General features: G+C 39.0%; 1 protein-coding gene across 1 annotated transcript; it reads left to right on the forward strand.

Moving 5' to 3' along the window:
* The first annotated feature begins 24719 nt into the window (after positions 1-24719).
* LOC145772597 (uncharacterized) lies at positions 24720-56373 on the forward strand. The gene is made up of 11 exons (XM_082584457.1): positions 24720-25260; positions 27321-27443; positions 27610-27765; positions 31437-31525; positions 41248-41410; positions 41565-41723; positions 49533-49724; positions 51243-51392; positions 51878-52011; positions 55000-55183; positions 55988-56373. Exons 1-11 carry the CDS (start codon positions 24720-24722, stop codon positions 56371-56373), a joined length of 2277 nt encoding a protein of 758 aa, XP_082440583.1.
* The last annotated feature ends 15716 nt before the right edge of the window (positions 56374-72089 follow it).

Genomic DNA, 72089 nt, shown 5'->3' on the forward strand with positions numbered 1-72089 from the left:
GAATGAATTGCTTGAAATAATAAGCATTAGCCTATGGGGAACTGCGTCCATCTTGTTTTAGCAGCCGTGTAAGTTATACAGTTTAAAAATAGTCAGCAAAATGCCATTTTTTGGACTAAAAAGTAAATATTTTCAGCTCAAAGTTTGATTGGGATGCTGAAGCTATGCTAGGCGTAAGCGAAGATAGCGTCAAAGTTTCAAATAGTTTATAGCTATCTCATGCACAGTGCATTTGTGTAAAACTGATAAAGCTTTACGTATAGATAATACGTTCAATAATTGTCACGAGGAAGGATTGGGGTTGATTGAGTCATTAGCTGCGGGGCTAGTGGAGGCAGTGACTCAACTAACCCTACCTGAAGTTGCACGCTGCTGAAATCTTACTTCTGAATTTGTATAGCTAAACGCGCATTATTACATCAGTTACTTGGACAAAATGTGCTATTATTTTATTAACTATCTATTCCCTTTCTGTTGAGCTTTTAAATATTTTCAAATTAAGTCTTAAAAGTCATGAAAAAAAAAAATTAGAAAAAGTGGTCGTGGACGGCTGCCTATCGAGACCTTTGAAGCTGATTTGAAGTTAGTGCAAGGTGGTGTGTCGTTAAGAAAGGCAGCAGAAACAGTTGGTGAGGACCAAGAAACGTTTCTTAGTTTCGTATATACGAAGAAGGTAAATGAAACTGGGGCTGATGCTTTGAAAGTAAAGATGGGTTACACAAACAAGTTCTAACTGATGTCATGAAAAGAGATTTAGCATCTCATATTGTCGATTTGTGTATAGTGGCCTAACACCTGAAAAAGTACGCCGGTTAGCGGTAGAGTTTGCTTCGCGCAACAATGTAGATATGCCTGAAAATTGGAAAAGTGGACTTGTTGGAAAAGATTGGCTCTACGATTTTCAAAATAAATACACTCTTGCGCTACGAAAACCTAAAGCAACTTCTTTAGCAAGGGCTTCTGCGATTAATAAAGTGAATGTTAATAGCTTTTTTAATAATTTGTGCAACGTCATGGATCGGCATCAGTTCAGTCCCGAATGTATTTACAACATGGATGAAACTGGTGTTTCACAGTCCAGACTCCATCCAAGGTAATGGCTTTGAAAGGCATGAAACAAGTTGTTCTATGGATAGAGATTTGGTGACTATAATTGGCATCATCAATGCACTGGGAATTGCTCGATTCATTGTTGCAGCACTGGATGCAACTCGTGCTGTCCTAGTGGAAGTAGTAGTTCTACATGTTTCCAATGCAACAGTTGGGCACATTTGGCGTGCACCGATAACAGTGCTGTTTTAATTCAGAGGTGGAGAACCTGTGGCCCTCGGGCCAAATTTGGTTCGCGAAGCAATATAAGCTAATGTGGCCCGCGGGAGCATGAAAAGTGTTAGATTTCACTTCACTTTCGATAAAACGTGTGAAATTTGGGTCTGGGCGGTACGAAGACCTTTTTTAGAGAAATGGCATGCAGTCGGGCGAAATCGGGGGAAATTTGGGTCTGGTTGCGGTGGAGACCTTTTTTATTTTTTTAGATAAACGACATGAATTCGGGCAAAATTGAGAAAAATTTGGGTCTGGTTGCAGTGAAGGCTCTTCTTTTAGGGAAAACTAGGAAAACAGACGAATTTGGAGCCATGCGGCCCGCCTGGTATTTTTAATAATTCCTGTGGCTCACAATACAAAGTAGGTTATTCTCCACTTCTGGATACAATAAATGTTCATTGATGGTACAGATTGGAGGTGCCGGATGAGGGCAGTGCCCAATACAGCCTCAAAAAATTATACATCTCATGAATGCCATTGCGTCTCAACTAATCCCACCCACTGACTCAACTAACCTTGCCTGCGGGGTTGGTTGAGTCAAACGGTGCTCTATGTTCGAGGTAATAAAAATGGCAATTAAACGTGAGATAGCATTTTGATTAATGGGTAGCAGCAAGCATACTTCGTTACCTTTGTTTCACTTAAACTTTCATAGGTGTATCTACAATAGGTAAAAAAGCATAGGGAAAAATCTGAAACATGACTCAACTAACCCCACCCTCCCCCTATCAGCGTACAAGTATAACCAAAAATACTTTTCTTGAGGAGTTAAAGAGCATGAAGGCAAAAAATACTTTCCGGGAAGCATATTTTCGCTTTGCATACGATTCCACCGACCGACCAATCAGATGGTAGTTCTAGGTGGGGGTCGCTTAAAGTTATTTCAATGCGATGTCCAGCCACACTGTCCTAGTGGTTGATTAAAACGCGTACAAAGTGGAATTATTATGCTTCCGGGCATTTGAAAAATATTTAGATTAGTACTGCAAAAATGTTGTTAACCAACAATTCTTGCCATGCTGATAAGCACTGCAAGTGACAATTGTCTAATAATCAAAGAAAGGCGATTTTGTAGACTCTCACAAAAAGGATGAAAAACCAACTCATTGTTTTTTTAGAGGGAACGCTGTTCATGAGTTACGATAGAAACATTTTTTAGGTGATTTCCACAATCCACAAGCGTTCTTCCTGTTTACTGAAACTGTTAATTGCAAGATATCTTTTATCAAGTGATGTGACAACACCACTCTTGCTTGGCGATGAATATTCGCTCGTCTCGTTATAAGTGCGTAAAACAAGTGGCCTCGTTTCTTAGACATTGTTAAAGATGTCAAAAGTGTTGTTAATGGAGCTTGGCCTGGCAGTAGCGCTGTTCGACTAATTTTGTTGCTGCGGTATTCTAACATAAATATTGACAACATGTAGCCTAACGCTGGATACTGGGTACGAAATGCGTTCTTTTCTAGCATAAGAGTCAACCTACCTAAAATTGTATTAGTGCGGCCGCCACAGCTTGCTTTAGCGCCAAAATGGCCCGCATGCAAAAAAGGTTGGTGACCCCTGCTTTAGATTTTCGAAGATAACTGACAGCGATGTTGTCTGCCTCGCAAATCACATTATAATTTTGCGTTGAGGTGAGTACAGTATTTTCTTCAAATTTCATAGATAATACTTACTTTACAGTTTATTCCAAATGGACACCATTCTCTGATTGTGACGCGTCTTGCAATGGAGGAATTCGAGTTAGAACAAGGAACTGTCCTCAGCCTGGTCTCTGCCCCCCAGACGAGTACGGTCACATCACGGAAGAAACCGAGGAATGTAATATAGAGCAGTGTCCCGGGCGATGGAACGATTGGGTGGACATTGGAGAGTGCAGTGTGAGCTGTGGAGTTGGAACTCAAACACAAGGTCGCACTTGTGAGGGGGACGTCGCTGGAGGGCCGGGATGTAAAGGTAGCGGTTTAAAGACAGTCGAATGCAGCTATCCAGCTTGTTGGAGCGAGTATTCTGATTTTGGTAAATGTTCGGTTCTTTGCGGTGGCGGAACGCAATCAAGGACGCGGTAGGCTATTTAAAAACATTGTGCTTTGTCAATATTTGATTCCAATAAGTGATTAAATAACAACATGCAAATTAATGTTGGAATCAAAGATTCCAGATTCAAATTTAATCACAACCTTTAACATTCGTTGAATTGCTGTTTTCAAAACACTTTGTCGAAGAATTATTTGTAAAGCAATATTTGAATAACTAACTAAAGCATGTATTTAAATTCTTCACAATATTTTAAGAGGGTAGGCTACTTTGCTAGCTTCGTTCTAGATCAGTGGTTCTTAACAGGGGGGCTCGCTCCCCCAGGGGAGCGTGAAGCATCTCTCAGGGGAGGGGGGCGCGAGCTCTACAACGAATTCAATTCAGACTTCAGGAATTACAAGAAAAAGTCGCAATATTTTTGGAATCACGACAGAAGCCGGAACTTTTGGCCAAGTTTCAGTCCGAAGGCTTTCAAGTAGCACTAGCGTACCTCGTGGACATCTTCGAAGCATTGAATAGCCTACTCTCAACCTTAAGCTTCAAGGGAAAAACATCAACATCATTAAGCATCATGACATCATTCGAACTTTTATAGCCAAACTCGACCTCTGGAAGAGTCGAATTGAACAAGGAAATCCAGCGAGCTTCAGTAACTTGGATTCTGCTCTCAAAGATGGTAACTTTGAGTCTGAGTTGAAGAAACAAATAGAAACCCACCTTAATGAATTGAAAGCGGAGTTCATCAAATACTTTCCAGATCTGGATGAGAAGCGTGAAACCTGGAAGTTTATCAGAAACCTGTTTCAATGCGAAGTAGTTGATATTTTCGAAGAAGGACAAGAGGAGTTTCTTGAGATGAAGGTCAACTCCACAGCTAAAGAAGACTTCAAAGAACTGGAACTTGAGACGTTCTGGGCCAATTACCTTCCTGTTTACCCTCTTATCGCAACTCGGGCTCTTCGAATTCTATCAATGTTTGGATCCACGTATCTTTGTGAAGCTGCATTTTCTGCTCTCGTTGCTATCAAGACCAAGTACAGAAACAGGCTGAGAGTTGAAGGAGACTTGCGTTGTTCACTCTCTGGAGTTCAACCTCGCATTAAAAATCTAGTCGCTAAGAAGCAGTGTCAAATATTTCAATGATGTGTACAATGAACAGACAAAAATGCAATTTTTTTGGTATGATACTTAGCCTATTTGAAATCTAGGGGGGGCACGAGGCACATGACCATTATTGAAAGGGGGCTTGATAGAAAAAAGGTAAAGAACCACTGTTCTAGATTGTAGAAAAAAAGAAAGTTTACTGTATTCACATGCTACAAACTGATAAAGTTGGAGTTGTATTATGTTGTATTATATCTTTCAATTTACAGCACTGTGGTGCACTGGTGCAGTGATTCCTGTATGGAGGTGCAATAGGCTACTTCAGACATTGCAGCAGTGCTAGCCGTTTTCGAAAGGTCTTGTCGGGCATAGCTTATGAGAATAAACTCTAAGCATTGGGCATTATTTTGTTGAAATGATCTCTACTTAAACAAAATGATAAAAATACGTTTTGCAATTTATCGCAGATCCTGTATAGGCGGTGATGCTGGTACAGGAAATTGTATCGGTGACGTTGAAGATATTCAGGAATGCAACACAGAAACTTGCAACACTGGTGTCTGCGGTATTTTAAAAAATGTGATTACCTCAGAACAATGCTGCTCTTTTGCTTCACTGGGGTATTGCGACACTTACTCGGAATACATGACGGTAAACTGTTCGCTAGCTTGCTGCGAGTTCCGACGAGGTAAGTAATGTGTAGCCTAATCTATCGCTGCTTCATCCGGCATTGCCACCAGGCCCGGATTTAGGGGGAGCAGAGGGTGCAGGTGCCCTGGGCCCTCCGACTTTTAAAGGGCCCCCCTACGTGAAAAAATGTGTGTGTTTTGTGTTATTTTGTTTTTCTTTCAGCTTTTGAAGTTTCTGTGCAATGCTGGATTAATGCTCCCGTAGACGTAAAGGTGGATTTTCGCGCCGCAGGCGCGAAAAAATTTTTTGCACGGGGGGCCCCCTGATCTAAAAGTGCCCCGGGCCTCCATCAGCTAAATCCGGCCCTGATTGCCACGATGCAGTCATTGCATTTGTTCCAGTCTATTGCATTGATTATTATTATAGGTTAATTCTTAAATTTCCACCAGTGATTTCAATTGTAATTGGTACCTATTTACATTGCAAGTGGTTGGTACAATCTAATGAAGTTAATGTCAGCTGCGTAATGCAATAAAACTCAAGTCTCATCAAGTGGTTGGTGTACTCTACTTTTTTGTTGGTTGCTTATTTTGAGATTCCAATGCACATAACTCAAACTACAGTAGCCTACTAAGTCATATAAGTTACAATAGTGTAAAACAAAATTTCGGTCAAACTGCAAATGGCTGTAGGCTAAGCCATAGTGTTCTATATGCACCGGGCTTGCCAAAGTGCGAACTAGAGGCCGATGTACAGTAATTTCGATTTTGAACTTAAAGTCAAATTTACTTTATCTCCCTTTGAAATGATAGTTTAGCGAATCCAAATTGCCAATGTGTGGTCACTGAATCTCAAATTACTGCAGAACTCTTAGTTTTACATTAAAAAAATGACAACTATTTCTCAATTACAGTGTTGCCAGACACTATTTAGGTTTTCAACATAAGTGTCGAAATCTAGTCCATCATCACACAAAAGTAGCTCAAAATCATGCAGAATATTCACAAAGTTTATTAACTACCAACTTATACTAGCGATTTCGTATAGACTATTAACAGATCGGCCTCCAGTCAAATTTGAAGCTGCACGTTGGCATGGCTTGTGCTTTATGCCAATGCGCAAGCAATAGGACAGGAAGAAGCAAAAGCATTTTACTGGAGGTTGGTGACAAACAAGTGGAACTAATTTCGACCACGTGGAGCTGCACCACCTTTCTACTTTTTTCATTCAACAGTGTTAAATAGGCTTAGCTATATGTAGTGTTGCCATATACCGCAAACGAAGCCAAACTGTAGAATTTGTGTCTTATTGAAATTGATTCTTTTTCATCAAACAAATTTTTTTAGATCTTCCGTGTACTGGTCGAGCCTGTTTGGATTCCTTTGGAACTTTTTATTGTACCACCTACAGTAGCTTTTGCAGTGATCCAAAAATCGTAGTCGGATGTCAAAAAACTTGTGGAGCTTGCATTGATGTCTAGAAGTGCAGGTTGTCCAACTACATGCCAAGAAAAGGGTGTTTTAAATTTTAATGCTGCGAGACGTTGTTTACACTTTTCCTGTAAAGTGTTATTTTACAGTTGTGGTAGCCCAAGCCTTGCCATTTGAAAATTATTCCAAATATTATTTCAAGCAATTTTTATCATCTTAATTAAACTCATTAAAACATATTAATGTTTACAAATTTAATTTAGGCTATATACAAAACTTTGCCTATAACCAAAAGAAATTACTAGATTTATCACTTTAACACGTGATACTTTATATTCCTTTGACGAAGTTTTTATTTTCTGAAATTTTTAGTTCCAAAAGCCAAGTTAAATATTTTTCAAATCTGTAGTTTCTTCTTATGTTTTAGTAAAGAGCGCAAATATAATTGCAAGATAAATTGATTGCAAATTGTTTTGGACTAATTTTGTTTCACCTCAAATTTTGCGCTAGGTTTAAATAGACAAGAATCGCAAAACCACCACTTTTGAAGTAGCATTTCTACTTTAAATTTGAAAAACATCTTGCAACACTTTTTCCTAATGCACCCTTTTCTTGGAAGTTAACGAATCCTAGTTGGAAATCTTGTTCTTCTGAATCCATCGGCGTTTGTTAAAGGACTCGATTGAGACTCTGTTGAATTTTCCCAATGGTTTTACTTTGGTTTTAACTAGCAACTGTTAAAATCTTTGAGACAAGAGCTAGTGTTACCATTAGGTTAATGCTCTACCCCAGTGCTACTCAAACGCCGGTACGCGTACCGGTGCCGGTACGCGGTCAGTTAGGAGAAATTGTAAATTGAGTAATTTGTTTTATGTTGATCAGAACGTCTATATAATAATTTTTAAGCAACGATAATGTTCAATCTGCTTACCCAGCTATAGACTGTTTGGTGGCCCGCTACTACGACGACTTCCAGTTATGTCACAAAGAAATGTTATTTCGTAATTGTTATCCATTATTTCAACAAAGTATCGCAATGTTCGATGCGAGATGATCATCCTTTTTGTGTGTTTGTGCTGTGTCCACGTGCTTGACTATACCTGCAGCGTCCAGTAACGAGTAGAGAAGTGAGAGGCTCAATCGATCGGCCACACTCTGGCTTCAAAGTATCAGATGATTGTAGTGAGTTGAGAATGTTTTTACATAGATTTGTTGAAGCTATAAACTTTGTTCTTTTTTAGAAAGTGAGTTAGTTGTTAGCCCATATTAGCCTATAAAAAGTATAGTTTCAGCTAAGTTTTACAAATGGCAAAGCGTGGTCCTATGGACAAATATATGAAACAGAGACAATCAGTTTCAGACCTACATGATGATTCTGATTCAAACGAAAGTAATGCTGGAAGCACTGAGGTGACTGAGGTGTTGACTGTAAAAAAAAGTCGTTCAACATTTGTTCGAAAATATGATCCATCGTATTTAAAATTTGGCTTCATTGGCGCAGATGAGGCAGGTGTACAGAAGCCGCAATGTGTTGTTTGTTGAGTTGTACTTAGCAATGACCAGAGATGTACGTATACGCCGCAAATTCTACGCCGCATACTTGCGGCGTAGACTTTTTGTTTACGCTAACGCTTACTGCCACATTTTTTTTGGATAATTTGCGCTTGAGGCTACGCCGTAAAGTTTTCGCGGTTTTTTAGTGCATAGCGTCAACGCATACTTTTTAATGTATTTTTTTCGCTACAACACGCCAATACCTTTCAGCGCTGCAGTTGAAAGAATGTTTTCAATGGGCAAAGACATATTGGAACCAAATCACAGCAAAAATGTCAGATGAACACTTTCAGATCCTTGTGGTTCTTCGTGGAAATTCAAAATAAAACTTGTTTGTTTTGAGTGGTTTGTACCGTGTGAATGTTTGGCACCTAGCAAACACAATGAGTTTACGTTAGTCTATGCGCTGACGCTGCCAACTTTTTTACAAGTTACGTTGACGCATACGGCATATGATTTTTCGAACGATTGCGTTTACGCTGACGGCGTCAATATTTTTTGTATGCGCGTACATCACTGGCAATGACTCAATGAAACCTTCAAATTTAAAGAGACACTTAGGCTACATTCAAAACAAGAAATTGTCAACGAAGTTAAATGATGTGCTTGCGAGATCGTAAAAATTGTTAATTATATCAAAGGAAGTGCAGTTAATTCAAGACTATTTGCCCCTTTTATGCGACGATATGCAAGCAGATCACAGGCGACTATTATTTGATTCTAGTGTGCGTTGGCTGTCGAGGGGAAAAGTTTTATCACGCGTATATGAGCTCCGAAACGAACTGGCAGTACTTTTGCTTGACAGAAAGCCAGATTGGGCGAAGCTATTTCTAGATGAACAATGGCTTGCTTTGCTAGCTTACATAACTGACATTTTCGTTATTAGGAATGGCCTTAACACTTCAATGCAAGGAAAAAATGCTTCACTTTTTGCAACAGCAGATAAAATTGACGGCATGCAACGAAAGCTGAAAGCATGGAAGATTCGAGTCTCGAACGATTGTTACGACATGTTTCCTAAGCTAGCTACTGTTATTGACGATGCTGGAGACAATTTGGACGTAAAATGTATTCAAGATAGGCCTACTGCCACAGAACATTTGTCAAATTTGGTGGAACGTATTCAACATTATTTTCCGGAACAAAAAGACCCACGAAGAGGAAATGAATGGATTCGAAACCCATTTGCACCAACTGTAACCGTAGAAGAGTTAAATATAAGTGTCAATTTAAAAGATAAATTATTCGATCTATCTGTTGATGAAGGTTTGCGAAATCTTTTGAATCAAACTTCCTTGCAAGCTTCTGGATCAAAATAAAAGCAGAATATCCGAGACTGCATGTGTACCATGGCTATTAAAACACTGCTTCCATTCCCTTCTACATATCTATGTGAAGTCGGTTTTTCTACCATGAGCTGTTTAAAGGGAAAACACAGAAACGCGTTGGATATCCATGCTCCTCTTCGAGTAGCATTGTCTTCCATGGAACCGCAATTGGATAAGCTGGTTGCAAATAAGCAAGCGCACACTTCGCATCAAAATTCGAAAGACCATTAATAAAAGTGTTTCTTTACTTGTTTTTTTTGGGTATTTGTTACAAAAGTAATAATGACTTTGCTCTTGTCTTTTTTTCGCAAATTGACCGGGACGCCAAGCGATGGAAGGTGCTCAGCCGGTACACGGCGTAAAAAAGTTTGAGTAGCACTGCTCTACCCGAATCGATCAAGCATCGATAACTTTTTTCGTCAGTCACATTTATTGACGTTTTTAAATGTTGTTAAACTTCTTCTGGTTCAGTTGATCACATGTAACTTGTTTGGATTATTGATTATTGTCGCCGATTATTGTCTCTAGGTTTACGATACAATATGCAGCAGCATGAAGTGTAAACTACCTTTTTGGTCACGGCAACTCAATTTTAGTGGAATTAGACATTATACTTTTGATGAGAACTTTTGAGATCACATATTGGGGTTGGGTCCTTGCCTCTCTGCTGTGTTAGAGCAACATTTATTATGACGTTTGCAAAAACATATGGAAGATTTGTTGAAATGTGAAACTCTGGTAGGAAATTTTAAACCAACTCGAATGTTTGTGCTGTTTATTATTTTATTTAATCGCTTTTGTGTCCAGCACTTTGTGTTGTAATAAACATATCCAGAAAATCTTTCCTTGAAGTTTCATGAAAGGTAGGCATACAGCTGCACAGACGTCAATTTTTTACTGTAGTAAGCTAACTCAAGGCTGGCGAGAATTTCCACCCTAAACGATTATAATCCACAATTACTGGACCCACATGTCAGTTTGTGGCGATTGTCGTGCATAAGTTTGCGCACCATTTAGTTTGGCTGTTACTGTGTAACGATGACCAAACGCCTGAAAGACACATAGCGAAAACTCTCATATGATTATGTAAAGTTTGGTAATAATTACATTTATTTTAGTATTTAATTTGTTGGTCGGTCGGTCCGGCCCGTTTGCTCAGTGGTTACGTGCCCGACTTAAGATTAACTGGTGCACTTGAGCAATGCGTTTCAAGACTGTTGTCCATTCAGCGGCACCTCACTGGATAGAACAATTTTCCCGCCACAGCAAGCAGAAACTTCACTTTGCCAATCTCGGTGACCGTGCCTGTGTCAGTGGATTAAAGCCTCTATAAATAAACGAAACTCTCAGAACTAAGCTCTCAAAGAAGCTTTTCCACTCCAAGAACAAAGATCAGATCAATCAAACAACTATATCACCACAAAACATGTATAAAAAGAAAATGAAAAAGTTCACAACAGCTTTTGTTTTTGTTCTACACACTCCCGATAAAACAATAAATAGCTTGAACAGTTTCATGTTCTGTCTGTGATATAGTCACAAACACGACCAAACTTCTTGCGACGGGTTTGACTTCTGTCTTTGAGCTGCGTTGCTCAAACACACATTCCAATAGTTGGACTAATGGTTGCTTTAATTTTGCCATTTCTTCGTTCACAATCAGTTGCTTATCCGAATGAGCTGGCGAGGTGGACTTTTTTTATCATTTTTAAACACTTTTTTTGCTTTTTTAATTGTGTTATTGTGTCCTATTGTAAAGTACACATAAAAAAGTATGGCGCCACAATCGCAACTCAAGTTCGCTAGACTGTTGTACTACCACTACAGTATCATAACCGACGTAATTTCTGAAGATTTCACCCCAGAAGAGTTCACCACCGCCCTTCAACTAGTGAAACCATACAAGTCTCCAGGGCCGCATAAGATCTGCCCTGAGCTTTTGCTCCATGCTGGCCCTGCCCTGAAGTCCTGGTTACGTAGATTCCTTTCTATCTGCTTGCACCACTATAAAAGCCCAAAAATCTGGAGAAGAGCTTTAGTGATTGCCTAAGCCTTTAGCTGAAACTTTAAAAATCAATGCCTTTTATTTCTCTGAGAATGATCTCGCTATACACGTTACACAGATCTGGTGACATTGCACAGTAGGATGGGCTGTCAATACACTTTTTTGTCCGATCACTTAGCAACTCGCCTCAGATAGGAGGCTTAAGTTACAAACAAAAAAATCTGAAAACCTTTTTTAGATCACCCAAATAAAATAAAAAAACGCTTTTTCCCAAAAAAAAACGTAGAACTTAATTAAAAAATAGAAAATACACAAAACGATGCTAAACAGTCAAAAACAATCAAAGAAGGGTTGTATCCTTACTGCCGTCAAAGTAAAGGCCTTCAACTATTGTGCCGAGCGAGCTGGAAGCGAAGTGATTCGTCTCTAAACGGAGTCGGTTTCGTGCACGAAGGAGCTTATTTTTACCGATTATCATCTTCGGATTGAAATCATCTTTTGTGATGTCAGTAATGTTGCGGTTGCGAGGGCAGCTGCTGCTCGACTTGGAATTCCATACCTTTCGACTCACGCGCAACTGTACGAAGACCGAAAGTAGGCTACATCGCTCCTGCTCTTCTTCGAGTTCTTCTCTGCCGATCAAGCACTCTGAAGGGAAGCGCCTTCTAGGAGATTATTATGTATTGTCGTCATCCGAGACATTCTTCGCGTTCCTTCCGCTCGTTTTCTCGCTTTTCTCTCAAAAGCAGTTGCTCCTTCCGCTTGTCCCTCTTCTTTTCAAATTTTACCGCCTCCATCCCTATCGACGTTTCCAATGAAACCAATGCGTGCTCCGCGTTGGTCCTTAACAAAATCAACCTCGCGTGAATGCAGCGATTTGTCGTTAACGACGTCGAAAAGAGTGTCGAGGCAAAGACTGGCCTTCATTGAAGCTTTCTATTCAACCGTCTTTCTCGCCGTGGGGATTTTATTTTTTGTCTCAACCATTCCTTCAGAATCTTCTTGATCACTCCTTCACGCGTGATGATTGCCACTGTGGCGAAATCTTAGATACTTGTTATCTTAGTCGCAACTGTTTCCGCCATTTCGCGCAGCCTCGTTTCCCTCTTGTAGGCCTAATCTCCGGTGTCCTTCTTCATGATTTTGTAATCTTCTTTTACTCGGGCGCAATATCGGACAACGTCACCACTGGTGGGAAGAACCAGCTCATTCATTTCTTTGGCAAAGCCGGACACCGGATCAGCAGGTCGAGTATATGAGGCCATGTTATAACTATTACCGACCAATTAACTGCAATTAATTGATAAACTGCCACCGGTACTGGTACAAATTATTTGTATTCAATCAATCAATGTAAAATACGACTGGTAGGCTACCACTACCACTACGAATTACTGTACGGTACTGAATGCCTGTAATAAATTGCGAATTGTGTTTTAAATTTCCCTCCACTTCACCATTGTGAATAAATTTTTCACTGAAACATAACCCAATTATACTTGCTTCAGTCAGTAGGCTAACACCCTACCTGTTCTGCTTTCTCTGAGCACTGATATTTGCCTGATACCTGAGTAGTCCATATACGGATGATATACCCTGCCTTCACTTTTATACCTACCCTACCTGCAATGCCCATACCTTCACCTTCACCTTTCATATAGGCAACCAAATAGGTTATTTGCATACGCTGCTTATTTAACCTAGTTAGCCTACTTATGCCTATAGCCTAGCTCACTCTGAATCCAGGCAACCCTGCCTGCCAGGAGATTACAATGGGACAGTAGCCACTTTTAACATGTTCTGATTAATTGGCGGTGTTAAAGCTGCAATTGGGATCTTAGCCTACTGGGAATTAATATGTTTAAGTGGCTACTTGCTGCGTGTGTTTTAAAATCTGAGCACACGTGTTTCCAATATATTTAGTCACAATACATTTTTATGGTTTATAACAAGTAACAGTGAAAAACTGGACTGTCATGCATTCCAAGATTTATTACTGACCGAGTTTAACTGTATGATGATTGATGAATCAACCATCAACCAGGTGTGCGGCGCACACACCCTGAATATACGAGACTGCAATATCCCTGGAATGGGGTAATTTACTGATTAGTTGGACCCTGTTGTGCACCGTCTTCCTGGCGTTCCATTTAAAATTGGTTTTCGATTTCGCTATTTTCTATATTTAGGGGAGACTGGGGATAAGTGGGACAAAATTTTAAGGGTTCAGAAAAACGCAAATTACAATTTTTTTGCTTCCCAAGATTTTATTACTAGCGCTTGTATTTTGTTGAGTTTGATGCCCTTCATCAATCTTGGATTGCATGAAGTCATAGGTTTAAAGAAAAATAAATGGTTTGAATTTGAAAGCAGTGAGTCAAATGGGTATATATGGGACACGTGCAGGAGAACTGGGACACATTGTTAGGAGAAGTGGGACACCTTGAGGTGAAATGGGAAGTAGCCTACAAAGAATGCACAAAAATTTTGCTGTTGAAGCTTGTCTTTTGGTTTTATTACAATAATAACAAACTCAAATAACGAAAATGATGTTAACAGTCAGCATCACCCTATAGAAATGCAACGTTTCAAACATGTCTGTGAAAAAATATCTTCGATCTTTCAGCGAATATCAAGATCTCCAAACTTAACGGCAAATATTATATTGTCCTTGGTAGCCTACAAAGTGTTGTTCCTTACGAAGATGACTTTGGAAGAATGGAGAAATATAATAATATCAAGTGGAGAAATAGGATGGGATACAGGGACTTTCGGATGAACAAATTTGTTGTTGAATTTACTAGTTTTCCTTAAAAAGTTAACCATCACCTCTTCATCTTCAATAGATGTTTCCTCAACTTGAGCTACATATAATACAGGATTTGGAACCTTCTCTATTTTAAATTCTACAAGAACATATCACCCCATTTGCAAGGCATTTGGATCCAATAGCCTCCTAAATAAATTGGATCTAAAGGTTCATGTTCACTTTTCTCAAATTCGTCATCTTTGCTATCTGCCATGATCGTCACAACGTTGTCATCATCTGAGCTTTCATCACAAGCGATGTGTTTCTTTTTTTGCACCGATATTTTTTTTTGCAGCGACACTTTTTTTGCAGCGACGTTTAAGCGACACTGCAGAGTTACACCTTTTCCTGTGTCTTTTCTCAAGATCTAACCATACGATGAGAACTAGCACTACAAGATATTTTTACGTTATTTTGTAGTTCTACCATTTGTCTTGCAAAAGGATGACTTCTTTACTACCATCAATGCATCTTCTTTATATACCATCTTCTTTACTACCGTCGGTCTTCGTTCGTCGGCTGTCAACTCCCCCCCCCCCCCCTTTTTAAATTCTTGGCTACGCCACTGGGTGCCGCGTTACCCCCAAAGAATCGCGTACCAGCTCCAGATTGTGAACCATAACCTCCCGGCGGGCGGTCTGCAGTTTGTTGTTGGGAATATAGGCTACGTTCTTAATTATGCGCAGGCTCCTGTCATTAATGTTACTGTTGTTCAGCATCTCAGAAATGTCCTTATGACGAAGTTTGTCGAAGGCTTTTTGAAATATATATAATGCTAAGTAGAGGTCATGTTTGACTTCAGTTACTCTTTTATGGTAAAGTTAGCGTTGATTCTTCCTCTGCCTTTCATGAAGCCAAACTGAATTGCCTCCTATTTCTCGAAGCAATTGCCTTCTCAAACGTTGAAGGGTGATGTTAAATAGCAGTTTTATATTATGTGACATCGGAATGAATAGCATTTGGAAGAGCAAGGATGTAAAATTAGAAACAAAAAAGAAGCTGATCAAAACTATTACATTTCCAATTGCAACTTACGGATGCGAAACATGGACAATGAACAGAACAGACAGAAGAAAGATTGACGCATTTGAATTGTGCTGTTGGAGAAGGTTACTGCGTGTTCCTTGGACAGCCAAAGTAACAAGTGAGAGAATTCTCGAACAAATTAAACCGGTCATATCCCTAGAATGCTAGAAAAGAAGCTAGAATCGTCAGGCAAAAACTTTCATATTTTGGCCACATAATGAGAAGCAAATCAATGGAAAAAGACATCATGCTTGATTTGGTTAGCGAAGGAAGAGGAAGGGGGCGCCCAAAAACAAAATGGCTTGACCCAATCGTAAATGACAGTGGAATGGGAGTGCATGAATTGAAGGAGGCTGCGTGGGATCGAGAGATGTGGAGAAAGATGACATATAGAGTGACCGAGATTCGTAAACGACTGAACGGATGAAGAAGACATCGGACAAATTGTGAGTATTTTGATCGCAAAGCAATCAAGTGTTCCTGAAACTTTGGGCTGTGAGATGAAAACTGATTTTAACATGTCCTCAGGAATCACACCACTTTTATATATTCTATCTAAGAGCTTCCGTATGAGCTTCCGTTTTTCGTCATAAATTTTTCAACGAGTAATTAAAAGGGAAGTTACTAACACAGAATAATAGCATCTGACAAAAATTGCAATATACTCATCTCTTGTTTTTCTTACGCGCTTGTTTCCAGAGATACACAACAAACCAGCTTCCGGAATGCAAAAATGCGCGCTTGCTCATCTCTGTGCGATGCGGTCACGTTTATGGAGCAAACATAAACGTTCGAGTTGATTCATCACTTGATGACAGACGTCATGGGCTGCCAGGTTTGACAGCAACAATTCATTCGTTTTTCTGTCAGTCTCCGAATGAATGTTGCTAGGGCTTTTTTGTAGTTATGTAGCCCTATCTACTATAAAACTAATAAAGGTTAAAAGAGCACAAAGCGATACAGTAGTTTGCTTGCTTCATGCGAAACCATAAATTGTAAACGTCTTCTAGAACAGTGCTACTCAAACTGTGATATGCGTATCGGTGCCGGTAAGCAAACGCTTGACTGCCGGTACGCGATTACTTTGAAAATAATTTATTGAGTTCTGTTTTGATCTGAATGTGTTTTGACAGGTGCTCAGGTTGTTTTTATTTCTCGACATAATTGCCTGAACTTTTTTATGCTGTTAAAGTGATAATAGCTAATAACAATATTACCAAACCACTGACCTACGGGTCACGAAGTGACCGACCACCCATGTTCTGTGATCCACTTGTCTTTATGAAAGTAACGTCGACGATTGTAAAAGCAAGAGAACCAAGTACATTTGTGAAATGTTAGTGAAAAACTGTGAATTTGTTCGTTATAAACATGTAAAACCAAAATTAAACTTGTTAGGTTTTTGTTCTCTTGAAATATGATACTGGTACGCTGAATGAGAATAATATTTCTGCCGGTACGCTGTATAAAAAGTTTGAGTAGCATTGTTCTAGAACAGGGGTGACGAACCTGTTTGCGGTCGCCGGCCACTTTGTCAATTACACATTAGTTATCGGGCCACACAACTTTTCAATCGTAACCTACTATGAAATCTTTTAGAAGCGACTCAAGATATTATTTATGAAAAGTAACAAACGGCAGATGAAAGAAATAAAACCCACACAGTTGAAATTATCTTACGCAGAATCGAAACATAACAGTGAAAAATAAAAACAAATCAACTTGAGCAAAAAGAATAGAGCAACAGTACTTGCACTGATAATGAAGACAGTTTAATTGTCGATGCAGTGACGGCATAAAACAGCTTTAAGATGTCTTTTGTCCTTAAAGCATGAGCGATTGTCAAATTGTTTTACGAGCCGCACAAAATTCTTTGACGGGCCGCAGGTTCGTCACCTCTGTTCTAGAAGATACTTTTTATTCCTTGTCGGCAACAAAGGAATGCAAATTGGGGTCATTATCAAACTTTTAGTTTGCTCATTGTGTTCATGTTTGATGAAAATCGTTTCTGTCAAACTAAACACTGACGTTTTGAATTTTTGTGGTCGTGTTGCGAGGGAATCCAATTTTGCTCCAGCTTTTTATGTGAGCCATGATAGAGAACAAAGACAATAATTGTTGGTAGATGAGCTTATGTGACCCTAGTAGGCAAACATTTAATTTCAAACTGAAGCAGCTCCAGGCTTCATTGGAAAAAAAGTAGAATAGGAACTTATTGACTTGAATACGGAATAAAAAATATCTGGCGGTCAAGAAAAAATGATTTGAAGACAATCTTCTAAAATTGGAAAGTTGAGATGTTGAGTGTTGACTCATAACTTTTTTCTTTGCACAAGATTATCTTTGCTTACAGATCCTGCTTTAATTAGTTTTATAGTAATAATATACATATAACAATATGATGCTTTCAATAAGGCAAATATCATGGTAAGTAAATGTGAATAGATTATTATTTTTATATCAGTGTTACAAAGTAGCTTAATGGCTTGTTTGAACAAAGTATCACTTTGTGTACACATTCGTGATGTACACATTCTTTGCATTACTTATATCAACAATTAATTCGACAATTTGTAAACAACATTTTGATGTATGAATGGCATTTTCATTCAATCATCATGTGCAATCCCAACTGTTAGTTTCACTGCGTATGATTTTTTAAACATAGGACAATTTTCTCTATAAACCGCAGTCATTGTGAGCCTTCTAGCACTCAGACAGAGAGCTGATTCTTGCTTTGAACTGTGTTTGATATTTACAGAAGAAAAAAGAGTAATGGCAGCATGGGGAATCAAACCAACGCCATCGAAGTAATCATGTCCTAGCCCAAACCCTCTCGGCCACTTTGGCTACGTCGAAACATTCATTTCATTTTCTTTCTAAAGTGCATGAGTCGCATGACTGAAATCAGCTGATTTAAATCTTGTCTTCTGATTGGTTGATAAACCTTAGCTGCTGCAGAGATCTGCAGATTACAAATACGCGAAACAGTGAAAATTCACATATGAATCTAAAATACAATTAGGTAGGTAGCCTATAATGATATAAGACTACCTTGTTGCAATGCGCTTATTATTTTAGCATTATTCAAACGTTATTACATCTTGATAGCTATTGACTATTGACTAGTAGGGTGCTGTCAATTATTATACTGTAGTTGCACTCAGTCAAAACTCAACAGCATTATAGGCCTATAGATTCCACATAAAAAAAGTTGCTTTCTGCACTATAGAAAAAGATGCTGGAGAGATTTTTTCAACAACTTATTCCAGCCTCCGTCCAAAACAACTTACTTGATGAAGCAATTGAGCTTTATTATGGCCGTCACTCCATGAAGCAGCTCATTAGAGGCAAAACTATTCGATTAGGGTTTAAACTTTGGAGCTGGACAAGTCCACAAGAATAGCCTACTTTATAACGTTTAGTTTTATGATGGTGGTGACAAAATTATTGGAAAGCCAGTGGGAGCGAATGTTACAGAAAGTTCTGCTTTGGCCTTGTTTCTCCCAGTTTATCTATAAACATGGGTAACTACGAGTATTTCACATCACTTTCACTTACCGATATTCTTACAGAGAAAAATCTCTTTGCAATTGGCACTATAAAGGAGTCAGGCCCGTAGCAAGCCGGGGGCCATGGGGGGCCTCGCCCCCCCCTGAAAAAAAGTTCACCCTTCTGGCAAAATCCCAACATTCTCGAGCAACAGCTACAATTATAATAATTCAATTTTTCGGCCGCCCCCTAAAAAAAAGTTGGCCCCCCTTGCTCTGCGGTCTGGCTACGGCCCTGCAAGAAGTGATTGCATAGAAAAGGTGCCATTGGAAGACCTCAAAAGAAAAATTGAGTAGATTGACTTGGCTATGTTAAGGGAAAAAAGGGAATGTTACACTTGTGCGATGGAACGGCAGCAGGCATCAATCACTTAGACTAGTATGGGCAATAAATATACAAAATGTAGTTAGTGACGTCACTATCTCAAACTGCCAATGAAAAATAGCATTTTGTGATTCAAGTCTGTTACAACTTTGCAAAATGTTTTGAAACAAAGTGTCCACCAGTCTGTTCATGCAACATTTGTTTAGGTTTGCCGGTATTCTTGCATTTCTATTCTTTGCTGTTTCAAGCACACGAGGGCAATGCACAGGTGAGTGATAACAATTGTTTGTTTATGAAGACTGAAATGTCAAAGTTTGCTTCAAGCTCATTTGTCTTTAACTCTGTTCATCAGCGATGTTCCGATATGATGACAACTAATGCGTCTCCTGAAATAATCCATATAAATAATGAAGCAGTGCACAAGGCTCTGATCGGAGTTTCCGCAATTTCTTTAAATTTATTGATAGGGAAACTTATAATTTGTCAAAATATGTTGGAAATCAATCATTGAAGTGTTGTGAGCCACCACAAATCCTTAACCTAACCCTAAACCCAATTCCTCTTCGACAAAAAATACAAGATTTTCAATTGTTCAAAAAATAGGAATCCTTTGTTTTTGGCATATTTAGGGTCACAATTACTGTAGGCCAGGGCTACTCAACTAATGTTAGCAAAGGTGCATTTTGACAGGTTGAATATTTTTGCGGTCCGGTGAATATTTCATTTACAACCACGAAAATTAAACAACCAGTAGCCTAGCCTACGAGCACCGAAACACTTTTCAAGTAGTAGCTTATGTAACACGACTTGGATTTTTGTCTGACACAAACAAAGAAATAAAAAAGGAGAAAAATGTATTGTGTTTCTTTGTAGTGTAGCTGTGTGAATCGCACATCAGAGAAGACAGCAAAGCGTTGGGGGGCTGGGGGTGAAGCCCCAGCTCCTTGGATAATCACAAAAAATTGCTTTTTCCTAATGGAAATCTGTTTAAAGGGGTCCTAAAATGTGGCAATGAGGTTATTCTTGCAGAAGCCCGAGGTCCACCTTCAACACCCAGAAGGTCCGGATTCGGACCGCGGTCCGCCAGTTGAGTAACCCTGCTGTAGGCTATATATTTTGACTGCACACAAACAGTAAGCTAGACTGCTGTGTTTGTCTTTATAAAGAAGTTGAGATTGAAAAGAAGCTTGAGCTCAGATGGGAAAAGTGTGGGACCTACCGGACAGCAGCATTTTTTGTTTTCTGGTGTTTTTTCGCGCCAGTATTTCCGTCACGTCACAGTTACAGTTTACAGTTCACGTCACAGTTACAGTTCACGTCACGTCACAGTTTACCACATCATGCGTTTTTATGACAAACTAGAAAAGAAAGTAAATATTGTGAAGAAAAATGTGATTTACGTAAAAAAAAGAAAAAAAAGATAGAGGTAGGTTTTGTCAAATTTATAAATAGTCAAGAAAAAGATTCAGGATCCTTGGTGTTTAGATGTATCAGGTATGCCTAACTTTTGCTGGGGGCAATGACATTACAATCAATTGCATTATAAATTGCGAAATTTTCACAAATGATTCAAAAATGTCTGTCAGGGGACCTTTCGGACATACGTTTTGAAAAGCGTCTGAAAGGTCTCGTTTTCAGCATAAAGGATTTTTGCAGTTGCGTTAATGCGAAAGGAAAGAAATTTGTTTAAAAGGCATCCATGTTCATACAAAGTTAAGAATTAATCGTTTGTTTACACATATGCAGCTTCAGATGAGTATTAAAAGCGCATTTTCACTCATCCGGTATCATCTACTTTCTTTTCAAAATGGTCATCATCAGACTTGGATGCTTTAGATTTTAGAACATTAATAGCCTTTTTAAAGACTTGACTTTTCAAAGCTACCTTATTTTATCACAATGCAGTAAAAAGGGTTTTCAACTCAGATTCAATTTTACCAAATAAATATGCAAAAATACAGGTATTGAGTGCGCGACTCTTAATAAAGTTATTAACTTTCCCATCACCTTGCACAGAAGTGTTAATATGCAGTACTTTGTGTAAAATTAGTATATTCTCTGCGACCCCTGAAGTTTGTTACGCGACCCCAGTTTGGGAAGCCCTGACATAGAGTATGGTAGTGGCCTGCCAGACTGTTCTAATTACTGAGATTTTGCATCAGAATACGTCGATAGAGATGAAAATAAAAAATGAATTATTGGCACCATTATGTATATTCAATTGTCATCTCCGCTTGAACCAGATTGCGCATCAACATAGGTTATCTGTTTCCATGAGTCATGATTTTAAACAAGCTCGCCCAGTGTGGTCAAATTGAGTTTAATCCATGCCTGGATGTTGTCATGCCATTGTCTCGGTGGTCTGCCTCGTTTTCTTTTGGCACCATAAACTCTGCTCTGATAAAAGTTGGAGGTTTATTTTGCTACACTAGCAATGTACGTCATATCTCTAAACAGCCCGGTAGCCACTCAAGATATCACCGTCATTAAAAAAAAATAATTATTGGCCTCTAATTAGATGTTTAACGATTGAACAAAGTTAGAGATTTAATTTTGCTGTTCTAGTTGTTCTAGTAATGTAAGCGGTTTGTCTGAACAACGCAACCTCAAAAAACTAACCAGTAATAAGGACGACAAAAATAACATTTTTGGTTTAAACGTCAGTGCATATAGGCCTATCAAGTCATTTACTGCCATATTTTTTTCTTGAAACAATATTTTCCAGCTATAGGCTACCTTGTTCTTATAAATTACTTTGTGCATCTCACAGCAGCTGTAGTTTAAGTTTACTTTTACTTGCAACGAAGATTTTAACTGCCCTTTCATGAAGGCTGTTTGTTCACAACACAAGTACAATCAAGTACCCTACACCAGCGGTTTTCAAACTTTTAACTTTGTAATTGAATATCGCGGTTCACCCCGATTCCTCAGTTGGTTAGCGCGTGGCTTTGTGAACGAAGAAGCTTCAAGATCAAGCAGCGCTGGTTCGACTGTCGAGTCTCGGGGTGTGCGCTTGAGCAACGCATTTCAAGACTGCTCTCCATTCAGCGACATCTAATGAATGGAATAATTCTCTCGGCAACAGCACTTCAAGAATCGGAAACTTCACTCTGTCAATCTCGATAAGCGGCCCTGCGTCAAAAGTTTCTACAAGTACCGTATGCGAAACTACCAGGAATAACCTATCGATGCTTTGTCAGTCCGAGGTTAAAGGCTCAAAGCTAACCAACCGTAGGTCATTGCGCGTTTTCAATTGTGTCATTTCTTTTTCAGCGTCATTCTCTTGTAGAGATTGTGCGGATTGGTGTAGCAGCTATGAAAATCTGTGCTCTTCCCTGTCAATTGTGAGGGATAACTGCAAGAAAACATGCAACATGTGCTCCACCAACGAAAGTAAGCATCGCACCTACACACTAGCGTACGCAAGGGGGAGGCCATTGAGCCATTGCCCCCCCACTTAAAAATGCTGTGTGACGTCACGATATTGAGAATGATGCTTTCAGTCTCTTTATGCTTGGGAATGATGATTTCAGTCTAAAAAAAACTTGCCTAATTTTAAACAAAACTGCATTAAAAGAGCGAGTTTTGCCAATACCAAACATTCAAACATTTCAGCCAGAAATTAGCAACCAGAAAACGTAGAGACTTAGCTATATTTCCGAAAAATGCCGAAGAAAACATGATCTTATCCTTTTGCTATGCCACCTGACAGCACCATTTTACAGGAATATTCATACCCACATTTTTGTTGAAAATGCTCTCAGAATGCACCAAATTCAAAATAATTTTTCAAAAATTTCTGGGGGGGGGCCCCCCAGACCCCACACCGCTGGGTGTCGTCTTGGGCAAAAACGCCCCCTTTCAAAAATCCTGGCTACGCTACCGTCAATGCCCCCCCCCCCCCCTCCCCCTTGAGAAAATCCTGCGTACGCCACTGTACCTACATGCACCGTATGACGACAATTCGACCAACTATCAACAAGGCGTAGCAATGCTTCAATAATAATGTTTTATTCGATGGCCCGTTGAACAGGCTTAGCTTTCTCAACGATCAAAACTATTGTTTTACTATTTTCTAAGCATAAAATTTTAGTTGGAAACTCGCTCAACGATTTTGCATAATCACAGCAATGAGCTATCCATAGATGATAAAATAGAAACATAAAATAGAAACGGTGATACGAGAAACACATTTGTTGAAGAGAGCAGTTATTCTTAGGCTTGTAAGAAGCTTCTACAACTGACCCAACCTTATACTTGAAGATGCAGTACTTTGAACAACTGAGCACTTCCGGTAATCGAGGTTGAAAATTTAATGTTATCGCTTGGAGTTAAAGCAAACCGATGATTGGGCAAATAATTTGTTTTGAAGCGAGTAAATTGCTATGAAGTGGATTACTTTTTCCCCTGGCAGCATGAAGATTACTTCTTTGATGCGAAAATATTTTATATCGTAAATGACTTGCAAAATCAAAAATAAAGCAAAAATCATATTCATTTTTTATCGATTGGTAGAACGCCAAGCATGCGTATCGTCTATTTGAGAAAATCAGATAAAAACAAAGAAGTTGGTCCCTCACGTTACTTCATTATATTTGGTAATAGTCCTACTATTTTCAATGAAAGCCACGTGTAAGCAAATGTCCGAGCTGTTTTTCAACGAACGCATGGAAGGCCCGGCTATTATGAAAGAAGAAGTCAGAATCGTCATAAACAAAACAAAACATGGGAAAGCAGTTGAACCAGACAATATCTCAGCCGAAATTATCAAAGCTTTAAATAAATAGGGCTTAGACTTAAACAATTAACCTTATGAGTCATCTAACAAAGATCCTGCTCCGATTCATAAGGTGTTGCAACCGTGCCATACCTATTTTAAACTGATTGTCTTGCTTTGGTCTCATGATGCAGACAGAGGGACCGGAAATGGAATTTTTACACTAAAATAAAATCTGTATCTGTGTTTTATAGATTTTTCTAAAGCTTTTGACAAGGTTTAACATGCTGAATTGTTCCAAATATTGCACTCTTTTGATATCGACGGAAAGACCTCAGAATTATATGAAACCTCTACTGGGAACAAACGGCTGCAATGCAAAAAATAGCGATCTATAAACAACGAAATACTGGAATAATTGTCACAAGTCTGTATTTTACACTTCATGTGGTCTGTTTCGCGCCGTGTTATTTACTCGTAATCATTTTTGAATCATTTGTTCAGTTTGTGCTTTTCAGTCCAGAGTGTCGTTACAATTATAATGCAAAGTCAAATTTATCTTATCATTTTAATTTTATGTATATTGCAGATTTGTAATTCCTGATGAGGACACAAGTACGTGTCGAAAACGTTAGAGTTTATTTTATTTTAATTATGTTATTCTTTTTTGTGTGTAATACATTATGTTAAACCCGCTAAAGTTACTTTGTTTTGTCTGTCTATGGTTCAACAAAGCAAACTCTCTACCAAAGAATTGCCAGTTCTGGAATTTGCAAAAACAGAGAAGAAATTAATAAAAACAGTTAGAAGGCGCCAGATGGAACTTTTGCGTTACATTCACAGATATGGAAATTTGGAAAAATTAGCTCTGTTGGACATGTTACAACAGAAAAGAAGCAGAGGTCGCCAAAGATTTGGTCATGTTACAACAGAAAAGAAGCAGAGGTCGGCAAAGATTTGGACATGTTACAACAGAAAAGAAGCAGAGGTCGGCAAAGATTTGGACATGTTACAACAGAAAAGAAGCAGAGGTCGGCAAAGATTTGGTCATGTTACAACAGAAAAGAAGCAGAGGTCGGCAAAGATTTGGACATGTTACAACAGAAAAGAAGCAGAGGTCGCCAAAGATTTGGACATGTTACAACAGAAAAGAAGCAGAGGTCGGCAAAGATTTGGACATGTTACAACAGAAAAGAAGCAGAGGTCGGCAAAGATTTGGACATGTTACAACAGAAAAGAAGCAGAGGTCGCCAAAGATTTGGTCATGTTACAACAGAAAAGAAGCAGAGGTCGCCAAAGATTTGGACATGTTACAACAGAAAAGAAGCAGAGGTCGCTAAAGATTTGGTCATGTTACCACAGAAAAGAAGCAGAGGTCGGCAAAGATTTGGTCATGTTACAACAGAAAAGAAGCAGAGGTCGGCAAAGATTTAAACTTATTTTAACAGTTTGAACTACAGCAATGGGCCACAAACGTAACAATGAAAACTAACGATACACGGTTGTCAAATGACAAAGAAAAATGTGGAAGACCATGATCGCCAACGTCTGTATCAGATCAGGCACATAATCAATCGATCAGTGCCTTGAGAAAGTAGCTTAAGTACTTACTTGAAAACCTTTCCTTATAAATAATGTTCAATTGGTTGAAATGGTGACGTCATTAACTGAATTAGCTGGAAGATTAAAGCAAAGATTTATGCTTGGTCGGGACGTGTCTAGGGGTCCATGTTATCACAAAAGGCATGGCATTGTCGGCTGCATAGCCGAGTGGTGAGAGCCCTGGAACGGCAATCGAAAGGTCGCCGGTTCGACACCGCTCAAGAGCATGCAGCTGTGTCTTTGGCAGGACACTTAAAGGCATGCCTGAAGGTGGACATGAAGATTGGCTTCCTCGCCTTCCCGTCCACTTAATCTAAATCTTCAACTACCAGGTGTAAACCTGGGTACGACAAACAATCATGGCAGTTGTTAAAGTGTCCTAGAGAAGCCCTTTTCAAAAAATTTTTTGCAGAGACATTGTGAAGAGCAGAATGGAAAAAGATTACGGGTAATTTTAGACATTAAAACACGTTGGAACTCCTTAGCCTACTGTGATGCAACGATACCTGGAAATGAAGCCAGTAATTGAGCAGTTGAGCACTCTTTGGCAGAACGTGATATGGAGAAGGGTCTTAAAAAACAAATAATCAGAGTTGCTCGAGATTTGGCAAAGAGTTTTTGATATCATTAAATTAGAAGCAAAAGCCCTTTACCAGAAAGACGTCAAAAGTGAGACGGTGTTTGAATACGTCCTCAGAAACTTACAAAATAGAAAGGGTCCGTATCAATAGAATTGGAAGCTGCAGCGACAGAGAGGATCAAAGTAAGGTAAATGAGAAAATATATGGGCTTGTCATGTACTCAGAATTCAGATCACTAATATTACAAGGTGGATTTTTTCCCTTGAACTATCTTAAGAAAAAAGATCTGTGCAAAATTGCTAAAGATACTGCATATGCCTCAGACTTTTTCCAAAAGAGGACATTGGGACTGATGAAAGTGACCATAGGGAACTGAAAGTTTCTACGAGGAGCCTTAGGAGAAAAAATCCTAAGCAAAAGAAATCAATGAAATTCTGTGTTACAAATTCTCTTTGTATCCAGCCCAACAAACGCAGATGACTTTTTACAAAGCCACCAAAGAGTTTCAAAAACTTTTGGAAGTCTAAAATCCCACATTTGCCTCTCTCCAACCATCTTCAGTTGAGGCTGAAAGACGCTTCAATAGAGCTGGATCATTGTCTTTATATCTTCTCTTAGGGATAGTATGAATGATTCTTTGTGTTTTCTGAGAAGTCACTTCCAGAGCCTGTGAGAGAGGTACAACTGTAATCAAACTGGGTGAATGTAATTGCTACGGCCCTATATTTTCAATTATTAAGGTTCTTTGATGTCCTTTTTTACGTTTGACTGATTACTTTTGACTAAACTTTATCATTCCTAAGTCAACGTTGTATTACAATTATCCATCTTGTCAATACAATATCGGGAAAAAAGTGTCATGATGTGAACATTACAAATATGCATGTACGCCTACCTCTTCCACAGCTAGAATTTTTTATGCTCGCATAAATTGCAAATTTTTTGTTACTTGAATTACTTAAGCATCTTAAGTAATCTTTTAATGTTTACTTATTTAGAAAAAAAAGAACCCTTTACTTGAATCCAGCCCTATTTATTAAACAACAGAAGGATAAACTTGCACAGCAAATACGCTTATGCCTATCCAACTACAAACAAAAGCTACACGAAATTAACGTTGGAATTCAAACTCTTTGTCTGAAATATTTGCAAAGTATTGTTCGATTTCCAACATACATTTATACAGTGGCAATCATTGTGTTCGCCCGTTTTGCTAATGAGAAAACACAACTTTTTCACACCCACTACCCAGTCTCATAGGAATCATCGCGTTCATCTCAAAATGTTTTTTGCAGAGTGCTTGGAGTTGAAGTGCCAGCACCGTTGCAAGCTCGAAAATGTGAACGCGAGCTATGTGGAGGCTTCTTGTGAGTGCTACCCAGGCTATACTACTTCCGATGGTGGAAGGACATGCGACGGTGAGGACAAACTAATTTCTATGAAATATAATACGAAATATAACTAAATATTTTTTTAGGGCTTTTTTAATTTAAAATAATATTTAATTGCGAGAGAAACTCAGCGATTCGCTGAATTCAACTTTGACTCCCCTGCATAATCATGATCCTAATCCTTCACATTCAGACATTGATGAGTGCGAGCTACCAGAAAATCCTTGTAACGAAACCGGACTGACAAACTGCAGGAACACGGATGGGGATTATGTTTGCACTTCCTGCCAAGCAGCGGATGTAAATAGGATATGGGGATATTACAACAGAAACGAATGCTGCAAACGAGGTAGCCTATGTAACGTTTTTGTTCAAAGAATTGACTACAAATTACTTTTAATTAAAATCAAAGTTGCCCTAAGTTTATTTTATTACATATAAACATCATTAGTAGGCTACTGAAAGTCATAGATTTTTAAACAATACTATGTTATTTAGCGGGTTTAACATGATGTATTACATACACAAATATAACATAATTAAAAATAAACTCTAACGTTTTCGACACGTACTTGTGTCCTCATCAGGAATTACATATCTGCAATATACATAAAATGAAAATTGTAAGGTAAATTTGACTTTGCACTATAACTGTAACTGTATACTAACGACACTCCAGACTAAAAAGCACAAACTGAACAAGTGATACAGGAATGATTCACTTGTTCAGTTTGTGCTTTTTAGTCTGGAGTGTCGTTAGTATACAGTTACAGTTATAGTGCAAAGTCAAATTTACCTTACAATTTTCATTTTATGTATATTGCAGATATGTAATTCCTGATGAGGACACAAGTACGTGTCGAAAACGTTAGAGTTTATTTTTAATTATGTTATATTTGTGTATGAAATAGGCTACATCATGTTAAACCCACTAAAGTTACTTTGTTTTATTTCTCTATGGTTCAACAAAGCAAACTCTCTACCAAAGCTTTGCTATGTTATTTGTTGCTAAAGATATTTTTCCAAGTGTTTACAAACTTTAAAGCATGGTGCATTCTGGTTGTGCAATTATTATTTTAAATTACGCCAAAGAATGAAGGCTATGATATACTGTACTTTAAATTACTGCAGATGCCTTGTGATCAGACTCATTCTGTGTTGAAAGTTTTTCTGAAATAATCTGTAATAGTTGAAAAAGTGCCAAGAAAGGATTGTTAAACACTAGAACGGCCGAAAAAAAGTATACCTTCAACGGCCGCTGGTGTCGAAATCGACACTTTTCACAAAAACTTTATTTTTCCGCAAAATTAACAGTAAGAGTTCGTTTTATTTTACAGTGATAAAACTATCTGAAGCACTTATTACTTTTGTCACCTATTTGCGCTGTTCATTTTTTGGTTTAGACGAAAATTATGACGTAGGCTACCAGGTTTTGATCAGTTCGAAGCTTACTGTATGTCACGATTTCTTTCTATCTCTTACCAGGAAAAAGACTTGGAAAGGTTCAATGACGTAGTTTAATGGGTTATAACCAAAAAGCAGTCAATTAAATTCACGGATAGTTCTACTGGTGAGATGATATATAAAAACGCTTGAAGGACTCCAACGAATGGTTCACCACTTCCAACAATTAATCAAAGTAACAGTAAACAGCAATAGATTCCAATGCTTGCGACTATTGATCAAGTTTACGTAATCCACTCACAGCTTCTCATACCATTCTAATTTCAATCAGAAATTATATTAGCATCAACTTTGCTTTACTCGTATGCAATACATAATCTTTGCTTTTATTACCAACTGCTACTATTACAGCAACGATCTCTCATAACCAACTCATCATAATACAACTCCCATAATCACATAATCAACTCAATAATAATCATCATCTCATCATAATACAACTCTATAATAATCATTACGCAAATTACACCACTATTTATAGAAGGTTGTTTCGGTCTAGTAACATCGAGAAGGTTACGTAATGTCACATTGTTCTGTCAAGTTGCAATAAATGTCAACAAGCAGAAGCTTAAAGAAGTCTAAAGAATGTCACGTAGGGTATAAGATTCTTACATAATAAATATTTCGCAATCGGACATCTACTGCTAAACATCCTTATGACGTCATGACAAACGACGCTCAGAAATTATGAAAAACAACAGAACATTCCAGATTTGCATGCTTACAGACGATTCTGGAAATGCGTTACATAATACAGATTTCTCATTCAAAGGTTACTTCAGGTCAATGCCTGATAATAACACATCGCTCAAAATTCCATAATGAAAACAGCACATTCTGTCAAGACGCAAAGCAGCCCGACGCGAGGCCTTGCACATAATATCATAGAGCGAAGACAGAGCGAAGACAGAGCGAAGACAGAGCGAAGACATAATATCATAAAATTAGCACAAAGTTTTCTTATTCAGGAGAAAAAAATCAAACAAACCTACAAACACTTTACGTAGTGCAGCCTTGGCACTCTATAACTTTCCAGTCAGCATTATCACACTTCCCATTTTTCGACAGTGGCGGAAAATGATAATTGTATTGTTTTTGCAATAACGTCCAGCACATTTTCTGCCTTTTCCATATGGTCGTCCCTTCTCTTCTTCTCTCCGCAGTGTCGGCTTTTGTTTCAGCACATGAGCAGTTCTCAAGCTCTCAATCTGGAGGATAAAATCACGTCGGCTGATGTTGCTGCCGGAATGTTTTCTAAAAAATAATCCAAGAGTTCAAAGCTGCAATATCTACTATATTTGTTCAAAGTGCAAGAGGCCATCTTTTGCTTGCTGCATGTGTGGTGCATTTTCTTGCCATTTGGTCAAACACATCAACTGCTACTTTGTTCTCGCTATAAAAATGGATAACAGAAGGTTTATTTTTCTCTGTTGCATCGATACTGGGGCTGTCATGCATAGTGAAAAGGACATTTGCATTTTTTTTTGCACTGATAGTTTACAAGCATGCAGCTGTTCGTTGAATTTAGGGATGGTAGAAGTAGGTATTCCACTGTCCCTAGTTGAATTGTTGAAGAAATTATTGAAAAATCTTTCTCCTCCACCCTTGGTTATCTCCTTTGTCACTCCTTTACTGTTAGCTCGAACAATTCCAACAATGGTTATATTTCTTTCATGTAGCAAACCAGCAAGATTCACCTTAGTAAAGAAGTTAACTGTTGTGACGTTGTACCCGCCTTGTCTGTGTAAATTGGTGATGATCCTGATCACTACATCCTCGGGGAGAAGCCTTCCATTTCGTTACTTTCTTTCAATAGCTCCGAGGTACGATAAGTACGGTACGGTATTGCATACGTGTTGGGAATGAACTTCGGCTTACACCCAGAATTTCATGCCAAACTTGTCTGGTATGTTTGGCATGAACACGATAAAAGGACATCTGTTTTTCATTGGAAATAGCTGTTCATCGATTGACAGGCTCAATCCGGAGTGTAATTGTTGATGCAATTAGCAACAAGTCCTTTCAGTGGCTCGCATATGAATAAACGTATCTGTTGCAAATCGCTGATAGATTTGTGGAAGGTATTTGTAAACTCAGAAGGATGACCTAAAATCAAGCCGAGCTAGCCTATAACGCACATCAAGCCGTGCGTTGGACAATTACCATGAGAAACGCTATAAGTAAGTGTGAAAACTATTGAATTAGCTTTTTCACACAGAAAGTATTTTTATACTTTGCAAATCTTATTAAATTTGTATGAGGTGTCGATTTCGACACCTCGGCCGTTGGAGGTATATCCGCACATTGTAGATAACATAAAAAAAATTTTTAGAAAAATAATACTAAACTATAAAGTGTAAGCATAATTGGAAAGCTACTGAAGGTTTGAAAACGTTGCGATAACAATTAAGGCCCAAAATAGTGAACTAAATTTCTAAAAGTGTCGATTTCGACACCTCGGCCGTTCTAGTGTTAAATTGACTTGTCTGCTTTTGCATTTTAACCTTTGTGGCGACTGGATTTTCAGTTACTGTACTTTGTGGTTTTTCATTGCAGACCGATCGACGACATGTGGTAAAACTGCAAGCAGCCAAGCAAGAATCATCAATGGCATCGATGCCAGAGTGAAAAGGTGGCCGTGGACGGTAAGCCACCATTGCAATCTCGATAATAGCAATTCTACAAGGACATAATAATTCTACAGTTATTCTCGTTGTGGTCGGCATGTCGTGCGTACAAACAGCAAATTTTATGGCAAAACATTTGCTACATTTCACAAAGCTCAGAACTGTTGAGGAATAACATGTGCCTGACAAAACATGTGTAAAATAATAGGCAGCAGAAAGCGGTGTAAGTTTCTATTATTACACTAACTAGTAGCCTACTGTAAGGTGTTTCATATTTTCACCATCTAAGGTTTTCAAAAATCCTGGGGTCTGCTATCGTGGGGTTGGATAAAAATTCGACACCTAATTTTGTAGCTTATTACGATGTCATAAGGAAGTGGGGCATGGCTCTTGAAGTTTCAAAAACTCTAATTTTTACGTAATTTGAAAACTACTTATCGTGGAGTGACAAAAATACTATCAAAAATGCGCAGATGAGATGCTTTCCTATACGACCACTTCTAACAGTTGAAAGACGTATCAGCAGTAGAAGAAAAAAAGCTATAGGCTATATTTAAAACAAACTGTATTTTTTTTAACTTTCTCAGTGGTTCTCTACTTTTTTGCCTTGACGGACTCATTTTGGTGCTTTTGAAGCGGTCGATCGATCCCTAAAAGTTTTTATTTAAATTTTTGGTATATTGCGCCTTCTAATGAAAACATACGTTTCATAACTTTCAAAGCGATACACGAAGAAGAATTTGCTAAACGTGAGACACATTTATGACAAATAATGACATTGACGAAGTAATGTTATGACGAGCTGTTGTATATGTTGGCACACATGCAGGATCAAAACTCAGTAATCTTTGTGCTGATTTATTGTTTTTCTATAAATTTTATCAAAAATTGATGGAATGTTTTTGTTTGTTTGTTTGTTTTATTATCTTTATCCTGCATTGCGGGAAAGCGGACTTGAGCGCTATGCATCGGTGTACGTCTTCCGACGTACACCTGACCCACGCTGCAGCTGACTGCAATGTCTGTTTCCGGTTGTCTACTCTACTTATCACTTAAATTTGGGACTACCCATTACTCGAAATCGATCACTGGGTAGAGGCAATTATCGTAAAGTTTCTTGCCCAGAGAAACAACAGCAAGTGCGGGTGGCTGGAGTCGAACATGCAGGCTCTCGACTGCGAGCCCAACGCGCTAACCACTCGGCCACTGCAGCCGACAATGTTTGCGACCTTCCCAAAGAAGTTTCCTTATTTCTTTTGTAATGAATATTTTGTTGTAATCCCAATCATGGTGAAATTGTGAGTGCCGATAGACTGCTGGTTTAGGTTTGCATTTCAAAGATAAGCATTGATCAGCAATCTGCTGTTTTAAAATAAACGCAACAAATTAACTTTATTTAGTGTTATTACTTTTCTTTGTCAGTTCATATCATATATCTATATGTCATATATTAGCGTACCCTATTACTGGGAGAGAGGAGAGCTCGATATACTGTAATTTAACATTTTTTTATTAAAAGCAGCTTAATATTAACTTACTTTATAATTTGACCAAGGTTTAAGGCAGCCAAGGTTATTTGTTGGTGAACTCTCACGGTCTTTGCGAATGTCGCTGTACTTTTGGATTGAATTATTACATAATTATGTGAATATGAAAAGCATGATAGCAGGCCTAAACGGAAAAAAAACTGTACTAGTTTGAAAGGCAATGTCCTTGCATTAAAGCATGAATCGAACCTTTTTGTGCAAGTTTAAATATCAATGCAATTTATGCACTCTGAACGTATATAACAAGAAGTCACAATAAGAAGACCTACCCTACAGGGTCGTGAAAGCACCATCTCGCCTCCCTCCCTCTCCATCTAAATTTCACTAGTGAGCCTTTAATTTTTAGTAAAGGTACCTGAAATGTTTTTCAAACTATAAGTTGTAAATTCGGATCTTCGAAAACGTAAGTTATTGCCAATTGTACAGTAGCTGATGCAAGTAGTATAGCGTATGTTTATTTTGGAATCGACGAAGACGTTTCGTTTTCAAAAATTTGATCTCTTTACGTGTAAGAACTAGAGAAAGAATTGTGACATTGTTGTTTAAAAGCTCATTTAACCCTCAATTAGTACGAGCTGTTTTCGTACGCGGAAAGTAGGGGAGACTGGGGTTAGTTGGAAAGCGGGGTTAGTTGAAAAATCAGCATTTTTGCAACTCCCGAAAACTTTTTAAAATATTTACTGCCACCATGTGATGTAGTTTGTCAAAACACACAATCTATGTTTCGATTTGCTGAGTCCAGGTATGCCTGCTTGAGCGAACATTTTTTATTTTTTCAGCTATATGAAGTAAAATTTTTGGCTCTTTGGGAAACATCTTATGCGTCCATGGCGTTAAAGATAGACACACGTTTTTTGGTGTGTGTTAGCTGTAGTTGTTCCACAATACTGAGAAATAAATAAATTTTGGTCAAATGAACCATGCTTGAATATTTTAGGAAAATTGTTAGTCATGTCCTGATGGGGCTAGTTGGAAAATTGTAGATGGGGTTAGTTGGGAAATGTTTTGAATACTTTTGAATTTTTAAATTGTGCTTTTGAAAGTAGTATAAGCTCTAATATACTTGTTTTTAGCACATTGTAAGGTTTTAGTTTGAACTTTGAATAACTTGGAAAGTACAAAGGACATGGAGTAAATAAATTAAAAAAAATATTTTTTTTCAATGGCGCCCTTGAAAAAGGCTCATGGCCTGCTAGAGTCCATGGCCTCCAGGATGAGAAACCCTGGTTTAAAGTAATTGGTTGTTGAATTTATTGCTTTTTTACTTGAAAGAAAGTAATTTATTTGCTTACAACGACATGTAAATGTTAACCTCATGACGTTTTCCAACTAACCCCACGATGTTTTCCAACTAACCCCAGACATGGGGTTAGTTGGAAAATCAATTGTATGTTTGTTTATTTTAAATTTCCATTAAAAGCTGAATTGACTCAATACTTATTTTTGGTTGTAAGATACAGGACACCATAGGTGATAATTTAAGCCGCTTCAAGTTGTCAGGTTATGCACCAGTTGTTTTAAATTTCACTTTAAAAGAAAAACTTTCCAACTAACCCCAGTCTCCCCTACGTCATGGGCTATCTTAGCCCCGTGCTAATATATCGCTAATAACGGGAGCTATGAAAATCACAGAGCCAAAATATTTTACAAGATAATAGCCATGTGTATTATGCGTATAGAAATTAAATTTTTACTTAACAAATTTATTGATATAAAGTGTTTGAGATGAAAACACGTCAGAAAGTCGATTTTTATTCTAATTTCCCGAAAAAAGCTTCAAAATTGAAATTTTTGAATTACAATATAACATAGAGCAATGCTAAACTAAACAAGAAATTACTGTTGCTCATAAATATGGCATTTTTGGGCGTTTTTACAGTTCAATGTAATTGCACTAACATTTATATTGCACTAACATTAACATATATATAACTAGCATTGTACGAAAATGTCTAGCCACCTGAGACGAAATACTTATTGGAAGGTAGGGAAGTAGAAAAATGACTAGTATAGGTTTAGAAAATTCGCAAAGAATAAAAACTAAAAGTCAAGAAATTTCACCTTTTTAGCATATTTCCTTCTGTGAAACATTTCACCACTAGAGTGGGGCGTCCTCATAAAACCCCGTGTCACTACAGATAGAGTTAAATTTTGCGTTTTCAGGCTTATATATCCATTGTCGACGCCATTTGTAGTGGAACTTTGATAGACGACATCCACCTGCTAACGGCAGCACATTGCTTGGAGTGAGTATCTTCGCTAGTGCATGAGTTCGTTGCTCTATTTACGAGTACATGAAAAGCATTAGATTTAACAGTTGAGACAAAATTAACATTTTGCATCTGAAAAAATTACAAACTGAGCATCTAGTTCATCAAATGTCACTTCGGCTCTGATACAAACCTACATACATATTTGTAAAAATTGATACTCTTTTAACGATATGTGTTTTGCAGCGGATTGGTATCAATTGAACAATTGAAAGTAACTTTAGGGTTATCTGATACCACGATGGGGGGCAGCGCCCATATACAAGTGTTTGATGTGCAACAGGTACACGCATTTAATGGTTGACTATACTTTTGTGCATTTTGTTATCTTACTGTAGTATACTTAACTGTTCAAAAGGAAAGGTGGTTTTCTGCTTGATATTGAGCACTGCGTAAAAAGAGTAGATTGACCAGTTCCCCCTCTCTCAGCTGCCTTATCAGTTTTGCCATTCCAGTGAGGCAACACAAATACAGCAAGCTGCACTATATTATATCGTAGCCAACTTTTATGAATAGAAGACAAAAAACGCTCCTTCCAAAAGAGCAAGCTGGGTTCCGGCGCGGAAAACACTCTTGACATATTGACCTCTTGACCTAAGTACACCTAGTACACCCACGATCTGCCAACCACGGTCTTTGCAAAATACGCATATACAGACGACCTGACAATTCTCCATTCCACAACCTAGTGGGAAAATTTAGACGACACCTTGAGCCAGGACATGAAAAACCTCTCAGTTTATGTTTAAAAATGGAGACTGAAACTTAACGAGACCAAAACTGTGGCAGGAGTTTACACAATCGGGAAGCTGATCGGAACTAAATATTCAGAACAATTTATATTGATATTACTGACATTGTATTGTGAATATGAGTATTTTGCTAAAAAAAATCATTTTTTTTTACCTAATGGTCACAGCGGTAAACCATAATCTCTTCGTGGGAAAATTGTTGTAACATAAGATTTCCGGACCCGTTCGTCTGTACGTAATGACCGAAAAAGAAACACTCCTTTAAAAACGTCTATTCAAATTTGTATTTCTGTAAAATTAGCCCGCGGCTATCGAAAATGGGGTGCAACGCGATACACCACTAAAAACTTGTCACTACAATCCAAACTACTTATAGATAAAGACGGAATTTTTGTCCAGCTGACAAGCACTAAGCAAACAGTTAAATTTGCTACCAACTTTCAAGCAACCATTTTACGAATGACCAGTAGGGTTGCCAGAGGTAAATATAAAAAAGAGCCCAAGCTTATGCAAAAAGTAGCCCAAAAGTAGCCCAATTTTTTGGGGGGTTCTAAAATGGAGCCCAAATTGGAGCCCAAGCAAAGAGGTAGGCGATTATACAAAATTCTTCCCGAGGGCTTGATCATCAGTCCCAAATTATAAGTGTTTTTCCAGTTTTTCACATGTTTCAGACAGATTGGCAACCATGCATTCACTCAACTGTTTGTTAAAATAACTACAAACAAGTAGGCCTACTGGTACCACACCAAGTAACACAAAAAATGGTTTAATTGCTTTTCGTGATGTGCTAACGCATCAAGAGTGTTCCCCTCAAGACTATCAACAGTTTTGATAACTCACCAAGGTCGATCAACGTAGAATCAATCAATCAATCATTTTATTTTTGGTCATAAACTATCTTTTTTTTTTTACTCATATAAATTGTTAAAAAAAAATCACTAGCCTTTTTTTCTCATTTTTCTACATTTGTAAAAACTTTATTAAGGTGTTGCGACCATGCCATAACTGATTGTCCTGCTTTGGCATCATGCACGTTATAGCGTCCGTGTTTTGTCGCTTCTACCTTTTTCTAGACCCCTGCTATGTTTGACATATATTGTTTTTCGTTGTGATGGTCAGAAATAAAAACAAACTGAACTAATGTCCATCCGACCATCCACTGCATTTTCATGAAAACCTGAATACTTAAGTTGCCAGGATTGCCAGATATCAAAGCCTAAACATGCATATTTTTGAAAATTGGCATGTTTGTACCAAATTGGTAACCCTGCCTGACCGAGGCCTCCAAAAACGCTGCTCCTCAATAAAATAACTACGAATTAGGTAAAAATCTTAAACATGATACAATTTTTACATAAAAAGTTATATTATATTTTCAAAAAAAAGTAGCCCAATTGGGCGCCAGCCAAAAAAGCGCGCCCAACGCGAATTTTTGGCGCCTGGAGAAATCAAAAGTAGCCCAATTGGGCGTAAAAGCGCCCAATCTGGCAACCCTAATGACCAGAATACATTGCAATATCTCAAACTCAGTAACTCACGTAAGCAGTTACTGTGACGTCTTAGTGAAACATTGTGAAGTAATTCTCAACAGGTGTGATACAAGTCTTACGAACGATGGTGCAATCTTGGCTCATTTTTTAGGAAAAATTTTATGACGTAATACGCTAAGATTCAGTAGACCTGAACGGTTTTATATGACGTTTGATTTGGTGAACCATTGTCGGGAACACCTAACATGAAATCAAGATTAGCTAGACTTATGTCATGCATTAAAGTTGGATAGGAAACTATTCATTCTGCATCTTTTGATACTTAAATGAAGCTTCTACCATTTGAGGTTCATGAGATATGGACGTTGGAACCATTTTATCCCCTGAAGAAAAATAAAGGGACTTGAATTACCTATAAGTAATAAAAAAAATCTTAAAATTTGGAGCCATTTGCCCACCTGCAGTAAAATAAAGGGGCTTGAATTACCCATGAACATAAAATTTCTTTAAATTATTTTGCATGTGATATTTTATCACGAAAAGGAATACTTTAAACACTTGGCACCAACAAAGTTTCCAAAAAATGTTTTTAAGGGCCACCTTACTGCTTATGTTTGTAATATTGCATGGTAACAAAATTTTTGCTTACCAATCAAAATATAAGCGCCCCCCGAATGTAAACCGCACAAAAAATTTTTATGAAGCATGGTTTGCATTATTTAATCTTGCTTTTATAACTTACAAAAAATGACAAGACATTTTAAAACTTTTCTAAAATATATCTGGTCATGCGTGTCAAATTGGTCAAGCGTGTCGTGCAAACTTGTCTTGTTTGGGAAACGAACGAAACTGTGAGAAATTTCTTAAAGTGCCTCTGACAGGTAAATAAATTCGCTAAATTTACCTAAGATACCAAAAAGATGACACTAACAAACTTCCCTGACCAGCAAATCGTAAAAAAATATCAACAAGCTACTAAGTTACACGCTTGCAAACTTTGGTTGACATCGGCGAATCTGGCAATCATTCAATTGCGAAAATAAAAACGGCAACACCGATGTGACGTCACAGTAAGCGGGAAGGATACATTCTTTCTCTGTGATGACTTGGTAAAGTATGGTACGGCTACTGCAAAACGTGAATGTGTGGGGCTCTGTTGGTCTAAATCTAAAGCATGTGCAAATTAAGAATTACTGAAATGAAAACGTGAACTTATTATTACTATCAGGTTTCGATCAAATAGGTTGAGTTTACGTTTATCAAACAGCATCTCAATTCAATTGAAATTGCAGTTTCATAGGGCTACAATTTTCATACTTTTTTATTTGTCCTAATCTGGCTATAGCCATTTGCAGTGTAACAACAGTATCTCACAAACAGTAGCCTACCTTTAATTTATGGTTGAGGCAATGCCTACAAATTGCTGTTCATGTGACATTGTCAGTGACAAATACCGTGTGCTTTTTTTTCCCACTTTCCCACAAAACAAGGTAGGCTACTGAGAAGAAAATGATGAAAGTTTTCTTCAAGTGTCCGAAAGTGGGATGGGCCATAGAAAACTAGTCATATATGTTCACTTCACTAAAGATGATTTTGTTAATACCACTAAAGTAAAAATGCCTACAGGCCTGTGTTGCAGTGTGTACTACAAGGTGATGCTCTCGGAAGCAACAATCGGATTGTGATGCCGTCATGCATTGTTTGGCGAATCCGAAACAATTTTCCAGATCCAGATGACCGTTACACAGGATTTCAATGGCCAACTGAAGGCACATTATGAGAGAGAGAGAACTTTTATTTATTTTTGAATAGTGATGATGAATTAAATAAGAATGATGATTCGTACGATTTCTTTATTTTTCGCTTATAGTATATTTTAGGTTTTGTTGGAACGTATCCAGTACAGTTTTATTAAACTGCAAAAAACAATAAATCTTCGAAAAAAGCAACCGCTTGTACCAACTCCGACCAAACTGTGATCCACCAATTACATCTAGGAAGCGTTTGTTTCATCCGTTGCTAACGACGTCCACTTAGGATGACATAATATCACCAAAGTCGTCCCAGAGCAGTGAAATATGGAGTTTCGCCTGTGGTGGCGCTGCGGAGCAGTCGTTTGATTAAATTACGCCCTAACCAGTCGAGCTACGAGGTTAAGATTAAAAAGGTCGCTAAGTGTAATTCTGCGCTAGGAAATGCTTTAAAAAGTTACTATACTTGGATCCAACCTGTCAGGGGCACTTTAAGTCTAATGAAAGAAACTAAAGAAGAATTATCGAAGGGACATTTCTTTTGAAGTATTTTGTTTTTAATGGTCCCAGCATACAATAACTCTAAAATACGGTAATTTAAACATAGATTTTCTACACAATTTTTGTACCATCACTAAGTTTTAATAAGCTACCCTATAATAAAGTTACAGTACTAGGCTATAAATTTAAAGTAGGCTATAATTAAACAACTGTACAAAAAATGTGTTGACAAATAGTCTTTTGTGTAACTTAGCTTGTGTTTGGTTGTTTCAAATACAGTAGAACTCGGTTAATCCGGATTCGATTTGACCGGCGATTCCATCCGGATTAGGCGAAGATCCGGATTAACCGATGACGGTTCTATCAAGCCTGACGTTACCTAGATAGAAGGGTGTCGGTAAAAATCACCGAAATTGAACGCATTAGTGTGGTCATGTGCATTAGTGTGGTTAGTGCCGAAGGCTTAGTATAATGAGAACCTTATCTTCTCATCCCCCGATGCTTGGATCAAGTATGGGACTCACCTTTACCTTTTAGTGTGGTCATCTGTCAATTCCGAGACGCGCGATCACCATATTAGCGATAGAATTCTTTTGAAATGCAGTATGCATGTAAAACGAACGCAAGAACACACTGGCAAAAAGTTATATCTTCAGACATGCGTGTCGGAATAATCTGTAGTCACTCAAAACTTTTGAAAACAGTTACGGAAGACGAGTTTCTTTGGAAAACTTACAAAAAATCAAACAAAGTCTTCTATTGGAAAAACATCACCGACATACCGCCGAAAATTCCACCGACATCTTTTCAAGTGACAGTACGAATTTGGGCATTTACGCACGAATTTTGCGTTAGGAGGGATTACTGTTCGTGAAAAGAAGAAATCCGCAATGATTTATTGCGTCACATTAACGGAACAATAGATAAGAAATTTCTCGCAATAAGCCACGTTACGTTTTAGCATAAAATGGCAAAACTGTCGGGAAAATCCGGATAAAGCGATAGAGAAAGCGCAACTTTTGTCCGGAATAGGCGAAGATCCGGATTAAATAATCCGGATAATCCGAAGCCGTTTCTCAAGGAAAAGATTACAAATCATTTGTACTTCCAGTTTCATCCGGATTAGGCGAAGATCCGGATTAACCGAATCCTGATTAACCGAGCTCTACTGTACAGTACTGTAGTGTATATGTTGAATAACTTTTGCGTCACAGCAAGTACCTAGTGAAAGAAATATGATGGAAAATAAACATTAGTAAATAAAAATATCTGTAGAAGGCAAGATGGTATGCTCATTGCTCATGGTAAAGTAGAATTCGCAGTGAGATGTCGTCGCGACAGCATGTCCTGATCCTCAGCCAAAATATTGTCAATCTATCCAATATCAGCTTCGCGCTCTGGGTTCATCACTGATTTTTGCTGGCTTCAGGTGTTCATCCACCCTGAATATGTCTTTTCAAACGTCGATGCTGCCATTCTCAAGCTTGATCGTCCTATTGCTTATAATTCTTACGTTATCCCCGTTTGTTTGCCTGGAGGTCACCAACCCGCTACTGGGGAACTTTGCTATATAACTGGCTTTGGGAGCACGTGTAAGTACAAAAATGCAACTTTCCTGTTTTGTTTCAAACTGAATTTTGAACTTTCCTGAAGCTTAGCTATTGTTGTGACATATTGTTTTGTTTGTTGGGGTAGACGTTACAACGCAACCACAACGGTGCTAAATTCTACTTTTTTGTAATAAAGCTTTTTTCGGAGCGTCGGCGGCTGTTCTTCAGGAAGCCAGCGTTCCGATCACTGACGATAACATTTGCAAAGAAGCTTACGCAGCGGCAGAGTACCAAGTCAACTCGACGTACCAGATTTGTGCTGGTAGGGAAGAGGGTGGACAAGATGCATGCCAAGGTAATTGTTGGGCCACATCAAATGTAGTTACAGCTTGATGCTGCATGAAATGTCATCCGTTTATAAACCACAAAACATGGAAATTCATCATCATCATTATCATCCAAATTCGTTTATGTTTCATTTGTGAGGGTGACCAATTCTTTTCTTGCAGCGATTGCTTTCACTTCTATTCTCCATCTTGTTCTGTTCATCGCATTTAGATTCGTTCCGACTTTGTCTGCCTCAATCTTTACATGTTCTTTACACGTTCTTTTTGGACATCTTCGATTCCTCGTATCTTCTTCTCATCTACTTTTAAAGTCAATGTCTTTCGAAGAAAACTTCCTTCCTCCCTCCTTTGTACATGTTTATGCCACCTTACTCAGTTTGCCCAGGCAAGTTGTTTAATAGTCTCCCTCATCTCTGTAGCATATCCATTAATTCTTCAGTTATTTTCTCCCTCCTGGTTTTTGCCCCACTTATTGCTCTCACCATTGCCCTTTTCGTTCTTCTCAGAATTGCATGTTCATTCTCTCTTAGCACTCCTGTCTCGCTATCATACAATATTGCAGACCACACACAACTCCGATAGACTTTCCCTTTTATTTTTAACGAAAACTTTTTTAATTATAACATTTCTTCATATTCCCTCAACATTGCCCAACCTTTTTGTCACAGCTGCTTCGCATCCACCACTTCCATTTATTAAATCACCCAAACAATAGACGTTGGTCACTAGCCTATTTCAATTCCATGACAGAAACTTTTTTCGCAATCCACAACTAAATCTTTTTCTTTATCACATTTCCCACAAATAAAACATTTGCCAGTCTTGGTTTAGCTCTCCACGTATAAACACATGGTGCATAAACCCACTTACTAAATACTACACCCATTGCGTTGCATCAAATTTTTCATCACTCTCTTTCCACATAATACGCATGGGTCGACTTTGCTCGTTACAACCTCCCGCTCCACTCACCATCACTTTCGTTTTCGTTTTTTTTTCTGTATTTGCCTTCAAACTCATTGTCTCAAATGCTTCCTTCTTTTTTAAAAACTTTCTAATTCCTCCATACTGTTACGGCCAATCTCTGTACAAATCAAACGTCATATAAAACCGTTCAAGTCTACTGAATATTACGTCATGGAAGTTGCTAGAAAATGTGCCAAAATTGCACCATCGTTCATAGACTTGTGTCAAACTTGTTTGGACTTGTTTGAGCCTGTTTAAACAGGAAATATTACATCAGCTTTAAACACCTGTTGGAATGACTTCATAATTGTCTTTCATTATTGCGTCACAGTACTGCATACGTGAATTTGAGATATTGCTATCTATTCTGGTCATTCGTAAAATGATTGTTTGAAAGTTGGCCGCACATTTAACTGTTGGCTTAGTGCTTGCTAGCTGGACAAAGGTTCCGTCTTTTATCCAAGTAATCTGTTCTGTAGTGACAGTTTTCAGTGGTGTACGCGTTGCACCCCCTCGTTTTTGGTAGCCGTGGGCTAATTTTTACAGAAATACACTGTTTGAAAAGAAGTTCAAGTGTGTGTTTCTTCGGTCATTATATGCAGACGAAAGGATCCGGGAACTTTAAGTTACAATTTTCCCACGAAGAAATTATGGTTTACCGCTGTGACCATAAAAAATAAAAGACGATTTTCTGGCTAGTGTTTGTACGGAAGCACAGGCAAGAAGCAAAAAATAAAAGACGAAGTTAGTTAGTTGGTAGGCCAAGAAGCACTTAGAAGCAAAGAAATAATAAAAGAAGATCTTGTTGGTTGGTAGTCTAAAGAAGCAAAGAAAATTAAAGACATTTCTTCTCAGTTTGGTACAGAAAAAAAATAACTTTGACATTCATTGGCAAGAAAGAAGATTAAAGGCAATCCATCTGTGCTTGAAGATTCAAGTGGAAGAATCCAAGCAAGTTTTGTGGACGTTTGGACTTCACATACTCGTACAGCTACGGTATCGTGCATTTAAATTCTTTTTTGTATTTTTACGGTCTTTACAGTTAAGTTTTTTATAACTACTGTAATTTTGTGTGTTTGTGTAACTTAATTTTTTAATTGTTAAATTTAGCCCTAACATTTAATATGTCTACACTCGGTGGTGACAGGGACTCGACCGCCGTCGACTCGACTGAGTTTAAGCCTGATGATGTTCTTTGCGGTCGGGCAGGCCATTCTGGGGAGGGACCCATTAACGATGAGGCTAAGTCAGTTCGAGAGGCCCGGCATCTTAGACGGGATATTTTGACTCAAATTGGGAAACTTTCTGTAGCCCTAGGTTCTTTGAGTGATAAGCAGGAACTGTTAATTTTTAGATCTAAGTTATCTACTTTAGAAGAGGAATTACGGCATTTCCATGCTCTTTTGAGTAAAATTGTTAACTCTGCAATCTTGGCAGAACTTCGTGATAGGGTAGATCCCGAATTTAACTCGTTAAAAAATAACTTCGAACAAAAAGAAAGTGAGTTCTCAGATAGGTTGGATGCTGACATACATCCTGAGGATAGCGCCTCAAATGTAAGCACTAGGATGTCTGAGAGCTCGTCACGGATAGTTGCACAAATTAACCTACAGTTAAGACGAGAGGAGCTCCAGATCCAAGCTGAGGCCGAAGCAAGAGCTGCTGAGGCCATCGCAAGAGCTGAAGCCATACGAGCTGAGGCTGCCGCGAGAGCTGAGGCCGACGCGAGAGCTGCTGAAGCCATACGAGCTGAGGCTGCCGCGAGAGCTGAGGCCGACGCGAGAGCTGCTGAGGCCGCACGAGCAGAGGCTGCCGCGAGAGCTGAGGCCGAAGCGAGAGCTGCTGAGGCCGCCGCGAGAGCCGAAGCTAGAGCTGCTGAGTTCGCACTCAAAGACGCTCAGTTGAGGGCCGAACAACGTAAAGAGGTAGTTTTAGCTGAATATCGTTCTGAGTTGGGCTCCCGGCGTAGTTCTAGGAAGGGCTCTTCTAGGCATTCCAGAAGTGAACATCAATCACAGTTTAATTTACCTAACCTTTTCCAGACGCCTGTTCAATCCGTAAGTGGACCTGTACAATCCACATGTTTTCCAGCTGTTTCAGGAGGTCTCGGGGCCGCGGCTAAGGGTCTTCCGAAGGCTGTAGAGCCAAGGCCTGCAAATTACAACCGAACTCCTCCCCCAGAGCGTACAGGTCACGGGGCCGCCATTAGCAGTAATGCTTTGCCCCCTTCACAGTTTTCTGCGCCGCTAGTTTTTGATCGCCCAGCTACACGTAATTTGGGTGGTTGTGAGAGGCGTATCGCGTCTCCTGATTTTAACGTGTGTGAGGATCGTGATCGGGCTGTGCATGTGACTGAGCCCACTCAGCCCCTTAAGGGATATAGCTTGTCTTCTCCCGCTAAATCGAGTTCTCAACAGCAGGATTGCTTTTTTGAATACCAAAATAGTAGGACGTTCTTCGATAAGGCGGCCTTGATTGGTTACGATGGTAATAATATGCCATTTGTCTTCTTTAAAAATCGTGTTATGGCCTTGATGGCAGCTTCGCCCTTTAAGGGAACTCGTTTGACTTTGTTGCAAGCAGCTTGTGTTAGAACAGCTGCACAAACGATTGCTAATTTGGTTTCTGACACTCCTGGCTTGTCAGAGGAAGACAGGATAGAAATGTCGTTAGCTCGCTTGTCCCAACGTTTTGGAGTTCGTGGAGGTCTTTTCGCAGAACCAGAAATTAGAAAGTATCGCTATGGTAGCAAATTGACTTCTATCTCTTCCAGTGATTTGAAAGAGTTTAAAGATGAATTGTCGCAGTGTTTGCTTTACGCGAAAGCTTATGGTCAGCGTGATAAATTAGAAGGACGTTTTGTTTTGGATTTGGCTAAGCGACTCCCGTTTGACGCTAAGCAGCGTTATCTTGACTTTTTAGGTGATCAGTATGGTAGCACTGAGGAACCTACTTTTCAGAGTTTGTTTGATTTTGTAGTACGGGAGGAAACGCGCAAGTCGACTGATTTTAGCATTATGCTAATGGGCGATTCTGGTGAGTCGCAGCATTTTAAAAAGTTTGGCAAAGGAAAATTGCCTTCATGTCCGGTTAGGCAGACGTCGGTAAAACCCCATGATAATGTGATTTCAGGGAGTTCGCAGTACTCGACTGCTGTTGGCGCACCGCGCGGCGGTGTGGCCAGACATAGTGACATACCGGCGTGTTTTTGTTGTTCGTCACGTGGTCAAGTTGAATATCATTTTTTGTCTAATTGTAAAGAATTTTTGCGCTTGACACCTAAACGTCGGAGAGATGTCATTGTGAAAGCTGGAAAATGCTTGAACTGTTTGCGCCAGCATATGATTAGAGACTGTAATCATGCAAACAACTGTCGTAAGTGTGGACCTACCAACGATAGGAAACACTATTTTCTTCTGCATGATTTTTATGTGACGTCACGTGATTCTCTGGATTTGGTCGGTAAAGATGATGCTGGTGCCAGAGTTCCTGTGCGTAATGTTAAGATTGGAAATGTTAAAGCAGCCTTTAACCGCGTTACTGCTGCTCGTGTTTTGAATCCAATGACTGGCAAATCGAAGTTGGTGTATTGTCAGCATGATCCTGGTTCGCAGTTGACCTTTGTTTCGAGTGACTTGGTGTGCGAACTTGGTCTTAAACCGTATGATAAAGCGTCGTTTAAAATGGATACTCTGGCTGGTCAGAAACCTACTTGTGCTGACCTTGTTAAACTCAACATCCAGTCGTTAGAGACTGATGAACTGTTTTGTGATATAACCTCGGTGGTTAACCCAGCTTGGGCTGACGATGTTAAGACTTTACCACATAAGCAGGATTTAAGTAGTTTCCGTCATTTTCATGACGTGAATATGTTTCATTTGAATGATTGTAGTACTGTAGATGTACTGATTGGCAATGACAACGCTTATTTGATGTGGGCAAAAGAAGAACGTGTTGGTGAAAATCGCAGTGAACCGCATGCTTTACTCACTCCTCTCGGTTGGTTGGCTTGTGGTGGTAAGTCACCCTTAGTTGAAAGCGTTGCTAAAGTGTGCAGAGTGCAGACGTCTTCAGAGTCGGATGTCATCTCTGGCTTTCAGCGTAAAATTGAGTCTCGCGATATGGAAATAGCAGACCTGAATAAAGTCATTCAGGATTTGACTTTGCAAAATGAAACCTGTGAATTGTCTCGCAATGATATTTTGGCTAGAGAACTTGTCGAACCGAATATTGAGTTGAAAGATGGTCGATTTGAGATACCTGTTCCGTTGAAGGAAGATATTGATCTACCTAACAATTTTGTGTTGGCGTCAGATAGAGCTGCTGCTTTAAGAAAGAAGGCTTTAAAACAACCTGAACTTTGTGATTTCCTTACTGACACCATGAAAGATCTTAAATCTAATGGCTATATTGAGCGTGCTGGTGAAGCAGGAAATGTCAAGGGATTTGAATGGTATTTACCATACTTTGTGACGTCACAATTAAAAAAGCGCATTGTTTACTATGGCAAGTCTGAATTTCGAGGAACTTGTGTTAATGATTTAATGTCTTCTTGTCTTGACTTGTCTGACTTGTTAAACCCTCTGGCAGATGTCTTGGCTAGATTTCGGCTTGAAAGATTTGGTTTCGTGGCCGATATGACCAAATACTTCTTTCACATTTTGGACTCTTCAATTCGTAAGCCCAATTTTATTGAACTGCTTACGTACACCAGTAGTGCCGTTCGGATCGTGAACGAACGCCCTTTGGTACCTTTGAGTGACGATCCTAGGGATTTTACTGTCATCACCCCTGCCTCACTTTTGACCCCATACTTAGACCCATACTGTGCTGTTGGGCAACCACATGATCGTGACCAATTAAGAAGGGATTATCGGTTCAATTTGTCACTTTCTCAGCAGTTTTGGAGTAAATGGATCGATTTTTACTTGCCAGGTCTTCAGGGCCGGAAAAAATGGCTAAAAATGGCCGAGAATTTGGAGCCTGGTCAACTTGTAGTGGTAGGTTCTCTCCAAGACATTGGTAAACGTGGGAAGTATCAACTTGGGAGGGTGCATGAGGTAGTTCCACAAATTAGGAAAGGGAAGCCTGTGGTTCGTAGAGCCAAAGTTGCCGTCTGCAACTATGATGAGAGTACGGGGAAAGTAAAAGTAGACTACGTGTTGAGGGATATTTCGTGCCTCGCCCCCGTAAAGAACACCTAAGTGTTAGGGTTTGAGCCTGGTTTTGTCTGCGGTGGCCGACCCTTGTCTGAGCCCGGAACAGTCGGTTATTATCGCAACTATTGTATATAGCGTCATTTTAGCGTGTACCTATGGTACCAATTTCATGTATCGTGTATTATTTCGTATTGCTGTTCATTCTTTGCATGCCCTTTGTATTTGCGTATTAACTTAAACGTGAGTGATTCAAACAATTTGTGTATCATGTGTTTTTATTCATTGGCTCACGATTGTCCTTCAATTCTTTTTTAGTTATGCCATGTTAGACTGTCATAACTAGGGGCCGCTATGTTACGGCCAATCTCTGTACAAATCAAACGTCATATAAAACCGTTCAAGTCTACTGAATATTACGTCATGGAAGTTGCTAGAAAATGTGCCAAAATTGCACCAGCGTTCATAGACTTGTGTCAAACTTGTTTGGACTTGTTTGGGCCTGTTTAAACAGGAAATATTACATCAGCTTTAAACACCTGTTGGAATGACTTCATAATTGTCTTTCATTATTGCGTCACAGTACTGCATACGTGAATTTGAGATATTGCTATCTATTCTGGTCATTCGTAAAATGATTGTTTGAAAGTTGGCCGCACATTTAACTGTTGGCTTAGTGCTTGCTAGCTGGACAAAGGTTCCGTCTTTTATCCAAGTAATCTGTTCTGTAGTGACAGTTTTCAGTGGTGTACGCGTTGCACCCCCTCGTTTTTGGTAGCCGTGGGCTAATTTTTACAGAAATACACTGTTTGAAAAGAAGTTCAAGTGTGTGTTTCTTCGGTCATTATATGCAGACGAAAGGATCCGGGAACTTTAAGTTACAATTTTCCCACGAAGAAATTATGGTTTACCGCTGTGACCACATACTATCACTGGTCAAGACCAGGTCATCTGCATATATATAAAATTTTCTCAACAAACCCTCCCTTACCCCTTCAGTCACAATATCAATCACGACAGCAAATATAAGAGGGGACAGCATTAATTCTTGGCATGCCCCCGACTTTCACAAAAAATCATTCGAGTATTAACTTGTACCAACTTTTACTTTTGTTCTCGCACCTTTATACATCAACAATCAACATCACTGCCCTTACTAGCACCTCGGCTATCCATACTTTTCACATTGCCCATTCCATCACTTTTCACATTGCCCATTCCATCACTTTTCTTGAGACTCTGTCAAACACCTTCTTCAAGTCAACAAAGCACATGTACAGTTTTTCTCTTTTTCTTTATAGGCCTATGCTTCTTGCATCCTTCTCAAACTAAACAAAGCAGATGTTTATCCCATCCCCGCCATGAACCCGTGTTGCATATTATCTAATTCCACCACATTTCTTAACCGCTTTTCGAATACTCGTTTTACAGTTTTCTTTTGATGATCTGACAATTTCACTCCCCATATGCACTGCAATTTCTTACATACCCTTTTTCCTTAAATAATGGCACAACAATGCTTTCTTTCCACTCCTGTGGCATAGTATAAAATACAAAAACAAAGTAAGTAGGCTAGTAAAGAAAAAGTATTACTAGAAGGTTTGTTTGTTTAAGTGTTGTTTTAATTCTTTAATCCGTGCATTAACCTATTGTATTTTTTAATTACGTTTTACAAATCAATCTGTTTGCTTGTAGATGGCTCCGGCGGCCCATTGGTTTGTCAGCGATGCAATAGTTGCGACTGGTACATTGCTGGAATTGCGTCATTTGAAAGGGACTGTGGTATTTCTGGGAGTTATGGAGTTTACACGCGACTTTCGTACATTGAAGAATGGGTTGCCAATATCACTGGTTCACCATTCGTGCAAAATACTTGCGTCAAGCCAGGTAATAAAAATACAAAATGCAATTTATATTTGATATGCTTATACTCCGTGGCGGCCGTGGCGGCGGCCGTGGCGGCTTATACTGCAGGGCTGCAGCCCACCTGGAAGAAAGAGAAGAGGGGAAATGTGTTCTGTGTTTGTCCGACCCGGTTACTTTTTTCACTTAAGAATTGCGGATCAGAAATTGAAGTATTAAAAGTTTCGTTTGGCAACACGGATTTTGGGCAAACTTCTCTGCAGCCCGAGATTCTTCATTTCAAGTGCTCTGATTGGCTAAAAATTATCCTTGAAGCTCCACCTCTTTTGGCACTTATAACAGCACACAGAAGAGCAATTTTTGAATCTAGTAGGGCTGCATGGAAAACAGCCCCTCCTAACCGAATAACTTTACATACTTTTAAAGTTAGTTTTTATTTTGCAGAGTAGCGGTGAGCCATGAATGTGAAAGTGTTAGCTGTGGAGTTATATGGTATTCAACAGGTTATAAGAAGTGCTAGTCCAGCCTAGGGCACAGGCCCGTAGCCAGCCGGGGGCCAGGGCTTGCCGCCCCTAAAAAAAAGCTTGCCCCCCCCCTGGCAAAACCCCAACATTCTCGAGCAACAGCAACAATTATAATGATTCAATTTTTTCAATCCCCCCCCTTAAAAAAAGTTGTCCCCCCTTGCTCTGCGGTCTGGCTACGACCCTGTTAGGGCATCTCAAAATCACGAGCCTTGTATGCAACGGTTAGGTTAGTTAACTCATGACTAAGCTGAAATACATCAACTTTTCAACAAATTTTGAATACATTTTTTTTTTCAAAATTAAGGGTAAAAACATGCTCAGAACGCACCACATTTAATGTGATTTTTCAAATTTTTCTGGGAGAGACCCCTACGCGAAATCGTTGCCTTTGGTGAACTCAGAGACAGGCTTTTCCCCACGAATTATTTGTAACAGCCTCACTGCTCACAAACAACATTAGCCGCCACTGCTTAAGGCTTATACTCACAGAAATATCTGCATACTACTCACTGACTTGTCGAAACATGTTTTCACTTTGGAAGCTTTAGGCTCACTAAGGATACAGGTTTTCATTTGCAATCTGTATTAGCATCAGGAGCTTATTGATGACCGGGCCAGTCACATTTACCAGTTAAATCTTATTTTTATCTTATTTGATCTTTCCTATTTATTTATTTTATTATTTATTTTTATCATATCTTATTTGCGCTAAGCAAGGTAAGCATTCAAAATGTAATGTAATTAATAGATACGGTAAGTTACTATTTACTACAAAAAGTGATCAATGCCAAGCAAAAACACAAACAGAGCAAAACATAATACAACATACCGTATATAAATCACTGCATACCTTTCATGGCCAGCAAGCTTTGTGTTCTTTTGTATTACAGTACCAGTTTAATCTCATCTTACTTGAATAAAGATTTCCTTGAAGAAACCAAGTAACGATACTGGATATAAACTTGGATTTCGAAATTAGGTTTTCAATGTCTTGTGATGTGAATGTTCTTTGCAGTTTGGGACGATTGGTCAAATTGGGGAGAATGTTCAAGTACTTGTGGAACTGCAACAAGAACACGCGAAAGGAGATGCTTAAATGGAGAGGTTGGAGATCCCGGATGTACCGGACAAGACACTAAAAGTCAACAATGCAACTTGCCAAGTTGTGAGTCCAGGCCACTATCATGAAGTGGATTGACTTGTGTGAATAACTTTCAAGAAATTCTAAAATCCAGCCAAACCCAACTTCATCAGTTTATATCGTTAACGAGTGTTGAAAACCATGTTGTGTGGTAGTGTAGTTTACTTTCGCAATTTAAGTAGAAAAACACTGTTAGGAAAAAGTGATTTTTGATAAAGCATATGTCAATTTATGGAAGAAAAAAATATCACAGACGTCATGAATTCTTTCTTCAACCAGTCAACAAATCAGTTATTTTTAGCATTGATTCAACAGTGTTCTTAACAAATTCAAAAACGACTGATATATTGGCTGGCACGTCTTTAATATTGCCGACCTATCGAAAATTTATGATTAAATCAATCAGTTTGCATTCCTTTTTGCCTTTTCCCAGCAGTTTGAAGGTTTAAGTTCAAAATTACGTTTCTTACTTCGAGTTACCAACCACCTTGTTCTTTCCATTTGTGCAGGTGCAAGGTGGTCAGACTACACTGTCGGTGTGTGCTCTCAAAGCTGTGGAGGAGGTACTCGACTGAACAAGAGAAGTTGCATTCGTGGAAATGTTGGTGACGATGGGTGCCTCGGTGAAGAAACCATGGAAGAGGTAAAAATGTCATGAATGTTAAAAAAGTTATGTGTTAACTGTTTGAAGGTTGGGGGGGGGCTGTCAATTCAACTTTTTTGCATCAACAGTTGTATCTCTAAAACCACTGAGGCTGCGACTATGAGATTTCTTGACTTTTCCTAACTTTCATTCACCTCTATTGAGCTGAAATTTTGAGCGAATAAAGGTTATAAATTGAGAGATATAAGGCATTTCTCAGCACATCCTCTGAAATATTTCATATTCTATTGTTCAAAATTTTCCCACCAGCTGGATGAAAGTAATTAATTTGGCCCATGTCTCGTTAATCCTAACTGCTTCACAGCGTGAAGGAAATTGACAGTATGCGTGGACCTTTTGTTCTCACCACGGCTTATAAGCGACGTCGATACAAGAAAAGCTTCAACTTTGATACGATGAGTTACCGTCGCTTGCGGTTGAAATTGCGTAAAATTAAACATAAGACTTGGTGCCAATGCATCTAGAGCGAGAATAGTTTTTCGCAGACAATTATGTCCTTTCAATCAAACAAAGCATAGGCTACAACGTTATTGCCTACTATAGAAGCTGCTCTGTAACATATTATGATTTTGGTTTCAAATCTTTCCTTTTGTCCGACACACTATCAAAAGCAGAAAAGGCGTAAATGTAGTAAAAACGAAGAATTCTGGCATGCGGAATGTGTTGATGTTGACGACCATGCAACCTCTATTGGGGATTACCAAGGATGACGGCAAAAAGAAGCCAGGCTTGTATAAGCTTTACGACTTCACAAAGGGTGGCACCGATATCATCGACCAAAGGATGGGTTGGTTCATTCACGTGCAAAGCGAAGTCCCCACGGTGGACAACTACTGCGTTTGCTTATTGAGAAGGTGCCAAAGCCACAAAAAATAAACTACCAAAAAACCGTGGCCAATGTCAATGCTGTGAAAAGCCTTTATGCCCTGCACATTCCATACGAGTATGTCAAGTTTGCTTTTGCGCAGAATAAACTATTTGAATGATTGCGGTTTTATAAACTTTGGCTTCAACCACAGCCTAAATAAAACGCGGAGCTCAATGAGAGATTTTCCTTTTTTCCTTTTATTAGACAGATAGCTATTTTTACGTTGATTCAACATATCAAGACGTTGAATACTTGTAAACATGTGCGGTTTTGCAATTAGATTGCTTATCAAAATCATCTATCCTTTTTTGTATAAAAAGTGGGTCATAAAACTAATCGTAATACTCGATGTAAAATTCAGCATTTTTATATGCTGAAACAGTATTGTATTCATATTTTATAAATCCATTTTCTATTTAGAAAATATCAATATAATGCGGTTTGAGCATAGCTGAATTTTAGCACGGATACAACGACTGATTTTATGACTTTTATACAAACAAGGACAGAAGAGAAGTAATCTAATTGCAAACCCGCGCATGTTTACATCGTCTTGCAATGTTGAATCCACGTCGAAATGATTGTATTAGCGTTGTATTCAATTTCTCGTATTATCGAACTGTAAATGTGCAGCCACTTGTAATTTCAATGTGCCTCATTGCATATTCTTAAATATTTCTGAATTTGTGTGTACATAACCTGACAGAACACAGGTTGCTTTACCATTGAATCAAGTTGAAAAACGTTGCTGCAAGAGCCTTGTGCCAATTGCTGCAGTCCGGCATTGCTGTAACCAAATCAAAATACTTATCAATATTTTGCTGCCAAACTGACATTTTTATCGCATAAACGCCCATTAGGCAAAAAAAAAAAGGCAGCTAATTCTTTGTAAAGTATTTCTCCAGGTTCACAATGATTTGACGCATAATAAATACTACTTTGAATAAATCTAAATATTGTTTGGATTTTAGTGTGTGGCATATGAATCTTAGAGAGCTTATTGAATCCACAAGAAAATGACCCGAGGCATTACAGATTTTCCTTTTGATGAAAAGCGTTGTGACGTTCTGTTAATTAATGAACCGTAACTGTTTTATTTTGAATTTCTTTCTGACTTCTGTTTATGTAAAGCATCATCGACTTTATCGGGTAATCTTACTCCTAGTACTAGCCTTGTATGTAGCCGAGTTCACATTGAACTTACATTGAGAGACGCTGTTGCAACTACAATACATTGCATTTAAACCGCTTTTTTTGTTGCATGATCTTCCATTCGTTTCGTGGATTACATAATAGTATTTGATAAACGCCACCCTGCTTCTTCAGCTGGTCTACATTTGTTAATAAAGCGTAGGAGTTGCTGTTCTTGGAACCGAGGTCACAAGATCATAATCCAAATTGGTGTGACACGCGTTCAGAAATCTCATTACTGCATGTAATTGATGAAGCATTGTTCTTTTAGTCAAGAAGCGAGCTTTATTTTGAGCGTGGGAAAAGTTATTATTTTGCATGAAAAATATAGATTCAAATTGAGATTATGTAAAAAAAATTTAATCACAACATGGCAATGCATGTTCTTCATTACTCTACCAAAAAATAATGTGTAAACTCACGCTACAATTGCTTTAATCGCAAAATAATCCAAAAGTCATAAGTCACCTCAACATTTCAACGTCTATGAGCAGTTCTAAAATTCACATAGGTTTAATTTTCGGATATGCTCAGCGTGAATAATTTTACAAAGTGAATCCCAAAGTTTGAAGCCGTACCTTAAAAAATAACAGAGATATCACTCCTAAAGCATAAGAAGAATCGACAGCCCCCCCCCAAACTGAGCAAGACTCCAGGGAGCCCAACCTCGTAAGGGTTAAAAGGACAATCGTCAAACTGATACAATAATTTTTGTCAACGATTCTTTGATGTAAGTGAAACGCTTAAATTAGAACTTCATTCCTTATCAAAAACTTATCAATTAACATTTTTAGTCATAACAACGACTTTGATGCATGTTTGTGCTGTGAGTGAATTCTGCAAGATGCAATTTAGCCTATTATTGAGGGCTTTTTCAACAACTTTACCTCAGCACTCTCATTGTTCAGAGTTGCAATACGTTTTGTTGCCCCCATTTCGGAGATTACACAGCCTGGTCAGCATGTACGATGACTTGTGGGGCTGGACAACGCATGCGAACAAGGGAATGCATTGTGTGCCAAGACGATGCGGAGGGTGCTTGTGAAGGCCCCAACTTGGATATCGAGGAATGCATCGAAGAAGACTGTGCATGTAAGCAATGCAAACTCTTAAAAAGTCTTATTTCAGTTTTTAATAGTAACTTTTTACTAGTTTTTACTAGTAAATAGCTTCTGCCTAGTTATGTGCATATGCCCAGAAGAGGAGGGTTAATCTTTTTTTTTCAAATTCAACTTTAGCTCTGATTTTAGGATACAGCAGTATCTTCTACTACCTTTGGTAAAAAAAATAATTGAAATTTCCGTCCGTTCAGCACCAGAGTCGAAGGCGAAACCACTCGGCCACTGAATTGTCCAATACAGTGAAGTAAACTTTCAGAAATTTTCCCTTAAATCTACTCACGCACTCCAGAAATGGTTCAGGCTCAGGGAGCCGGAGTTGACACCCTGCGCACTGCCACCATTGCGCCAGTTCATGCTCCAGCAGAATAGTGTGCACCTGTCTGGAGCAGCAGTGCCCACTGCCATCAAATATACACTGCCATAAACGTGACAGGATGCCTGCAACCTACGCTATCGGACAATCTCCCTGTCCTTGCAGGCATCCAATCAGCTGAGCTTCGCCGCGAAGAAGCCATCCTGTCTCTTCTCGCCGCACTACGGACCCCAACCACTTGCTCCACTCAAATCTCTACGAGTCTGCGAGCGTGCAACCCCGGCGACTGAAATCGAGACCCATTTGTACGTTCCGCACAACTCCTGATGAAAACCGCTGAACACCAATACATTAGACTTTCGAAAATAACTGACAGTAATGTTGTCTGCCTCACAAATCACATTACAATTTTGCGGTGAGGTGTTTGCTTTATTTTTTTTTAATAAATAACTTACTTTGCAGTTTACTCCAAATGGACACCATTCTCTGATTGTGACGTGTCTTGCAATGGAGGAATTCGAGTGCGCACAAGGAACTGCCCTCAGCCCAGTCTCTGCCCCCCAGACGAGTACGGTCACGTCACTGAAGAAACCAAGGAATGTAATATAGAGCAGTGTCCCGGGCGATGGAACGATTGGGTGGACATTGGAGAGTGCAGTGTGAGCTGTGGAGTTGGATCTCAGACTCAAGGCCGCACTTGTGAAGGGGGCGTCGCTGGAGGGCCGGGATGTGAGGGCAGCGGTTTAAGGACGGTCGAATGCAGCTATCAAGCTTGTTGGAGCGAATATTCTGATTTTGGTGAATGTTCGGTTCTTTGCGGTGGCGGAACACAATCAAGGACGCGGTAAGCTATTTAAAAACATTGTGCTTTGCTAATATTTGATTCCAATAAGTGATTAACTAACAACATACAACTTAATGTTGAATTATTTGTAAAGCAATATTTGAATAACGAATTAAAGCATGCATTTAAATTTTTCACGATATTTTAGGAGGTATAGGCTACTTTGCGAGTTTCGTTCTAGATTGTAGAAGAAAAGAAAGTTTACTGTATTCACATGCTACAGACTGATAAAATTGGAGTTGCAGTATGTTGTATTATATATTACAATTTTACAGCATTGGTGTGCAGTGTTTCCTGTATGAAGGTGCAATAGGCTACTTCGGACATTGCAGCAGTGCTAGCTGTTTTCGAAAGGTCTTGTCAGGCATAGTTAATGATGAGAATAAACTTTGGGTCCACGTCTTTTAGGCGCTGACAGTTAGGCGCTGGTCTAATAGGCGCGCACACTGTGGCGTCTGGATATTTAGACGCGGAGCACTGTGGCGCCCGTTCATTTAGGTGCTATTCCTAGTAAAGTCTGTAGATAGTATCAGCTTGGCAGGTAGGGGCGTAGGGCAATGCTTTTCACACAAAATATTATATTGAACAGGAAAATATATTGTTTTGTTCAGGGGCGCAACTAGGGGGGTCGTCTAGTCGGCATGACAGCCCCCTTTAAAATTTGCAACTTCAAGAAGATGGACGACTAACTAGACTAAGACTTACCTACTACTTTACGTGTGTCAGTTCAAGCTACGTTCTATGCATACCAAACTTGTTTCACGCTCAAGTCGCATAAACCGCAATACAGTACAAAATATTAACAGACCGTCATTTATTTACGCAATATGATGTCATAAAAACAAAATGGCTGACTTTCCAGGATAGTAAAACTTTCAGTGCGGGAAACCGGCTCAGCTTTACGGTTATAACGGCATAAAAAGAAGCTTTACAAAGCCATCATTTTAACAAGTTCTCATTCTCAAGTTCAATCGTTTTCTTCTTCTGCCTTTGTTCTCTCAAAACAACACACGCGCGCACACACACGTAAGGGACCTCTGTTAATCACATGCAGAAACGGATTGGCATGCACGACGCACGTGACTTGCAGGCGTTTTGCGGAGCATTTTTTCAAAACATTTTTTTTTCTTTTTTTTTATAATTTTTTTCCTTTCTCCGTATTATTTCCGAATCCAATTACCAGATAAAAAAGAGGTTTTTAAATTCGATTCTGGATGGATTCGAATCTTAAGGATCATTCGAAATTCTACTTTGGGCATCCCTACTTAGGAATTTAGGATGCAACCTTGTTAACCCACAAAACGAAACTGCAGCTGGCTTTAGGTTAGTCTGATTTGTAATCTTCGTATGGTCGCAACTTCACACATTCTTAAACCAATTTTATAATTTTGGTATCAAAAAGACGGCAATTAAATTTTTTTCACAATCTTGTCAAACTTGACGTGTATCCAGGCCCTAAGCTTGTGTGGATTACTTTTTAAAATGTGGGCCTGGAGAGCAAACAGTTTGCTGCCTAATTTCGAAAGCGCGGGAAACTTGTTTTGAGAGTGAGTAGCAAGCGCAGACAGAGCGAAAAAGGTCGCTTCGCGTATCACAGAATTGGATCATTGCGCTGTCAATTTACACTAGGCTAATATTCTAACAATCTAACTGTGATATATCCACTTCTACAAATAATTGTTGGTTTTCTCTCTCGTTGCCGACCCCCTTTGATTTTTTCTAGTTGCGCCGCTGGTTTTGTTAATGCGTGTGCGTTGTTGGTCATGGCTTCAGTGCGTGAAGTTGCTTAAACTGGCAATGCTTTTTCACACAAAATGTTATATTACACAGAAGAATATATGGGTGAGGCTGCTTGAACCGGAAATGCTTTTCACACAAAATGTTATATTGAACAGAAAAATATGTTATGGCTTCCGTGAGTGAAGCTGATTAAACCGGCAATGATTTCACATAAAATGTTATATTGAACAGAAAAATATGTTGTTTTTTTTTAATGCGCGTGTTCAGCATTTATTTGTTGTTACTCCAGGTTTGCGCCGGCGAAAGCTTTATCAATAAATTATTCAAGTTTCCGAAAATGTATGAGATTGAGTTCACTTTTAGTTAGGTCAAATAATAGCTAAACATCAGTAAAAAATGTACCGTAGGCTGTACTCAAGCGGGCGGTAGGCTTGAGTGAAGAGTAACTTAGTTTTCCGTCAAAACCCGGACTAGGTTTAATAACGAGCGAAGTCTCACCATTATGCTTGCAACTTGTAGCCAAGCTGTAGCCTATATGCCCTGTAGAAATGTATTCATGTGAACAGTAGTAGAGCGTGTTACCCGTTCTCGTCACATGGCCAATCCATCCCGAACAGAAGTAATTTATATTTAATCTAAATTACCAGACATTTTTCACACAAATCTGTTGTATTTACGCGGTAAAAACATGTCATGTGATCGACATAGACGCACAATCTTGACATCAAATGAAAGCATACATCTTCAGCTATCCGAAGATGCAAAGCTTTGCAATAAAATTTAAAACATTCTATGTACAACTAGCAACTTTCCAAAAGGTATTTTTTCTAATTTCTAAAAAAATTAAAAATTGGCAGAAAAGTGTACTTCATTATAATTTTTACTACCCAAGCATGATACAATAATATGAAAATATATGTAGTTTAATCGAATGCCAAAACAATTCTGCACATGAGAAAAAACTTACTTCGTTTCTGCGCGCAATGCTTTAGGAGGTACAGCAGAATGATAATGGAGAAATTTGGAAAATTTTAAGCAAAAAGTTTACGTAATTTAGCCTACAGTCTTTTTGATCGAGAAATTCCAAAGTAAGGGGTTGCCTAGCCAGTTTTGACTGCCAATTCCAATGAGTGAAAGAAAAAAATCCACTGTGTCCCCATCTTTAAGAAGTCCTCATCTGATAACTGCACCGCCAAAATATTTTTTTTTTACTTAGCCAAAAAAGGACAGGCAAAGACTATGGATCTGCCATCATTTACATTATTTTTTTGCTTGAAATAGGCTACCTTTTAACCTTGGCCGTAGGGATACTTCCTTGGGCATCATGGCAAAAATCCCAAGACGTGTGTATACGTCCATAGTCGCGAAAGAGTTAACTAAAAATGAACTCAATAATGTTGGAAGCTTCAATAATTTATTGATAAAGCTTTCACCAAAGCAAACCTGGACTAACAACAAATAAAACAATAATAAATCAATAAAACAACAATATATTTTTCTGTTCAATGTAACATTTTGTGTGAAAAGCATTGCCGGTTTTAGCAGCTTCACTCACTGAAGCCATGATATAATTTTCTGGCAAGCTGCCAAGCTGATACAATCTACAGACTTTACTAGGAACTAGGAATAGCACCTAAATGACCGGGCGCCACAGTGCTCCGCACCTAAATATCCAGACGCCACAGTGTGCGCGCCTATTAGACCAGCGCCTGAAAGACTTGCTCCCTAAACTTTAAGCATTGGGCATTATTTTGGTGAAATGATTTGTACTTAAACAAAATGATAAAAATACGTTTTGCAATTTATCGCAGATCTTGTATAGGCGGTGATGCTGGTACAGGAAATTGTATTGGTGACGTTGAAGATATTCAGGAATGCAACACAGAAACTTGCAGCACTGGTGTCTGCGGTATTTTAAAAAATGTGATTATCCCGGAACAATGCTGTTCTTTTGCTGCACTGGGGTATTGCGACACTTACTCGGAATACATGACGTTAAACTGTTCGCTAGCTTGCTGCGAGTTCCGACGAAGTAAGTATTGTGTATCCTAATGTATCGCTGCTGCATCCAGCATTGCCACGATGCAGTCAGTGCATTTGTTCCAGTCTATTGCGTTGATTATAGGGTAATTCATAAATTTCCACCAGTCAGGTGATTTCAATTGTAATTGGTGCCTCTTTACATTGCAAGTGGTTGGCAGGCTATAATCTAATGAAGGTAATGTCAGCTGCGTAATGCAACAAAACTCAAATCTCATCAAGTGCAGGGGCGCGGGAAGTAGGGGTGCTCAAGGGGCTGCAGCCCCTCCTAGAGCTAAGTCAGCCACCCCTGGAATTTTTGATAATTTTTTCAGCCCCCTTAGAAAATTCTGAAAATTTAAGGTAAGGGAGACCGGGGACAAAAGTAACATTTTTAGTCAAATCGTGCCTAGATAAGTTTCTATAAGTTATTTAAAAAAAAGAAACACCTGCAACTAGTAGTATAAGTATTCAGCTAGTTAGCAGCATTGGCTTGGTCGCTTTATATTTTGCAATTAGCTCGTAGGAAACAGTAGAAAACTGCAATTTTTTTGTTACATTTGCCCCATGGTGTGGGGCAATTGTAACATTCGTTGCCAGATGTTCCCACGTTTGTAAGAACCCGAATTATTAATGAAAACGAATAGTAGGCTATATATGCATCAAAATAAAAATGCGGTAACGACAAGTTTGAATCAAAAACATTTGGAAATTAAAGCAGTTTATTTATTCACAATCACAGCTTTGACACACATAAACTCTGTTGAATGCCGTGCATTTTTCATGGGCCCAATATCAACATGACACACATTGAACCCATTTCTCTCCTGGAAGGCTATTTCTGAAGTTGTCCCAGCAAACCAAACAAATGTTCATATCGTCTCCGTCTTATTCTGAAAGATAAAGTATACCATGTCACATCAGGGGCAATTGTAACATACAAGGGGCAACTCAACTGTAACTTGTTGTTACAATTGCCCCGTAACCTAGTCGCCATGTGTAAAGGCAAGTTTAACCAATTTCCGATTCTTGCTAGCTGTGAGTGATGGAAGAAAATTAAGCTATTTTCCTGTAGCCTACTTTATGACAAACAAAGCACATGCAAGTAATTCAAATGTTTCATACTCTAAACCAAAATTAACGAGAAAAGTAAAAAAGTTACTTACCTTCACCAAATTCACATTTTTCCGGTTAACTCTCTTTAGTTTCTACGCAGGCTAACACTACTTTTCTAGCATGTCAATAGCTAAAAGACACGTGACCAGTAACAATGGTAGAACGATAAAGTGTTGCTAATATCAATTATCGTTAATGTTACAATTGCCCCTATGTTACATTTATCCCCGGTTTCCCCTACATAACAGTAACACAGATGTTGTTCAAAGTGTTGCAGTTGTAATTCGCTTTTTCGTTCCGATGAAGTTGCCTGCAATTTGCTGGGTTTGTGTTTGTGTCCTACTCGTTGGTGCGTTCGTGCTTCTGCCCTCGCTCATGTTGTTAAGTGCTATCCTAGCCTACCCTGTTGCAATGTCTGACCGACATGATAGAATATAGTGCAATGAGAGGAGACGCACGTGCAAAGATATTCAGCTTGGTAAAACAAGCACGCACGATGCGGCTTTATTTTGCGAGTAGGCTACCTGCAGTGGTGAAGTTTTACAGCCTGCAGAAGTCGTCGCAAGACAGCTGCATAACAAGAAGATCTCTCCTTCTTTCTTCAGCTGTGGAATCCATCACCATTCTCCGCGGACAGATCAAAAATCTCAGAAAAGATGAATCCTTTTCCAAGCTTATGGAAGCAGGTACATCTTTGCGTCTGCCAATAACCTAAAGACGCCAAAGGATCCCCGAGTGAGCAAAACTCCAGCAAGATTTCGAAACACAGAGGAATCGGATGCTTTGTCGTCTGCGGGAGAAGGAGCGTAGAAACGGCAATACATCGAAGCCCTTGATTTGGTTCAAGCAGAGCTTGATCGAAGATTCGACCAGGCGGATCTGCTTACAGCAGCCAACAAAGAGAAGGCCCTACTGAACGGTGCAAACAGTGAAGAAAGATCTGATACTGAGATCAGCTTACCCGGTGCCATCAGAAAAGAACTTAGGCTACCTTGCTCAGTGATGTTGTAGGCTATAAGTGAAAAAATCGCAAACTCCGTTCAAAAGGTTGCTGAGATACTATTGCAACAGACTAAACCCTCAAACACTAAATCTTTTCAAAGAAACGCGAAAGTTCGTGGAGCTCTGCCTTTGCCCTTTGCCTCCCGGTTTCAGCTGCTTTTCTGCTCTAAGACGTGTGAAAACGTGGTTGAGAAACTCAATGACACAAAAAACTTACTCATCTTGCGTTGATGCATGTCCACCAAAACATTTCAGACACTGTCGATGCCAAATGCATGACACAGTTCGTAGAGAAAACAACTGAGCGAAAAGCAATCTTCGGAAGCGTGTGAGAACTCATTATCACAAACTGTCGTTTTCATATCACTTTCTAATTTGTTCTTTTTCATTTTAATTTTCTGAACAGCTGCTTTGTTGTTTGCTGTACTTCATTTGTTACAATTTACAATATGTGTGTTCTGTGACATAGGAGGGGACCACACGCTTACTACCAGTTTTAAATGTTCTCCCACCGAAGGGTGGTCTGGGGGGCGAAGCCCCCCAGAAGCTGACTACACTAAGGCAGCTTCAGCCCCTCCTAGAGAAAAATAGTTCCCGCGCCACTGATCAAGTGGTTGGTGTAGCCTACTCTACTTTTTGTTTTGCTTATTTTGAGATTCCAATGCACATAACTCAAACTACAGTACTAAGCCATATAAGTTACAATAATGTAAAACAAAATTTTGGTCAAACTGCAAATGGCTGTAGGCTAAGCCAGGGTGGTCCAAGACTGCGAACATGAAGGGTCACATTAGGGTCTGAGAAAAACTTCACGGGCCGCATAGTGAGAAATGATAACGCGTTGCTGAAAGTTGAAACGTTGTTAAATAAAAACTTAACTAGGTTGCGATTTTGAACTTCTTTTCTATAGATTTCGATCTGTTTTAGCTATATTCTTACTGTTCGCAGGCTATGAACATTAACAAATCTTGTCGCTGACATAATAGAGTTGCAATGAAAGGACTGAGTTTGCTGTTCTGATCGACCTAATGTTTTGCTTCACGTCTAACTCACTTCTTAATCTCTGCTTGCGACTCAAAAAGTGATTTTCAGCTAGTAAAAAAGATATGATACATAACACGTCAACAAATTAGCAAACCAAAACAATTTATTGTTTTTTGCTTTTGCATATAGTGTCGATCTCTGGTTTAAATTCAGTGGTCGACAGACGTAAGCAGGCATCCAGGGTTTCATCAGCCATTCTGCTCCATGTGTCGCTTTTTAATCGCTTTTTAATCGCTTTATAACGGAGAAAGTGCTAACAACGAAAGCAAAATATCAACGCACGTTTGTGTCATCACAAACCGACATTGTTCCCTCATAGTTACCTATTGACCCGATTATGCGCGACTTATTTAGGATTGTGGCAAATGTAATGTAGGCTACATATTTATAAACCGTAGCTGTATTTTTAAACCTTGGATTTAGCACTGATAATTCCGGCATGCACAAAGTGTTCGCGGGCCGCACAAAAGCTTTACGCGGGCGGCCCGCGTGCCAGGGTTTGGACCACCTTGGGCTAAGCCATAGGCCTATAGTGTTCTATATGCACCGGGCTTGCCAAAGTGTGAACTAGAGGCCGATGTAGGCCTACAGTAATTTCGATTTTGAACTTAAAGTCAAATTTACTTTATATCCTTTTGAAATGATAGTTTAGAGAAACCAAATTGCCAAAGTGTGGTGACTGAATCTCAAATTACTGCAGAACTTTTCCACATTAAAAAATGACAACTATTTCTCAATTACCAGTGTTGCCAGACACTATTTAGGTTTTCAACATAAGTGTCACAATCTAGTCCATTATCGCACAAAAGTAGCTCAAAATCATGCAGAATATTCACAAAGAATATATTTATTAACTACTACTAGTGGAACTAATTTTGACCACATGGAGCTACACCATCTTTCTACTTTTTTCATTCAACATTGTTAAACAGGTCTAGCTAGCCTATATGTAGTGTTGCCATATACCGCAAACGAAACCAAACTGTAGAATTTGTGTCTCATTGAAATTGATTGTTTTCCATCAAACAAATTTTTTCAGATCTTCCGTGTACTGGTCGAGCCTGTTTGGATTCCTTTGGAACCTTATATTGTACCAGCTACAGCAGCTTTTGCAATGATCCAAAAATCGTAATCGGATGTGAAAAAACTTGTGGAACTTGCGTTGATGACTAGAAGTGCAGGATGTCCAACCACATGCCAAGAAAACTTTGCCTATAACCAAAAGAAATTACAAAATTTATCACTTAACAGTTAACACGTGATACTTTAGATTCTTTTGGCGAAGTTTTTATTTTCTGAAATTTTTAGTTTCTGAAAGTTGCCAAAGCCAAGTCAAATATTTTTCAAATCTGTAGTTTCTTTGTATATTTTAGTAAAAGAGCACAAATACAATTGCAAGATAAATTTTGCGCTAGTTTTAAAAGGACAAGATTTGCAAAACCGCCACTTTTAAAGTAGCATTTCAACTTTGAATTTGAAAAACATCTTGCAACCCTTTTTCTTAGGGGCAGTAGAACACCGGGACCACTCACTTTACTGATTTTTCCTACGAAATGGACAGCTGGAGGGTTACTAAAAAGTTCAAAAATTAGCAGAACTGCACAACGTTTTCTTTGCTTTTAGGTAAATTTATTCTCATTAAATGAATTGCTATATTTGGTTAAAATCTTGGGTGCTAGAAAATCTGCAAAACCTTACTGCAGCAGTGTGAGGCTACCTGCCGTTACCGGTGTTGCGTAAAGTATACCCCTGCATTATCACGACTTGAATACTATTAAATAAACAGGATATCACATATTTCCTACATTTATTTTGGCGATACACACCTTGCATACGTGGGAAGGTCATATAAACTGCATCTGAGTATGCGACATATGACAGTAGACCTCAAGCTGTAGTTGCATCAAATTTTGTAATAACATCATGAGTCTATGACCCTCCAGTTGTCCACCTTATTTTTGAGTGAGCAATCCCCTACTTCTACCATCCCTACTTTTTCCTAATGCACCCTTTTCTTGGAAGTTAACGAATCCTAGTTGCAATTCTTGTTCTTCTGAATCCATCGGCGTTTGTTAAAGGACTCGATTGAGACTCTGTTGAATTTTCCCAATGGTTTTGCTTTGATTTTAACTAGCAACTGTTAAAATCTTTGAGACGAGAGCTAGTGTTATTATTAGGTTAATGCTCTACCCGAATCGATCAAGCATCGATAACTATTTTCGTCAGACACATTTTTGACCTTTTTAAATGTTGTTAGACTTCTTCTGGTTTAGTTGATCACATGTAGCCTAGCTTGTTTGGATTATTGATTATTGTCGCTAGGTTTGCGGCAAAATATGCAGCAGTATAAAGTAGGCTACCTTTTTGGTCACAGAAACTCAATTTTAGTGGAACAACACGTTGTTATGGTTGGTTGGTTGGCTTTGAATCTTTATCCTCGGACTGACAAAGCCTTGATAGGTGATTCCTGGTAGTTTCGCATACTTGTAGAGGCTCTTTCTTGACGTTGACGCAGGGTCGGTTACCGAGGTTGACAGAGTGAAGTTTCCGATTGTTGAAGTGTTGTTGTCGGGGAATTATTCCTAGGGGTGGTAGAAGTAGGGGATTGCTCACTCAAAAGTAAGGTGGACAACTGGAGGGTCACAATGTTATGACTAAATGTGATGCAACTACAGCTTGACGTCTACTGCCATATGTCGCATACTCAGGTGCAGTTTATATGACCTGCCCACGTGTGTACAAAGTGTGTATTGTCAAAATAAATGTACGAAATATGTGATATCATGTTCATTTAATAGTATTCAAGTCATGATTATGCAGGGGTAGACTTCACGCAACATTGGTAACGGTAGGTAGCCTCAAACTGCTGTAGTGAGGTTTTGCAAATTTTGTAGCACCCAAAATTTTAACCAAATATAGCAATTCATTTGATGAGAATAAATTTACCTAAAAGCAAAGAAAACGTTGTGCAGTTCTGCTAATTTTTGAACTTCTTAGTAACCTTCCAGCTGTCCATTTCGTAGAAAATATCATTAAAGTGAGTCGTCCCGGTATTCTACTGTCCCTAATTATTCCATCCACTAGTTGCCGCTGAATGGAGAGCAGTCCTGAATGCGTTGCTCAAGCGCACATCCCGAGAGTCGAACCAGCGCCGCGAGATCTTGAGCCAGGAGCGTAGCCACTGAGCTAACGGGGCGGACTTATAGCCTACTTTTGATGATAACTTTTGAGATCACATATTGGGGTTGGGTTCTTACCTCTCTGCTATGTTAGAGCAACATTTATTATGACGTTTGCAAAAACATATGGAAGATTTGTTGAAGTGTGAAACTCAGGAAATTTTAAACCAACTCGAATGTTTGTGCAGTTCATTACTTTATTTAATCGCTTTTGTGTCCAGCACTTTGTGTTGTAATAAACGTATCCAGAAAATCTTTTCTTGAAGTTTCAAGAAGGGTAGGCAAACAGCTGCACAGACGTCGATTTTTTTTTACTGAAGTAAGCTAATGCAAGGCTACTAAAGAAAGGGAAACTTATTTGACGCAATGATGGATCGCTACAGAGGACCCTCCAAATTTGGGCTAAATTGGAACCAAGGATACCGTACCAAGTTTAGTTCAAATTTAAGGAGTCAAGAACAGTAAGGAATAAAATCGTAACACATGTTGAGTTATCGTTATGTTGAGTGTGATTATGATGTAGCCTATTGTTGTGTTTGTGGCATCGTGTCGCGAAGTGATTCTGCGTTGTTCCAGCGCCTTCCGCAGAGGAATGTCTGAGTTTGTGCCGTGTATAAGAGTCCGCTGTATGAAAAGTTTCATTGCTTTATGTGCGCCGTAGCAAGCCCTCATTGTTTGTCTGACTCTTTTCGTTAAGGAGCAGGCTATGCCGAGTGGCTTGATCTTGATGGAGCTTTGTCTTGCTTTTTCGCCGCAAGGATTTGTCGAACGACGTCGTTTGGTGTCTTCACAGCAAGGCAGCTTTGTATTCGTTGAGAGGCGCTAGAGAGACGCTGCAGCATTGGCTCTGAAGACTTTTTTTTTTTTCTGGCGGTGAGAACGGTAGAACACTCACGCTTCTGATCTGGGTTGTTCATGATGATTTCTGAGAAAAGCAAAATAAATTCAATTACACGCCCGACTATAAAAGTATCTATCGACTTGGTTTGTAAGTCGACCTGTATAAAATGTAAAGGTACGATTTGTAATGCGGACAAAAGTAATAGGCTATATAACAAAAGAAGATACTCTTCGATAGGCATATTGGATCATTCACCAACTCGCGAATGTTCATACAATAGTCTAAACAGTGGTTCAGGACCTGCAAATCCAGCAATTTATTGCTTGTCAAACGTAGCTGATATTTTTTTTATGTTGTTTGCTCAATGGAAGAAGTGACGAGAATTGTTCAGCGGCGGACAGCCCATACGAGCTACAAATTTATTTTCATGCCGAAGCACCATTTGCTATCTTTAAGTTTTCAACCTTATTTAGATTTATTTAACAAGTTACTTTTTCAGGAAGACATAACCATGTAACTTTTTATTAAATTAACACAGTGTCAACGTAACATACTTAGCTCATTTTAATATTTTCATTTTTTTTACTTTGCCTTAACTTACGTACAATTAGCATGTGGTCGGCATGACAGTTTGTGAGGCACAAGCCCCAATCTTAATGGTACTATATTTATATTTAAGGTATAATTAGTGTTTATATTTTAATTAATATTAAAACTGCCTCTGACAACTTGATGAAAATTCTATCAATATAATTTAGCTATCTGCCTCCAGTAAACTCTTTCCACATAATTGTTGCTCTAATTATATTTTTGAAGTTAACAGAAGGTGTTTAATATTACGGGATAGTGAACAATATTACAAAATACATTTTAACAGTCTTCCAAATTGTTATATAAAAACTACACAATCTATTTAATGTTTTCTGAGCTCTCGCCAAATGCAAACAAACCATTTTATTGTCTGCTCCCTTTTTCCTATTTACTTCGGGAGCAGGTTGCATGGAAAACTACAGAATCATTAGGAAATAACATATAGGTTAAACTGGTTCACTATAGTTAAAGAAAGGGAAACTTATTTGACGCCATGATGGATCGCTACACTACAAAGTATAGTAGGCATCCTTCCATCTTTTCAGATAATGGTAGTACTCTGGGTACGGCAGCTTCTCATATGGCTCTGAAGTCCAATCCTGGCGTGGCAGTCTTGTCCACAGTTTGCACATATGAAATCAGAGGAGTTCTGAGGCTGCTGTCTCTCTAACCCGTAGACTGCTGTCCTCCGGTTTGTTTTTCGCACCCAGGGATAGGGGCGACTGGAGTGGCCTCTCCAGAGTGCTGGCCTGGGCGTCAGTATGGAGGTGTTGCGCTGCCCAAAAACACAACAGGACCCCCCTCTCTGCCTCTCCGGCGTGGTCCGAGGGAATGCAAAGCGTGACACTTGGCGACGGTTTGGCTGCAGGAGTTGCCGGAAGGATGTCAGAGTTTGACAGTCGACCGCCTCACGTACTCCACTCCGGATTTTCTGTCTGGGTTGACTCCCGTAGCCTTTTCCAGGACTGGATGTAGCCGCAAGACAGTGGAGGTTTTTGAATCAGGGTTTGCCTTCCCCTAGACCAGGGGTGTGCAAGCTTTATTACAGGAGGGCCAGATATAAATAACTGGGTGAAACCGCGGGCCGCTCGTTTATTAACATATGATTTCTAGTAGTCGCAGGCACAAAAAAGTAGTTTTTTGTTATTCATGTTGTTCTTATGGCATTATGAGGGATCATCTCCTTGCAGAAATAATAAGTTAAGAAGCATAAATTTCTGAAGAAAACTGTTATTCAAATTTATTGTCACACCGTGTTTAAACGAGTTCAGTGAGAAGTTTGCAGCTGGCTTCTTTTCCCGACGACTTTTTCCAAATTTACTTTAATGGAAGTGCTCGCAATTCGAAGTCCATTTTCCAGGTGTTCATCTGTCAAAACCGATCGATAGGGAGATTTCATGACGCCCATTTTAAAAAAAAATTGTTCGCACAAATATGTTGAGCCAAGAAGAGCCATTTTTGAAGCCATGGATTTTTTGAAATGCGGAAAGTTATCTTGAGATTTTTTCGATAAAAATTGCCAAGATTCATTTCCAAATACTTTACTTTCAAATCCGTTTTCTCTTGAAGATCAATCAGTTCAAGTTATATCTGCTGGTGCTTTGTCAATGTCTGTGTTGAATGGCGAAGCGAATATACCAAACAAAATTAGTTCACACGTGCCAGACTAAACTAAATTATAAACACGTTTCGCGGGCTGCACACAATTCAAATTGGCACATCTTCGCGGGCCGCACAATTTTTCTTCGCGGGCCGCACGTTGCACACCCCTGCCCTAGACGAACTGCCGTCCAAGGCTGACGGGCTCCGTCTGCCTGGCTGTTGTAGGCTACTGTCTTTTGTCTGACCTCTCACCTGTAACCTGCCCGACATGGTTAGACCTGCCAGGGGCCATGAGCCCCCGTCGGTAGAGCCCACAAGATCTTTGAGGTACTCAAGGCTCCCCACCACAGCAAGGTAACAAGTACGGGAGAGGACTACAAAGTAGTATGGGAACGTTCAAATATTACGTAACGCTTTTTTTCCGAATTTTTGACCCCCCCCTCCCCCATGTAACGCCAACGTAACGCTTTTTTCAATCCCCCCCTCCCCATGTAACGCTTTTTCACTACGAATTCAGCACAAAAAACTACCATTCCGTACTCGAAAGCGTTTTGTAACGTTTTGCTTGAACCCCCCCCCCCCCCCGATGTGACGCTAACATAACGCTTTGCATAACCCCCCCCCCCCTCCCCCTCGAAGGCGTTACGTAATATTTGAACGTTCCCTATGAGAAAAAAAAACAAAGAAAAGAAGGAAAAAAACACCTATGCAAAAACAACAACTGTTAACTGCTAGCATAAAGGATGAAGCAAAAACACTAAAAATAAGCCTAATCGCAGTTTATAATATAGGCCGACTTGAATACAGTTAATAAAATGACAACCTATATAGTAGCCTTAGTAGGCCTACGTAGTATACCGTATCAACAATGTTAAGTCCGAAACAATTTGCGAAACAATCGTCAATTTTGTGATTTTGCTAAGTGGCATAAAAAAGTCACAGACAAAGTTTATTCATATAATGAATTTTAAGTTTTTTCGTGAAAGTTTTTATAGGCTTACTCGTAGCCCAGACTATTTTTGAAGGTAAATCATTTCCATATTTTTGGGTCTAAGAATGTCAAACTGCCTTGACCTTTTCTTGAGCAGACACTAGCCTACATAAGTGAAAGTTAATTTTTGGGAAGCTCTCGTGTCATGGCAATGTAGTCTACTTCAGTAATTGCCTGAAAGTAAGGTTCAAAGTTGTAGAATTCGCCTATGGTGACACCTGAAGGGACCACGGAAAAAGTGTCACTATAAGCGAAGTGTCAGTATAGACCAGGGGTTCTTAACCGGGGGTAAATTTACCCCCTGGGGGTAAATTTCACCTACTGAGGGGGTAAATTTACTGAATAATAAACTAAGGCATTAAATTAACTTCATTTTTTTCAGTTATTAAAAAACTGGTAGTGTTGCACTCGATTTTGATTCAAATTTATGCTTGTTGTAAGTTTTCGTCTCTTTTATCTCCACGGAAGTAGACTACCAGTTTCATTTCAGCAGCACTTGTGTGCTACATTTTCACTGTACACAACCTAATTAAGACTTCGACCACAAAGAAGAAGTTTGAGCTAGTAAGGCAAGAATTAGTCTTCAGCTAGACGAGTCAACTGACTTGTCGAACTGTGCATATTTGTTGGTTTACTGTCGATATGTGCATGCTGGTGAGTTGAAAAAGGAATTCTTGATGTGCGAAAGTTTAGAGACGACTACCAAAGCGGTTATGGTTCTGGAAAAAATAGATAATTTCTTTCAACAAAATAATATATCTTGGAATTATGTGGGTTCACTTTGCACAGACAGTGCCCCTTCTATGCTCGGTGCTAAGTCTGGCTTTACAACTCTGGTGAAAAAACGCGCACCTAACATCATTTCTACTCACTGTGCCCTTCATCGACATGCACTGGCAAGTAAAACCCTTCCAGAATATTTTAAAGCAGTATTGAAGCATATGGTTAAATGTGTGAATTTTATCAGGGCATGTGCTCTTAATCATCGTCTTTTCAAAGTGGCTTGTGATCAGATGGGATCAGAACACTCTGTTCTCCTTTATCACACCAAAGTTTGCCGGCTCTCTGGGGGTCTTGTTTTGTCTTGAGTTTTCGAACTAGCCTACAGGTGAAATCGAGATTTTTCTTCGAGAACGCAAATCTCCGTTGAGTAAGCACTTTGGCGACAACAAATTTATTGGTACATTGGCTTACTTGACAGACATTTTTTTAAGTTTGAACCAGTTCAATATGCAAATGCAAGGAAAAAGCGATACCATTATAGATGTACATGATAAAATTCAGGGCTTTCAGACAAAATTATATCTGTGGAGTAGAAGAGTTCAAAAAGAAATTTATGCAAATTTTCCAACATTTGATGATTGGAAAGTCAGTAGAAGTCGCAACGAGATTACTGACCTCGAAATCTGGACACGGACATCACAAGGGGCCAACAAAACGGTGGGGGTAAATTTTACTGTTTTCATTCGGTAAGAGGTAAACGAGACAAAAAAGGTTAAGAACCCCTGGTATAGACGAAGTCAAGGTAAAATGGCCGCAGATGACTACAGTAGAACTCGCATATAACGGACCAGTCGTGACCAACGAAATTCGTC

The sequence above is a fragment of the Aplidium turbinatum genome, chromosome 6 (assembly GCF_918807975.1).
Source record: "Aplidium turbinatum chromosome 6, kaAplTurb1.1, whole genome shotgun sequence".
Lineage (NCBI taxonomy): Eukaryota > Metazoa > Chordata > Ascidiacea > Aplousobranchia > Polyclinidae > Aplidium > Aplidium turbinatum.

Bases quoted from the DNA above. Each gene is read 5' to 3' on its own strand.
- LOC145772597 (XM_082584457.1), top strand. From the start codon at position 24,720: ATGTTACAACAGAAAAGAAGCAGAGGTCGCCAAAGATTTGGTCATGTT. The intron at 25,261-27,320 runs GTCGGCAAAGAT...TGTTTTTTGCAG, and splicing joins ACAACAGAAAAGAAGCAGAG to AGTGCTTGGAGTTGAAGTGC. The intron at 41,724-49,532 runs GTAATTGTTGGG...GTTTGCTTGTAG, and splicing joins TGGACAAGATGCATGCCAAG to ATGGCTCCGGCGGCCCATTG.